Source organism: Chinchilla lanigera, unplaced genomic scaffold (assembly GCF_000276665.1).
Source record: "Chinchilla lanigera isolate Chin_1 unplaced genomic scaffold, ChiLan1.0 scaffold00012, whole genome shotgun sequence".
Classification (NCBI taxonomy): domain Eukaryota; kingdom Metazoa; phylum Chordata; class Mammalia; order Rodentia; family Chinchillidae; genus Chinchilla; species Chinchilla lanigera.
In genome coordinates, this window is record NW_004955413.1 from 23726916 (window position 1) to 23797372 (window position 70457).

The 70457-nt window shown below is 58.0% G+C and overlaps 1 protein-coding gene across 1 annotated transcript; it reads left to right on the plus strand.

Annotated features, from left to right (window-relative positions):
- The first annotated feature begins 18881 nt into the window (after positions 1–18881).
- Cyth4 (cytohesin 4) lies at positions 18882–47482 on the plus strand. The gene is made up of 13 exons (XM_005379197.2): positions 18882–19104; positions 26966–27048; positions 28857–28921; positions 29266–29332; positions 30274–30392; positions 31095–31175; positions 32174–32286; positions 32770–32918; positions 37179–37290; positions 39337–39413; positions 39689–39760; positions 40164–40318; positions 41400–47482. The coding sequence occupies exons 1-13, from the start codon at positions 19086–19088 to the stop codon at positions 41470–41472; spliced, it is 1185 nt and encodes a 394-aa protein (XP_005379254.1). The 5' UTR covers positions 18882–19085; the 3' UTR covers positions 41473–47482.
- The last annotated feature ends 22975 nt before the right edge of the window (positions 47483–70457 follow it).

Below are 70457 nucleotides of genomic sequence, written 5' to 3' on the forward strand. Positions count from 1 at the left end.
GGTTGGATCATAAGGGAGTTCTATTTTTAATTTTATGAGGCACCTCCACACTGTTTTCCATGATGACTGTACTACTTTAAATCCCCACCAACAAGGGACAAGGGTTCGCTATTCTCCATGTCCTCAACAATTGCCATCCTTCATCTTTTCGAAGCCAGGCAATATAATGAAGTGATATCTCAATGTGGTTTAATTTGCATTTCCCAGGTGATTTATTAGGTGGAGCGTTTTTGTCATTTGTACATCTTTGGAGAAATGTCTATGGAAACTTTTGCTCATTTTAAAATCAGAGTTTTTTTAAAATATAGGATGAAGTTCCTTATATATTCTGCAGACTAACCCTTTATCAGATGTATGGCTTGCAGTATTTTCTATTCCCCAGGTTATCTCTTCACTCAGCTGGTTATCGCCTTTGCTGTGGAGAAGCTTTTTATTTTCATGCAATCCTACTTGCTTTTGTTGACTGTGCTTTTAGGATCACATCCAGAAAATCATAATTCAGACCAATGCCAAAAAGCTTTTTCCCTTGCTTCTTGTAGTACTTTTACAATGTCAAGGCTGACGTTTAAGTCTTTCGTCCACTTTCAGCTATTGTTGGGTGAAATAGGGCTCCAATTTCATTCTTCTGTAAGTGGATATCCGCTTTTCCCAGCACCGTTTATTGAAGATTGTCCTTTCCCTGGTGTGTCCATGCACCCTTGTTGAAAACTGATTGACCATAGTGTTCAGGTTTGTTTCTGAGCTCCTTGTGTGTCTGATCTTAAACCAGTCCCATGTTGCTTTGACCACAATAGCTTTGCAGTATACGTTGAGGTCGGGTACTGTGATGTCTCCAGCTTTGTTCATGTTGCTCTAGATTATTCTGGCTGCTCAAGGTCTTTCGTAGTCCATACTACGAAATTTAGAATTATTGTTTCTATGCCTGTCAAAAATGACATTGGAATTTTGACAGGGGTTGCACTGAATCTGGAGATCAGTTTGGGAGTGTGGACGTTTTCATAGTATTAACTCTGCTACTCCATGAACATAGACTTTCTATTTATTTGTGTCTTCTTTGAATATTTTCATGACTCCAGAAACTCAGTGTTTAAAGCAGCAAGAGGTTACTGCTGTAGCTCAGACAAGTGTCCCCCCAAAGCCTTATATTAAAGAGTAGGTGCCCCCAGGGTGGTGCTACTGGGAAGTTAGTGGTAGAAACTTTAGAGAGAGGTGCCTTGTGGGAGGTCACAAGCAGGTACTTGGGCCCAAAGGGGACTGTGGGATCCTGACTTCCTGGCTTCTGATGTAAGTGGTTTGCTCCGCCACACTGCTGCCCCGACCATGGTGTGCACCAAGATGTCCCAAAGCAATAGTACCACCCGACCTTGGACTTGTACCTCCAGAATCAGAAGCCAACCCAAATGTATAAATTAATTGCCTCTGGGGCTGGGGATTTAGCTCAGCGGCAAAAGCGCCTGCTTGGCAAGCGCAAGGTCGTGAGTTCGGTTCCCGGTACCAGAGAAAAACCAAAAAAAATAATTAATTAATTAATTGCCTCTGATGTTTTGTTATAGTTATGTGAAGCTGGCTAACACACTTACCCAGAGAAGGAATGCATCTTAAGACAGGAGGTGGACTGAAAATATTGGAGATATTGGCCTGCCCCCTCCAATGGGCCTGCATCTTCCTCTGCCTGGAGCTGCGTGGCAGGGTCTCCCTTCCATGAGCAGCCTCCATGTAGCACTCTACATGGAGGCAGGAAGCAGGGTACTTCCTCCTGCACACTGTGACCCAGAGTCTGAAACATCTGGGCTCTCACCAAGAGGGGCTCTGGGCCGCCCCAGCCCTGCCCTCGGCCCTGACCACACATCTAGCTCCCCCCACCCCACACCCAGCCAGCAGCCCATTCTCAGACCACTTTTCTGCATCCCCACTGCCTTCTTCTCTGCCTGTCCAGCCACACACTGACGGCTCCACCCTGAGCCCAAGATCTCCAGGTGCACCCGGTGCATCGTTGGGCTGCAGACGGTAGTCTCCCGCTACAGAGCATAGGGCCAAGTTCACCTCCGGCCTCTGCAACCCATGCTCAGCCAGCCCCTCACTGACCCCCAGGGGACATTCTCTCACCCGCCACCCCAAACCCTGCACATTCTCAAACCATCGACCTCTCCAGAGAAGGCCTTGGCTTCCACTCCCCACCAAACCCTTCCAAAGAGGCCCCCGAGCTCCCCCAACCTCCTGCCTCTATGCAAGGCTCTGGAGTTGGGCCGTGTCCACTCCCTGCCATGTGGTTGCACCAAGGGGCTTCCTCTCCCAGCAAGCTGGTCTCCCACCGCTTGAGCACCAGGTGAGATGCCATGTGTGACACACCCAAAATGAGACAGGAAAGCTGCCCACACTTGGTAACTGTCAGTACCACTGCGACCGCGGGGGTATCTTTACCCTTTTTATCTTGTGTCCCTGTCCTCTTCTCTGCAGTGTTGTTCTGCCCCTTCCCCACTGTCTTCAACTTTTCCCACTGATTCTCACATCGAGTCTCTCCCACTACCTTAGTCCAGGCTATACCACCTCATAGCAGAAGGCATCATGGCGCAAGAAAACATGGCGGATGGCATCATAGCAGGAGAGCTCATATGGCCATACAGGAAGCCAGCGCAAAAGGAATGGCCAGATTGGCCCTTTTATAACTACTTTCTCAGGAGAATTAACTCAGGGTCCCCTGAGAACTACTTCACTTCATCCCAAGAAGCACCCCAATGACCTCCCCAGGCCTTACCTCCTAAAGGACCCACCCCTCTTACCATGACTACCCTGAAAGCCACGCCTCCAACACATAGCCTCATCTTACAAGGGAACAGCCTGTAGGCTTTGTCTCCCAGTCCTCTCCCACCTCCATCCACCCCCTCCCCTTCCCCAGCCCACTGACCTTAACTGGACGCAGGGCCTTGAAAGAGGTAAAATGGTAAAATGAGGTCATGAGGAAGGGCTCTGACCCAGTCTGACCCCGGTCGTTCTAGAGGAGATGAGGCCACAGGTGCTGAGGAGGAAGACACAGAGAGAACACAGCCATCTACAAGCCAAGGAGGGGACCTGCAAGAAACATCCCTGTGGACATCTTAACTTTGACTGTCAGCCTCCCGAGCTGTGATGAAACAAGCTTTAGTTGTTTAAACCCCTCCTTCATTTTGGCAGCCTAGAAAAGAGTAACACAGGGCTAAGAGGGCTCCAAAACTGTCCTTCACCACCACTCCACCCAAGATGCCCTGATTTCTAAACCCAAAAGGCGACAGGATCATCCTATCAGTTGTGTTTCAGTGTAGAAACCAGAAACCACCATGCTAGGTTTCTTTAGCAGGAAGAGATCTAACACAGGGAATTTGGTGCTTACAAAATCATAAGATGTGCTCAGGGGTGGCCTCTGGGCAGGGCTCCAGGAATAACCCCCAGAAAGCCGCAGAACTGACCAAGGGAGCCACTGCCAAGGCCTCGGTCACAAAGGTGAAGCTTCAGGGGCCACCCCCAAACCCACCACTGTGGTTGCCATCCAGAGGTCAGGGTGCTACCGCCACTGCTGCTCCTGTTAGTCAAGCCTCAGGAAGCACGTGCCTGGACACTGTGTCAGAGTCCGGCTGTCACTCCTCTGCCGTGACCACTTTGATACTCACAGGCTCACTCTACAGCTACAACCACAAGGGCAGTAAGAAAATGGTCACCCTCAACCTTGCACAACCATCCAGGAAGCAGCAGCGACAGACGGTTGGAATCATAGCTGCTAAGAGCCCAGGAGACGTGGTGTTTACACTCTCCAGGCCTTGCAAGGAGGAAAGCATCGGAAGAGAGGGCAGGAGACGAAAGAGTCCTAACAAGCCCTTTAGCATCATGGGAACCGCTGACTCCGCCCCATGGTAACAAAGACTGAACCCAGAGAGGTCTGAGATGCATCCCCAGTCCTTCTTAAATTTTATTTTGAGGCGGGGTCTCACTACATTACCCAGGCTAGCCTTGAACTTTCGATCCTGCAGCCTCAGCCTCCCAGGTGCCAGCATTATAAGTATGTGCCACGCCCTCCTTTTTAAACACTGCCCTTGTGTCACTGTGGCCGCTTCCTTCTCACTCTGTGCAGGTCCCTGAGGCAGCCAGGCCCTGCTCAGCCAAGAGCTCACTGGCGTCACTGAGCAAGGTGTGTGGGTCAGATATAGCCGAGGACTAGTACCTCAGCCTAGCATTGCCATCTAGACGGGGTCCTTCTGCGCTTTAGTCCCATTGTCCTCAGCCCTCATCTTTCATCTCATGCTTGTGACCACAACAAGCAAAGCAGCAGACCCTGCAGCCTCCCAGGGAAAACTTGCCCATGTTCAGAAAGGTGCACCCTTCGGGGGACTTCCTCTTCAGCCAGAAAGTTCACAGGGTCATGCTTGGCTGCAAAGGAGGCTAGGAAATAATGATCTAGCTTTTTAGACTCTGTGGCCAAGGAAGGAGGGTGGAAGAGGGATTGGGAACAGGCATTCAGCAACCCTGTTTTCAGTCCCTGGCATTGCCATAGGGAATTTTTTTTTTTTTTTCAGTACTGGGGATCAAACTCATGACCTTGTGCTTGCCAGGCAGGCGCTTATGCCACTGAGCTATATCCCCAGCCCATTTGACCAGAATGTATATATTTTTTTTGTTTTGTTTTTTTCCATTAACAGGAATCGAACTCACAACCTCATGCTTGCCAGGCAGGCGCTGTGCTGCTGAGCTATATCCCCAGCCTGCCATAGGGATATTAACTGACACACATGGCTACAGTGTCCCAGCTTCCACATGGACAGATCCAGCAGCTCACTTGCTGTCCTCTCCCCTCGACTGCTGGTCTCACCTTTACCCAACTCACTGTCCTCTGCATAGCACTCAGGCCCTTCAGGTAGCACTAGCAACTCCAGCTTGACACCATCCACACAGCTAAGAAAGAGTTGTGTTTTCTTCATTCTTCCAGTGAAAGTCCCAGGACTGACGCTCATTGGAGTTGCTTAGGTAACATGACCACTCCTGAGCCAATCAGGAGAGGTGCCAGTAGCTGGGCCTGGGTGGTGCCTTCTCCCCTCTCCCACTTCCTGGGACAGGTGAGGTCAACACCTCATCAATTACTTGTACAGAAAATCCCAAAAGAAATTAGAGACATCTTCTGAGTGAGGCAGGACAGACGCAGGATACTTACTCATAAGCAGGAGGCGCCCATAAATTGTTCCTCACCTGCCTCACAACCTTCATCTGGTTCTGTTCCCCCAGCCTCACCCTCATCCTGAGTTCTTCCTCCTCATGGACCCCATAATCCTGGGCTCCCAGGTATCTGAACTCAACTAAGGCCTCCGTGAACTAGATCCTGAAGCCTGTAATCTTGTGGACACCAGCATGTTAATGCCACCCAAACTTCATCTTACCATGGAGCCCCAATCCACCTGTCCCAAACTCAGCTCCCAGAGGTCCTCAGGCTCTTTCAGTGACATCACAGCACAAAGCTAACTTGTCCACAGCTGCAGCTCACATCACTTGCTGCACAGAAAACCACCCTCAAAATTCATCAGTTTAAAAACAACCATTTCCTGCTCTCCTGTGGTTCTCCGTGTTGACTGGGCTCAGCTGAGTGGTTTTCTGCTCCTTAGGAATCAGTTGAACTGGAGCCAACAGCAGATGCACCTACATATGTCCTCTCCATGTGGCTTGAGCCTGTCACACATAGGCACTGAGATCCCAAAGGGAGGATCCCAATAGCCCTGGTGAAAAGAGCCAGACTGCAAAGCATGGTGTTCCCAGCCATCTATGGTCAGGACCCAAGCCAGACCCAGCCCTGCTCCACGAGAAAGAATGAACATCACCATTCTATGGAAAGGGTAGCTGTGGGGAACCACTCACACTGCTTCAAATCTCAGGGACATCTAAGGACACCTGAGGATGTGACCTCACTTGTCTAGTGCAGGCACACAGTGGGATACAGTTATGTAACCACGACTTAGCACAGGTAAACACTCATGTGCGGTAACAGCACCATGTAAGAATGTAAATGCGACATAATAACCTGTGTAAGAATTATACAATAAAGGTGCAGGTGGCTCTTTCTCTGGCTCTCTGTTATGCTCTATGCTGCCTCCTATTGTTGCTGATGGCTTGCACATGTGTGTTCTTCCACCTTGGGACCTCACCTGTGAAAATCTCCCTTGGACTCCCCTGAGTGGGCCAACAGTAGCACAGACTGTATCCAGCATTAACGCACCACCCACCAAACTAACTCTAGAAACAACAACATCACCAACAGTCCCCAGGCTGAAAACCTTAGGTCAACCCTCACCCTGCTCACCTGCGTCCTGAGGTCATCCTTCACCCCCACCTGCAGCTTCAAATTCATCCTTCACTCCCCTCTGCACCTTCATCATCTTTCTCCCACACGTCTTCACCCTCAATTCACCCTCCTTCACCCTGTCCACCTGCATCCTCAATTGTTCATGAGGTCTGGCCAGTTTCACTACCTACCAAGCTCCATGGCACACCAGGCCCTTCTCTGCCACGCTACCCCAAGTTATAGCACCCCTACAGCACCACTAGAACCATTTCTAACCAGTCAGCCTGCTCTTTTCCTTTTTTTAAGGCAAGATCTTTCCAAGTCACTAAACTGCCCAGGCTGGGCTCAAACTGCCAATCCTCCAGCCTCAGCCTCCCAGAGTACTGGGGTTACAGGTGTGCCCCACCATCCCCATGTGCTTGGCCTGCTTTTAACCTAATCAAGTCCTCCTCAGAAGTCAGGGCTACCTTCCCAAACTCCAGGTCAGAGCTGGCCTTAGCTGGTGGGTTGCAGCTCCATCTGGATGTGGGACACGGGTAGAGTTACAGAGGCTCAGCCCCACTCCCAGGAGAGGCGGGATCCCAGCAGGACCTTGGAGAGCTGCACAGAGGAGCTCTTAAAACGGGGTGTGAATGCCCCATGGCAGTGGCATCTGACACAAGAGAGAAGCACCCCTGTGGGGAGAAGGGGCGCCTCCTTTTTGCCCACTGCCAGTCAGGAACACAAGGAGCACGGGCAGTGTCTGGCATCTGAAACCTCAGAGCAGCCCCCGTTTCTTTTGTGAGGCTCATTTCCCCCATTAAGCCATATGCACAAACTCATCCACTGCACAACATGCACTCCTGCCCAAGGGTATGCATGGAGGTCTCCCAGCGGCCTCCACCTCCTTAGAGTGGCTGCAGTCAGGCTGCTACCGCCACCTCCCAGGGCCCCTCCAACTACTGCTTTTCTTCCTCCAAACCAGGGCTCCTGAACAACTGAACGCAGCTCCTTCCCTGGAGCTCCGCCCCATGCAGGGTCCATCCCTTCCCCTTCCAGTCACACTGTTCCAAGACAACGCATCACCGCTCAGAAGAGCACCCGTGCAGTGATGCCCCCTGGGGCGTGGCTGGGCCTCACGCACCCTGGGGTGAGGCAAAGACTGCACAGACTGCCCCCCTGGCCGTGTGACTCAGACTTGCCAGCCTCACACCTGATCCACCATGACCCCCAGCCTGGGCAGGAAGCTTCACCCTCTGGCTGCCGTTCCCCATCTGTAAAATAAGCACAATCATCTCCTCGCCCACACACTTGTGAGGATTAGAGAGCAGGAGGACAGCAGACGTCTTATTGTTTAAGTACTGCATTCAAAGAGCATGTGAGTAATTTTTAAAGTGAAAATATATCTGACGGGAGTGTGGGTGCTGCATGGCAGTCAGAGGTCACAAGGGCACCTGAACGCGGAGGACAAGGTCCTCATACCTACGGGTGGACGGGAGGGTGGACGAGGGAGGATGGGGGTGAGGTGGGCCACACTGCAGGGAGAAGAGTGAGGCAGATCTAAGGGGAGCTGAAAATTCAGTCAAGATAAATAATGCTTTCAGTATTCTTAAAAGCCAGAAGTAATGCAAAAAATAATCAGTGTAAACAAAATTTTAAGATGGAATCTGATCCAGCCCTTGAAGGATCCTGCTTCACCCACCTCGCCTGGTTCCAGTCCTCCTTACCATCCCACAGCTCTCTACCCACCACCACCCTCACCCCAGCTCCCCCCCCCCAGCTCACCCCCAAAGTATCAAGGCATGGAGTCAGGGAAAAATGTTATGGAGGAAACAGAAGACAGAGAAATGGAGCTGCACGCTCTCCCGTGTGCCCAGCCCCGGCCGCAGCTAGACTCCAGCCGCACAAGTCCCTGGAGCATTGGGCTGAAGGGCCCTAAATGTCCCCTGATTCACAGGACAGTGCTGGCAGTAGGGTCTCTTGATGCCATTCCCAAAGGTGCCATAGGGGGGCGTGCTCGGGCTGGAGGATATTGATGGGGAGGAGTGGAGGCCGAGTGGGTCAGGCCCCGCCCATCCCTGGCCAGCTTCGGGGGGCGGGGCACCCAGGCTCAGAAGAGCAGAGACCCGCTCCGCCCTCCCATGGGCCCACTGTGGCTGAGCCCTCCGCTAACTGCTTTGCATGGAGTTTTTTATATGAATATCCTCATAACGTCCTTTTTTTTAATTTAAAAAAAAAAAATCCTTCCCTCGTGGGACACGCTGTGATCACTCCCGTTTTTACAGAAAAGAAAGCTGATGCCCAGAGACGGAAGCACCTGGCCTCGGGCACTGTGGGAAGAGACAGGAGGAGCCGCAGGCCGTGTCCACAGCCTAGACCTCGCAGACAGCACCTGGCCCATCAGGGAGGAACTGAGCGATCGGTCCCACTTTGCAGAGGAGGAGACTGAGGCTCAGTGTGGCTGAGCAGTGCGGGGTCTGCCTGACCCCCTGCCCATGGGGAAACCTGCGAAGCCCTAGGCATCAGGCCCGGGCAGGAGCCCTCCCTTCCCGCCCGCACCCTGTGGTGTTGCTTTGGGTGAGCGCATCCCGCTCTGGGCCAGGAGTGACCGGAGGAGCAGCTCTGTCCCCTCCCCAGCGGCTCACAAGCCCAGCTTGGGGACAAAGAGGAAACACATGGCATGACCAGATTTATGTTTCAACAAGCTGCTCTGGACACTGTGAGGGGAATGAATTGGGGTGGGCAGGGCCGGGCTAGAGGCCAAAGCGCCGCCAGGGGCTCACACTGGGAAGACGGCAGTGGCCCTGACAGGGAGGAGGCGGCGAGGTTGCCTGGAGCAGAGCCATTTGGAACGCTGGGCTCCACGGGACCCTGGGCACCTGGGCAGGGAAGAAGCAGAAAGGAGGAAGTTGACGTCCGGTGCCCAGCTGCTAGGGCTACTGTTTGCCAAACTGAGACACAGGAGGGCAATGAGGGGCCAGTTTGGGATCCCCTGTGACCTGAAGATGGAGCTGTCCAGGAGGAAATGACACAGATGTCTGAGCATGCTGGGGACTTGGGGGTATCAGTGTAGGGACATGACCTTAATGATAAGGGGAGAGACCCTGTGATAAGCCCTAAGGGAACGCCAACATCCTCCACACTGCTGTGCCCGTGTCACCAGGGCCTGGCATGTTGCATGGCGTCAGACAGAATGGCAGCTGGTATTTTCCAAAGATAGCAGCACCACCATCTCCTGTCCCCAGCTTCATCTCCCGGTGTGATGCTGATACCCATCACCAGGTGTCACCAGGCCTGTGTCCTGGTGGGCAGTGAGGACAGTGGAGGCCACACTGCAGACCCTGGGGGGGGGACCCAGACCCAGCTGGCTCCCCCGGGGCACGCACCACAGCTCCCAAGGCCACCGCTGCCCTGTAGCTGAGACAGTCATGGGCCACCATGCTGGGACAGTGGTGGGACAGAGGCTGGGATGCTGGGTGCAGTACATGGGTGCCCTCTGCAGCGTGGCCCGTGTCAACAAACCCATCGTGACGGCCTGACGAAACCACAGAGGCAGCATGTTTGCCCGAAATGAGAAGCTGTCACCACGGAGAAGCCTAAATCAGCCCTACAGCCACACCTGCTCTTAGCCAAGTTAGAAATGACTAATTTCACAGGCCGCACGGCTGGGCCAGACATCGTCAGCGCTAGGCACCTCTGACTGTTGGGTGAGGGTGATCACCGCCTGGTCGTCATCACCTCCCCGGGATCCTGAAGGTGGCTTTGCTGAGAGCACCACCGACCCTCCCAAGGAGCCTGCAGAGACCCGATGGTGACTGAGACGGGAGGAAGCAGCCTGTCCGTCCTGCTGCGTGTCTGTCCGCCCTGCTGTCTTCACCCTTGGTCAGAGTCTGCTTGGCTCTTCACGTAGACACGGGGCCTTCAAACACGTCTGGCCAAGACTGTCACTGTGGTTAGCCCAGCCCAAGGCCCTTGGGAGCAGGGCTGTTTTCTCTTCTTTCTCTCCCCGTCTCTTCTGCCCCCACCCTGCCCTGTGCTTCTTCAGAAGCCACTAAAGTCCAAGCACCAAATCCTTCCCTTCAGCCACATCTGGACCGGAGCTCCAGGCCAGGGTGTTTTACATGGGACGATGGGGCCAGACTCAGAACATTCAACAGTTTCGAGGACAAGCTGAGCACGACCCCCAGACAGTCCAGGTCCGTCGCGTGGAGAAGCACCTGGAACATCTGGGTGGGGTTGCAACTGGAGGCCAGCTCACCCGAGGGGTCAGTCTTTGTCCTATGAGTAAGTCTGGCCATTCTCTTCACCAGCTGCTGGCTCCCTTAGGCCAAAGCCCTGACTCGGCTGAAGCCCCTGTCCTGTCCCTGCGCCCCAAAAGCTCTCTCCGAAGGCACCCATGGGCCTGCCGTGTTTGCCCAGTCTTCTTTTACCAGTCCTGGGTCAAAAGGTGCGGGCATCACAGGCACTATGCCGGGGGGCCATGTAGGGAGACCTTGGAGAGCAAGAGGGATGTCAAACCACTCCAGACCTTCAATGCAGGACGCCGGGTACCAATGCCCCACGGACACCACGCAGAGTAGAGACAACTCTACCTAGGCTGCAGATCCGTGAGCAAAATGAACTTTTCAATCCACAGAGAAGTTTGAGTAGAACAGGTAGGCGCTTCGTAGCTATGTGCTGAGTGAGTGAAAGATCAACCCAGGGCAGGCGGACAGAGAGCAGGCTGCAGAGGAGACCCGGAAGGGCTCCAGAGGCTGGAGGAATCGGGGAGTGAGGCGAGGGGCCCCACCATACAGTGGGCTGGCCACAGAACTTTAAATCTGGGGTCCCCTGACCACAGCCCCATATTTTGCTGGAATTTCCTCTCTTCCTTCCTTCATTTCTCCTTGCTGGAAAATCCGCAGCCCCAGACAATCCTCCGTATGCACACAAAGGTAGGAACCCGAAAATGGAAAGCCCGCAGAGGAGAAAAGAAGCAGGGGCCGTGCTGTAGATTGCTGTGCTTCCTGGAAGCTGGGACAAAAAGGGAAATGGGCAAGTTCCTCAGTTCTCCTTACTGGAAAAGGGGAAGCATGCCAGCACGCCGGGAGGGGCTTTTCCTGACAGCTGCAGACAAGGCGCTGGGCAGTGACGGCACAGAGGCTGCCTCCGAGTTTCTGTTTCTTGTAACTGCTTTGCCCGAGGCCGCAGCCCGGAGCACTGGGCGCTCCCTCACAGGGTTAGAGAGAGGAGCAGAGTCCCTACAGCTGAGAACGCGGTGAAAGCGCCGCCCCAGGCTGAGTGCAGGAGCCTGGAGTTGCACCTTGGCGGGCTGCAGGGTCCAGGTATGGGGCGCCTGCCTGAGACCTCCTTTCCTGGATCCCAAGGATGCAAAGCAAGGCCCTGCCTCCCCCAGGGTCTGCAAGACTTTGGGGGTCAGGGAAGGGTTCTGTGGGGGGCTGGCGGGCCAGCATGTCCCCACGGGGGCACTCTCAGGCCACTACTGTGCTGCCACTGCTCCCCCAGAGACACCCATGGCACCCCAATTCCCACATGAGGATGCTGAGCCTGCTGGGGGCTCCAAGGCAGAGGCACTCAGGCCAGGGTGACCGGTCAGGATCCCCTGGGCTGCGGTGTCACCAGGAAGGAGTTTGTCCCAGCTGCGGCCCATGTCAGCCCAAGCCTCATCCCTGACCTAAGCATGAATTAAGCACCTGCTGTATACCAGCTTTGTCCTAAGTGCAGAGGACACAGCAGGAACCAAATCAGCCCTGGGCACAAATGGGATTTGACCCTATTAACTGCTCTTGCTTTCTGTATCCTTGGTGCTCTGGCATCTGGAGTCCCCTGACTGGAAGGGACGGTCCCTGCCAGAGTGAGCTAATTCCTAGAGATGGAGGCTGCTTGCTTATGCAAACCAACCCTCCCACTGTCTGCCCTAAGCTTCCTCTGCCCCGATCGCCTAGGGCTGGGCACCAGACAATGCAGGACCACAGGATTATCCAATTTTCCTGTCATAAGCCTGTTCGGCCCTACCGAGTCCTGCTTGCAAAACAAAACAAAATAAAATAAAACAAAGGCTCTATCGTCACCGCTCTGCCTCCTGCCCACCCCATGCCTCCCAGTGTGACCTGGCACATGCCCTGGTCTCAGGAACCGTGTGGCATACTCTTATCTTTCCAGTAGCAGGGTTCACCTCATCTACTGGCCTCACCACACCGGCACAAACCCAAATCCTGGTTTGTGCAGCGCTGCGCTGCCCTTGGGGCCCACAGAATAGCTTCGTCAGCGGCTCTTCAAAGCTGAGGTCCCAGGAGCCCAGCACGGCCCTAGGGTAGGGGTGATTGAGGACAGTGTGGCAACCCCAGTCTGGCACTCAGATCTAGGACCTTCCCCAGCCAGGGTTCATGAGCAAAGCGTGAGACCACACTCGCACGGCGGAGGCGAAGGGGCCCAGGGTGCACATGTGTATGAGCAGAGCGTGGTGTGAAGGCTCCACAACTGAGCTTTTGGGGGAACCCTGAGACTCGGGTAGACAAGCTGACCAGTGTGGGGTGCAGCCCTCAGCAGGACCCAGCGAGGCCTGATGTCCCAGACAAATAACTCCACCGGGGACTCGGTCACCAGAGCCAGACCCTGGATGCACCCTGGCCATGGGGCTGCGGTGGGCAGCCTGGGGCCGCTCTGCCCACAGCTTCCTGGTCTGCGCTGCTTCAGCCTCCACGTCTCCCAACCCCAACCCCCTGGAGGCTCACACACGGGAGCTCAGGGACCAGGCCCTGATTTGGAGCCTCTGACCACACCTTAGAGGCCCCAAGGCTGGCCCTTTCCTCCTACTAGCAGCCCCTGTTCACCTCCCACCTAGATGCTGCACATGCCAGGTGCCCCATTTCCCAGGTTCCTCCGCACACAGGTATGAACACTGACCCACACTGGCCAAATGGGAGAAGCACACCCAGGTGGGTATTGTCAAGTTAGTGTGAGACACCAGGAGCTGTGGCAGCTTTCCAGTGACCATGAGGGAGGAGAGACACAGAGAGATGCTGCCTCTGCTTGTCTGGGACCTCAGTACCTCCCAGTCCACAACCCAGCCCCCAGGCCCACAGGGGCCCTTCTTCCTCCTCCAGGCCTCTGTCCATGAGTGAGAGGGGTAGAGCCAGGCATGCACTTGTGCCGTGCATACTCCAGTCCCCAGCAGAAAAGGCCTTGTTCCTGAAACTCCTGCCCCCGACTTGGAAAGGGGAAGTGGGCACCGGGCAGAGGCAGCTGAGTGGAGGGGAGAAGTCCAGCTGAGGGGAAGAGGGCAGGAGAGGGAGGGATGTTCGGCAGAACCAACTACACCACCACTTCTCAGCAGCCTCCTGCTGCTCCTGCTACCAGGACCCCGCCTGGCCCTCTCCCTAGCTCTGACTCCTGCTTGGCCGCCAGGACTCGAGGAGGGCACCCCACTGCGGCACAGCCTCAGAGAATGGGCTGGAAGCCCCTTGTCCCGGGTTTATCACAGAGCCACGGTGGCAGCTGCTTAATTTTCTGTCCCCAGCACTCAGCTTGGTATAGTTTGTACCCAGAACTCCTGGCCACCTGCTGGGTATGGAATGACGGCTTCACTTAAAATCACCCTCTGCCTGAAAAATGCCGCCACCAGAGTCCCAACCTCGGGTTGAACCACCCAGGAGGGGAAGGCACCAAATCTGCAGAGACGGTCTCCAGTGCCCGCACGCCATGCTGTGCACAGCTGGCCTGGGATCTGCGCTCAGGCAGGGTCTGTGCGCTAGGCTTTGCCATCTCTTCAGAGACCCAGGAGAAGAGGAGACTCGTCACCTTCTCTCTGCAGCTACGTGTGACAGGTGCCCCACGCCACACTGGGCAGCTGGACAGGAACCTGAGGAAGTCACCTGCGAGGGCCACCAGTATGGGGACTGCGGCTTTGGCCGGGCCTGCTCAGCCCACTCAGGGTCAAGGCCAGTCTGTTACAGGGAGGCTGACTTCTGGGTCACCCACCCTCTCCGGATCTGCTGTTCCCCTCCCACCTCCTCGTCCCACGCTCCCTGCCAGCTCCCGAGGCCCCGCCCTCTCTTTTGTTGTTGATGTTGTTGAATAAAACATCTGAATACACAGAAAAGGGAAAGAAGGTTTGAGTCATCTTACACCCCACAGTGTGGGCACAATGTCTGCCCCACATGGAGGGCTGTGGTCCCCTCAGGGCAGCTCCAACCTGCATCCTCGGCCTTCACTGTGGACTCCAGCATGGAGTTTTGCAAATGTGTAAAATGAGCTAATTGTCAATATGATCCAAGAGTCTATAAATCTAGCTGTCCTTGGAAAACAGGGAAAGTGGGCCCTCCTGTGTTCTAGTCCCTTTGTGGTGACAATCACTGAGAACCAGCTGCCCACTGCCTGGAGGGGTGAGGGGTAAAGCCATGCCAGAGCTCCCACCAGTCCCTAGGTACGCCCACTTCTTCAGTGACCTACCCCTGTGACCCTGAGGGACTCAGGTTGGCCACGCCGCGCTGAGCTGGCGTTGACTGAGAGCTGACCCCATGTCGCACATGCTCACACAGTCCCCACACCAATTATTCCCCGTTAGTGTGCTCATTTTACAGAGGGAAGAACCGAGGCTCGGAGAGGTGACACCCACTGCCCTAGACCATGGTGAGAAAATGGTGAAGTGGCAGAGTCGGGACAGGAAGCCGGAAGTCCCAACCCTGGCACTGCACGAGAACAGACGTCCACTTGGTTCTACACTGAGGACTATTTTCCGTGTTAATTAACATCATCTAGGAGTATCCAGTTAATAAAAGCAAGAGAAAGAGAAGATAGAATTTACCCCAAAAATAAATAACAAGCGTGGAGGTCTCTTCTTTCTATTGGCCCAGATTCACTCTTTAAAGAGCTGCCCTTCTTGTGGTCCCAGCAGGGGCATCATCCCTCTCACCTTCCTCTGGCCACAGGGCTGAGCATGTGACCAGGGACCTGACCAATCACAGTGTTCCTCCTGGGCAGCTACAAGGATTGGCCTGGGGACAGGCACATGACCCAAACTTGGCCAATCAGAGTGTTTCCCTGAGTTTTTTCTCTGGGGGGACAAGTAGTTCCTGTCTCTGAACTCCAAGGTGACTTGATATAAGCCAAGAAAGGGGTGAGAAAGAGATAGATAGGAGGGAGAGAGAGAGGGAAAGCAAGGACATTTGAGTCTCTAGTATCTATTCTCAAATCCAAAGCCATCCCTGACTCTCCAAGACTGAGCCAGTAAATTCCAGTTTAAACCAGTCTGAGTCACATTTACTTACAACAGAAAGGAGACAATGTGTGAATTTTCCATGGTCATTATTCATTAATGACTCACACTGGCCCATTCTCCTGTCACAGCATTATTTATTAACCCTTCACTCTTGGAGGACAGTCAGAAGCTCCCCGAAGTCACCACTGCCAGGGACGCTGGGAGGAACCCGGTGCTGGGGGCAATTCCTAGGCATGAACTGGAGCCTCACAGTGTGACACTGTCCTGGACCTCCATCCCTGCCTGGGTTTAGAGTCCCAGCCACATGTGCAGGAGGAGAGGACTTTGTCCTACGCCCACGCTGAGACAGTACAGGGCGCAGCGAGCCACTGACAACATCAGCGAGTGAGTGAGTGAATGAACGAAGGAAGAGAGCTTAGAGGGTGCAGCCAAATGTGGGTTCAAGAGCAGATTCTGCTCCTGACTCCTCTGGGAAGTCCCTTCCCTCTCCAGGCCTCAGTTTCTCATCCGTGAATGCAGTCACTGAATGACAATCTCAGCTCCTGGCTCCCCTTGCCCCGGAGCCAGCTCCATCAGGGTGCGGAACCCTGAGCTTTTGGGCAAACAGCAGATGTCAGCCTTCTGGTGCTGCTACGATTTCATCCAAGGGCTGAGCCCTCCCATCTCTCCTTGGGGACAGGGATGGGCAGGGAAGAGGGCCAGAGGGCCAGAGGGCCAGAGAGCCTAGAGTTTCCCCCTAAATGTGCCAAATGCAGATCTGAAGTCAGACAGAGCTTTGCCTCTTCCTAGCAATGTGGCCTTAGGCAAGTGACTAAACCTCTCTGAACTCCGTTTCCAAGCCGGGACTATAAGAATACACTTCCCTGGTTTGCAAAAGGATGAAATATAAAGATGCACAAGCACCTAGCAGAGCCTGGAGGGAGCGCTCCATCGGTGGGAGCGGTGCTGCTGAAGGACTTTCCAACCTGTTCGAAAACTGCCGTGTGCTGTCCATGGCCCATGTTAGACTCCTCCCTACTATACAGATGGGAAGCAGAGCCACACTTCGGACAGAAACACTGACTACAGGCCAGAAAGAGCTTTAAAGGGGCCTCCTCCCACCTTCAGCCTTTCTCCCACCTGGAATTTAGTCACAATAACTGGAGATGAGGCAGCCACTTTGGACCATGAGGAGACTTGAGGATGGAAGCAGAAAGTGAGAAGGAACCTGGATGCATGGCCATGCTGCTACAAGGGAACCAGTGCTGCCCACTTCAGATTTCTTTCCTGTCTGACGAAAGCAAATCTATGACTGCTTTAAACTGTCATTGTTTGGATTTCCTCTTTCAGATAAACAACCCCAATAACTGTGTCCATTTTGCCAATGATAAAATAAGACTCAAGGGGGAGGAGGACGATCACACAACCAGCAAGTGGGACGTCAGGATTTGAACACAGGCCCCAAGGGCTCCCTGCAGTTGATTCTGCCTAACTCTTTGCTGTCTGCCATGAGAAAGTCCCTCTCTCCCAGGCCAGACACTCGCAAGTCGTTCAGCGTGACCAGGGTGGGGAGAGCAGAGGGAAGGAGGAGCAATCACGGGAGGCTCCTCGTGGAGGAGGTGGCATCTGAGCTGAGTCTCAGAAACAGGGCTATGATGATAACTGAACCCCCCAAGCCGCCCTCAGACAGGCAGCCCAGTGCCCAGAGCCCAGGGCTCTTGTCAGCTGCTGGGTTGGCTCCAGGAGTGTAGGGCCCGGGACCACCCAGCGCTCCGTGTCTCTCAGTGAGGACTCCTGGGGCTCAGCACATGTTGTACTCACAGCTGTGATCCACAGCAAGGCAAAGGCCCAGAGCCACAGCCACCAAAGGGCCCACAGAGGAATCCGCAGGACTCCAGCCCCAGCTGCCAAGGGCCTGACCCCGGCAGAGCCACCGGCTTGAGACGCTGGATCCCTCTGGCCGCAAATGGTGACGGCAGGAACGCAGGGGGCAACGCAGACTGCTGTTTGCCCAAGTAGCCAAGCCCGAGAGTCTCTGTCACCGGTTAAGGTCCCCAACTCCAGGTCCCCACGCCAGCCCGTGGCAGCCTGGCTTCTGGGAGACAGCAGCCCTGGGCCTGCAGCGCCCCCTGCTCTCTCCACGCTTCTCTGTCTGAGATGACCCAAAAATAGTGAGTGGTGCTTTGGGCCCTGACGTGTGAAGAAAAATCTAGTTTACCGTGGAGATCATTCCAACAAGTCTCCCAGAAAATAACTGAGTTATGGAAGAAGCAGGAGGGGGCACAGGTTCCAAGGCCCAAGTGCCAGGCCAGCCTGGCCACCAACTCCAGTTCCAACATGTTCATAGTCAAGACACCCCAGACACAAGCCTCCATTTCCTCTTCAGTGAACGGACAGTGAATGGACAGTGCAGAGTGCTGTCTGCATCAGTGAGCTTTTGCTGCGTAACAGAACAGCCCAAAAGTTAGCAATTTAAATAACAACAAAACAAATACAATGGCAAATGTTTGCCGATCACCCTGATCTAGTCACTCTACATTGCATGTGTGTATCAAAACATCACACTGTACTATATGAATATGCATAACTATGTGTCCATTAAAATTTTTATTAAATATAAATTTTTAGAGAGCAGCAAAAGATACCATTTTCACAATTCGCTGAGGCAGGCATTCGGGGTAGGCTCAGCTTAATGGGTCTCATATGCCTGGCCAGGCCAATGTCTGGTGTCCTCACGGCTCTCCACCCCCAGCAGCTGGCCCAGGCTGGCTCTGGAGGCGGCCAGGCAGGAACCCAGGTGCCAGAGTGGGAGCTTCAAGGACTTTTAAAGCTTGGCCTCAAAAAATCCCATAATGAGTGGTGCAGGTCTGGAATCCCAGAAGTATGAAAGGCTAACGCAGGAGGATCACAAGGTCAAGGCCTGTCTGGGCAGATTACTGAGCCCTTATCTCAGCAACAAAAGGTCCTATAATGTCGTCTCTCCTGTGTGACAGAGCTGAGAATCAAACAGCTGAATCTGACCCTACACTCCTTATGCTGTCATAGAATAGCTATAAATGCAGCTCAGCTCTGCTAGTGAGTTTCCCAGCAGGGTAGGGGAAAAGGGAAACTGGGTATATTACCCAATTTGTTCCTAGACAGCAAAAAGGCTGAATTCATTTGTTTTTCTCAAGTGGGAGCTCACACAAGAAAATTTGTGAGGTAGAATTTGGGGGTGTCAGGACTATACAGTTAGGGTTGTCCTTTGACCCATGTGGGGGGAAGGGTAAATGCCCACGCTGCCCTGGAAAAGGCTGTGTCCTCACTGACGCCTTCCCCTGTGGTTGCACAAGTCCTGAGCATGAGTGTCTCTGCCTCTTTGTGTCCCCTCCCACACCCCAGATGCAAAGTCCCTGCTACTCAAACCTCTCAGTGCTTTTAGGAAGTGCAGCGGCATCCGAGCGCTGCACAGCCCCCAGCAGCCCAGCTTCACTTCCGCCCCACACGCCTGGGCGGGCGGGGCAGGCGGGAAGGGCCTGTCACCAGCAAGGTGACACATTCCTGCCCAGCCAGCCCAAGCAGCAGCTGGGCCAGCGGACAAGGGGCCCAGCCACCTCTCCCCGGCGCTTCAGAATGGATCTGTGCCACTCAGGTAAGCGCGGGCTGAGGGTCGGGCCTCAGCGCCCTCCTCTGCAGAACGGGGACACACGGCTGCCTCGCAGGTCCTAGGAGGGACAGAGGGGGAGACACAGGGTCCAGCACGGACCCTGCAGATCCCAGGTGGGATCCAGCGGGGATCAGGGCTTGCACCATCCCTGCGCCCATGCAGCAGATGAGTAGTGACAGCCGCGTCAGCTGGTGGCAGGCCAGACGTGAGCTGCGAAGCAGGACGAGACCGCCGGGAGAGGGTCCTGGGGAGGGGACAGTGCTGGAGCCCAGCCTTGAAGGGAGTGAGAGAGATCTCGAGTTCTAGGAAAGGCCAGTCCAGGCAGGGGCAGCCGCACGGACGCCTGGAGTGGGCCGGGGGACAGTGATGTGCCGTGGCAAAGGTGACAGTGTTGGTGGCAGTGGTGACTGTCGGCATGGTACACAGCCCTGAAGCCCCTTTTTGGCCCTCGAGGGTTGATGGTGGCCTTTGAGGAACAGGGGACAATGCCTCAGGCCAGCTGAAGGCCAAGCAGGGCAGCCGAGGACCCGACTACAGCCCCCAGTGACCAGGGCGGCGACTCTGGGGGGAAAGAGGACCCCAAGGCTGCAGAGCTGCTCTCTGGGAGGCAGAGCTGGGCAGGGAAAGGGCTGCAGCCTTATTCTCAGAACACCCACCTGCAGCTCCCAAAGCCAAGGGCAGCAGGAGCCGGCTGGTCCCTGGGTCCAGCTGAAACACAAACTTTCTCTAAACAAAACCTAACACAGAGCAGCTGGGCCACCCTGGTGTCCTCCGGGGGAAGCCTGGACTCTGACCCATGAGGCCAGAGAGAACCTTCTCAAGGAGGCAGAGGCAGGACTCTCTCTCCCCCCAGCCCACCTCTCCTCCTCTCCTCCTGTGGGCTTTGGGGTCAGATGGCTCCCACCCGCGTGACTCAGTGACCACGGCTTAGGGGACCGAGACAGGCAGGAAGAGACAGAGCGCGATGCAGGGCCTGACTCACCAGTACCGGCAGGCGAGTGACACTGTGACAAGAGCCCCCCCGTGCCACCTGCCTGCCTGGTCACCACTGTGACTGCTCTTTTGGATCCTAGCACCCTGACATCACAGGGACTGTCGCCCCATGTGACAAGTAGGGAAATTGAGGCTCGCAGAGGTGAAGGCTGGCTTGCTCGAGATCAAGTGGCCGAGCAAGGACAAGGGCCAGAGACAAGAGGTGAGGAGAAGATGCAGACCTCTCGGCGCCACAGGAGGGGCCTCTGCTCTGCTGCACTGACCAGTAGGGAGGGGCTCAGCGCAGGGTCTATAGGGAGACCCAGGGTCTCCTTTTATTCATCCTTCCCCATTCCTTTATTCGTTCTATGAATAGCCTTCCATGCAGTGTGTAGGGTCTGGGAGCCTGGAGCTCGGGGAAAAGCGGGGTAGAGATGCTGAGCCTGACCTGGGGCAGGGAGGAAGCATCTCTCCCACCAGGGTGGGGAGATCTGGGAAGACTTTCTAGAGGAGGTGGGCCACCACCCCCAGTTGCCCAGGTCAAGTCTTAATTGGAGCTCCTCGGTGGCCAGGTGACGTCGTGCATCTTCACGCGGAAGTGTGCCTCAAGCAGGAACCAGGAGTCTGCACACGGGCCTGGGTCCAGCTCTGTGCCAGCCTCCTCTTGCTGTGGGCCTCAGCTTCCCCATCCTCACTAAGCACAGGGTGGTGGCAAAGGTCCCCACCAAGCGGAGTCACCTCCCACCCCTGTCATGGGTTGGTGACATCCATGAGGAGCGGGCTATGTCTTCCTCAGGGCCTGCCAGGAAGCAGGGCCGGTGTGAGGTCCCCCAACTCAGCAGAGGTACAGAGGACCCACAGCCAGCACAGCTAAAAATAGAGGACACTCGCTTGGCTGGGGAGAGGAAGCCACACAGGCCGCAACTGCAGGCTGCTGGGGACAGGGCCTGGGGCACACAGCCCTTCCTGCCCACCACCCTCTCACACTGAGACACTCAGGGGAGAGCCAGGATGGCGCCCCCTCGCCCCCCAGCAAAGGGGAAGTGGGTCCGGCTGTCCTGGATCCGGGCTGCAAGTGCAAAGATTTCTAAAAATACACTGGGAAAGAGGAAGGACAAAGGGGAAGTGGAGAGTAGCCAGCAAGCTGGCCGGGGCGGCAACAGTGGGCACCCAGTGGGCACCCAGTGGGCCTGAGTGCCGGGCAGCTGCAGGGCGGGAAGAGTGTGAAGGAAAAACACAAGCCGCCCCCAACTGTCCCCATGCAGTGTCACTCTGGGAAATCATTACTGCTGTGTGGATTTCCAGCACTCTGCCTCAGTTTCCCCAGCTCTGCAATGCTGGCTTCCGGGGGAGGGTAGGAAGGCCCAACATCACTCTGCAGCTCTGTTATTCTCAAATCTGTGACTATTCCCCATCTGGACATCCAGGGTCAGTGCTGCATCCAGGGGTTTGACCATTTGCATGGAGGTGAAGGCAAGGATCAAAATATAGGTGGATGTTTAATTTCTTAAAAATTCATCACAGTAAAACATATTAGCACGATTCTCCCTCAGAATACCCGCCTCACTTTGAACACACCCACCCTATCATTCTCGTCACTCTTTGAAGCAGTTTGTGAAGTCCTCTTTCATGAGAGCCTTTATGAGATGCGGTCAAAAATACCGTGAATACTGCCGCCGAGTGCCATCCAGCGGAGAGGCAGGCTCGTGAGAATGCTACCGTTTGTGTCCTTGTCAACTCTACACACCAGGCCTCGCACTGAGCACCTTCTGACTCTTCCTCAAAGTCAAAAGAATTGTGAAAAGCAAACAATTTGAATCAGTTCAGGACATCAAGGCAGCCACAACAGCTCAACTAAAGACTCTCCAGAAAGAGGACTTCCAGAATCGCTTCAGAAAGGGGCAAGGACGATGGGATAGGTGTGTTTGGAGAGGGAGGGAGGATTTTGAGGGAGATTCCTAGCAATGTGTCTTGTGCTATAATAATGTCTTCTTAAATTTAAATCCGCTGTATTTTCCCATCTCATACCTGGCTTCTCAAAGTGAACTTCAGTATGGCCCCAGGCCGGACCAGTGTGAAGCAGCTCTGCCACCTTCCGGCTGAATCACCCAGGCAGGTCACCTCAACTCTCTGAGCCCAAGTGCTCGCGTGTGGGATGGGACGAGCAGGACCTTTGCTGCACAGTTTCAGGGAGCCCCTGAGCTGATGGACAGGCAGGAGGAGCCAGAGCATCCAGGTGCCAAGACATGGCAGCTGCTCGGCCCTGTGCCTGTCCTGCCCAGGGCCCCGTTGGTCACACGGATCCCACAGATGCATGGCTAAGGCGCGGGCCGTGAAAGTAGAAGGGAAACGGACCAGGCTCACGGCAGAGGGGTGTGCAGAGCAAGAGCAAGGTGGGAGTCAAGCTGCTCCTGGGAGCTCAGAACGCAGGAAGAGGCCAGCTGGGCTGGAACTGCAAGGTCCAGTTCTGGGCACAACAATAAGAGCGGTGACGGTCAGCTACACAGGGTACATTCATGTGTCAAGCTCAGAGAAGGAACTGAGCCAGAGAGAAGGCAGGAGCCCCCTGGGAGGAGGGGAGGCAGCCCAGGACCCAGCCACTTGGAACACCCGTCAGAAGCGAAGCCCAGCTGGGCGTATTCATAGGCACCTGTAATCTCGGAGGCTGAGGTACGAGGATCATAAGTTTGACCCAAACAGGGCAACTTAGTGACTTAATAAGACCCTGTCTCAAATAATATTTTTTAAAAAAAAGAAATCCAAATACTGGGGCACCCTTGGCCCTTCCAGGAGGTATGCCCCGCCTATAGACAAGGACAGGGAGCTCCCCCTGCCCCCATAGCCAGCCAGGGAGGACTGCGTTCCCCATGGGTGGGACCAGCATTCCTGCCCCTAACAGGTGCTCTGGGTCCCAGCCTCTGGCACTGCCTCCCTGCTGTGTCCCTGTCCATGCGATGTCCCTTGCCTTCCACCCCTTCATATCCCCCCTGAGAAGTGTCAGCAAACCAGGGTTCAAATCCCAGGTGCACTTCCCAGCTGTGTGACCTGGGCCTCATCACTCTGTCCCCCTGAATCTGTGTGTCTTAACCTGAACAAAGCCTCCTGTGAAGGGCCTGGAGACAAATGACTCACTCTGCACGGAGCTGCTGGCGTGAGCTAGTATTCAGGAGCTTGGGTTGGGACTCTAACCAGGTGCGGTAGCACAAGCCTGTACTTGGGGAGGCTGAGGCAGGGCTGCAAGTTTGAATCCAGCCTAGGCAACTTGGCAGCTTAGCAATTTAGCAAGACCCTGTCTCAAAGGAAACACTAAAACGGGCTGAGGATGTAGCTCGAAGCAAAGGCCCTGGGTTCAGTCCCCAGGACCACCCACACAAAAAAAATGGTAACTTCTTTTGTGCCTCTTCCCAAGTCCCCTGGAATCTTCCCAGACCTGCAGGGACACAGAAGCACCCAGGGGTCCCCAGGGGGATGGCGTACAGACTGCCACCATTCCCAGGGTGGCCACAGAGACACAGCACTGTAATGGCGCTGACAAGGGTGCGAGGGGCATCCTGGGGGCACCCAAGATCCCCAGCGGTACCTTCATTAGGCCGTCCCATCGCTCCATCAGGAAAGTCTTCCAGTGGTGACACATTGCCCACTGCCCATGCCCTGACTGCACTGAGGGTCCCGGTCTGCATGATACCACAGAGGGAGTGCTGAGAGCTGCTGCCTGGGCTCCAAGAGCAGCGTGAATCTGAACCTGCACTGCTTACGGTCAGAATGAGCAGCTGACCGGGGCAGGTTCGAAGGGGCCCAGTGCCATGGACTGCCTTCCACGCTGATGCTTGGTCCTTACAGAAACCATAGGCTCAGTGTGGGCCTCTGCCCTCCATGTAGGCCAGGTGGCTATGACGTTCATGCACCCTGGGAGTCATTCTGCCGGCATTCCTGTGTGCACGCTCTGCGACTGCCCTGTACAGAAGCGCCCCCTCTGCCCTCTTCCGCAGGCCTTCCTTGCCTCTTCCTAACCTCCATGTCCCAGTCTTCTGATTTTTATTTTTCCTTCAGTACTGGGGTATGAACCTGGGCCTTCACACCAAGCTACATTCCCAGCCCTTTTCTCCCTAAGTTGCTAAATTCCCCAGGCTGGGCTCAAACTTGCAACCCTTCAGCCTCCCAGACTGCTGGAATTATAAGCCAATCTTCCTTCTTTCTAGCCTCTGACCAGAAAGCAAGCCGGTCATTAACACCCAGAATGCATAGACGCCCTTATTTCAAGCCACTTCTCTGATCCGGGAAGTGGGTGGCCAGATGTCCCGCACAAAGTTCTGGGAGAGGGCCTGGCTTCCTGGGACCCGAGGAGCAGGTCGCAGCCCTGCACCTGCCCACTCCTTACTTGAACCCAGACACTGTGCCAGCCCATGCTGCCGCCGGGCGGGCCCATCTCTCTCCTGCATCAGCAGGTCACAAGGGACCTGCCCGTGAGGATGGAGTGAGAGCCATGGGACCAGCTCTGGTGCCACAGCGGTGGTGACATGGGGCCTGGGCTGCCTGCCCATGGAACTGTCTTAGGCCTTTGGCTCTGTTCATGGACCGGTGCAATGCTAACAAAGGCCACCCTTGGCTCCCTTGGCCCTACCAGGGCTCGACAGCCCTCCTGGCTGCGTGGTGAGAGGGGTCCAGGGCCACACTGCCCCACTGGGGCCTCTGGGGACTGTTTTCCTCACTAACTGTAATTCTCTGCTGCAGGAGGTGTGGTCTTCCACTGAGTCCTAGAGGTGCTTCTTGATTCTCCCATGGGGGCCCCATAAATTGTTCTTGGAGTCATTCCCATGCCTGATGCAGTGCTAACGCCCCAAGGGGCCTGTCAGATGGCATGACCCAGTCGCACCCCAGCCTGGCCACTCCCAAAGTCCTTCCAGCCTCAGCCTCATGCCAAGCTGGCACTCCGCATATCTCTCAGAAGTGTCTGTCCCAGCACATCAAGGCGCCCGGTGGGTGTGGGCTTCCTCCTAAGGGGTGGACAGGAAGCATCTGTGCCTACCTGGAAGGTGTCCCAGGAGACAGGCCCTCCTCAAAGCTGTGCCGATGTGGCCTGCCTGGCCCTGCCAGGGTCCATGCCCACACAACAGGCACCTGCATCACCAAGGCCTCCAGTCCAGCTTTGCCCATCCGTCCATAAATATGCTGTCACCTATATGATGGGCATCACCATTGCAGGGATCAGGCCTCTTCTGACTACATCGTGATGGAGGGCAGGAGGGGGAATCTGATCCTGGGGCAAGGCAGCAAAGGACCCAGCTGTCCAGGCCCTGGGGTACACACCGTGTCTGCCCCTCCTTCCTGACAAGAGGAGACAGGAAATTACCTGCCAGAGTGATGCCTGAATTATGTACCTAGGCCCTGTTCATTGCACTAGAAAAGATGCCACATCTGGTGCAGCAGCTGCAACCAGCTCAGGGCTGGTTAGTCTGTGGGATCTGTGGCCACCCTCTGGACCGTTGACAGGGGTAACGAAAGCCATCACCCCACATCCTGCAGGTCCCCAGGTGGCCGTACCCCCACTCTTCTCCTCACCCCAAAGGGGGAGTTTTCCCCTTAGCCATGAGTGACAGCTCACAGACTTCCCAACACTCTCCCTGCCTCCCTGTCACCCTGACCCATGGCCCAGGTGTGGGTCAAGCACCCATATGTCCACTCTAGTGACAGCTGTGGACCAGGAAAGTGGCCACAAGCCAAGTGGACGCACAATGAGATGGACCTGGGCAGACTTTGTCTGCAACCCAGCCTCTATATGGCCACTCTAAGGGGGCCTCTGTGACACCCAAGTCCCTAGGGCCAGGGTTGGCCTGGATCCTGTAGCTGGCTGTGCTCAACGTATTTGGAGACCCCTGCTTTAGGGAAGGAGCACGCTGGCCTTGCAGGACACCATTCTCTGGGAACCAGGCTCCTTCCGGCCTGGTGACTGCCACCTCGACGTGGGACTTCCGACTTCAAGGGGTGTCCCTGAGTGGAGGCACTGTCCAAGGCTGGACTGGAAGGCTCAGGTGCAGACCATGGGAGGAAGACCAGCTGGAGAGGCCGGGATACTGTGAAGGCCTGGAGGCAGGAGAGGGCTTTTCCTCTAAGAGACAAGGTGTCTGTGGAGACTTCAACCACATAGTGCTACGGACAAAACAGGTCGCAAGGCCCCACTGTGGGAATCATCACCCCATCTTGCACAGAACACCACACTCACATGCTGCAGGAAACTCATTTCCGGAAGATCAGCAAACACTGGCTTTGCAGCCAGCCCACCCCAAGGTCCCCGCCTGGATCAGCAACTATGTCCCTATGGGACCTTGGCCAGGTCACCTCCCTACTCTGAGCCTCAGTCTCTGGGGGCAGGGACTGTCAAATATCCCCATAATCCAGCCTCCCTGTCTTCAAGGTGAGGACATCAAGACCACCCTACTAAAGGATCATTTCCCAGCCTCCCTTGCAGCTAGGTTGGTCATGTGACTATGTTCTGCCCAATCACATATGAGGCAAAATTTCGTATCACTTCCTGGTAAGTAGGTGAATAAATAATAACCACAGGAGCTGGTGAAAAAGTGTGAGTTCCAGGGAAGGACAATGGCCTTCAGCAAATATATATATTTTAGTCTTTATTGGTGCTGTGGTTACAGTAGTAGGCAAAAGGCAAGGTGGATGAATAACCAAAGAGCTGAGTCTAATTTGGAGAACAGGGAAGAGTCTCTGTTTTGGGCGTGGAAGAGACAGAGTGCTCAGGAGGGCAGGCTCCCAGGCAGGTGGCACCCCGGCAAGGGCCAAGGGCAGAGGTAAAGCCAGGCCGGCATCTAGGGGCAGAGGTGCTGCACAAGCAGCTAAGGCAGGAATCTTCTCTTTCCAGAGTCTGCTGAGCTGAGCAGCGGGGAGACAGAGGAGCTGCAGAGGATCAAATGGCACCGGAAGCAGCTGCTGGAGGACATCCAGGTATGTGCACACCCATGGATCCACGCATGCATGCGCAGAGCTCCCACGAACCACACAGGCATCAGTGGGAATTCAGGGGTGGCGGGGCCCCACAGAGGACCAGGAAGCTGGGAGGATGGACAGCCATTGCTGGGAGCACCTGCTGGATGCTGAGTTTCACCACCTCATTGCACACAGGTCTAATCCAGCTGTGTGGCCCGGTCAGCCCCGCCCCTCCCCCAAAGTAGACCGTTCCTTCAAGCTGGTGCTGGTGTGTGCCCAGCATCTGCCTGATGCTGGTTAGGATTGTGGAGCATTTTTGAGGGAGAGCGGGGTACAGTGCTGACCCCACACATTCCAGGCAAGAGCTCTACCACTGAGCACGTCCCCAGCCACCCAATCATTTCTTACACACCTGCTCATGTGGCTCTCAGCTCCCTTCTAAGACAGGGATGAGTTCTGTCCCTTGAAGGTGCCTGGCTCAATCCTGCCCCGGGCCCTTTGCACTCGCACTTCCCCTCTGCCTGAGCCTCTCCCATCTCCCCTCACGACTCCTCCTTCTCATTACTTCATTCTCAGCTCAAACCCTCGCCTTCTCCAGGCTGCCCTGACTGCCCTGGCTACCGCCGCTGTGTCCCTTCCAACCTGTACTCACACATGCATACCTACAATCCATACAAAATCATTTCTCCAACTAGTATTTTAGGGAGCACCTACTCTGTGCCAGTCTCTTTCTGTACAATTGCTCTGATCATTTTAGGCATTGATATTTCATTCGCCTTGTGGCTTGATGGTCTCAACCCCACCACTCCGTGGGCTCCATGAAGGCAGACCCAGGCCTGGCTGCCCAGTCCCACCCACAGAGCATGCAAGCGCTTGGTTCCTCCTTTCCAGAGAGACCCCACCTTGTGCACGGGCATCATTTAGTGGCTCAGCTAGATCACGTGGACAGGAGCTGCCTGGGCGCTGCAAAGGTCCCTCAGGCCGCATGGTGGTGCTGAGTCCCAGGAAAAGACCCTAGGAGCAGCCCATGCCCAGCACCCCAAAGATCGTGGGGTGACTCTCCCTGGGGGCACTTGCCAGGTGCTCATGTGCTGCCTCCTGGAGGCGTGGGCCAGTGGCCCGCCACCCCACCTGCCCAGTATGTGTTCGGAGGGGCAGGTTAGGGGTCTCCTGCCCTACTGGGGGCCTCCAGAGTCAAGATGGCAAAGGCTTGGGGTGGGGCCTGGGGGCACAGCTTGGAGTGAGACCTTGGGCACATCACTGCCTCTCTCTGTGCCTCAGTATCCCCAAGATGAGGACCTGTGCTCCGAGCCCTGTGCCCTGTGCCCTGTGCTCCGGCTGCCTGTAGTGCCTGGCAGGCAGTGGGCACTGGGAAGGCAAGGGACAGAGCACAGAGTGAGGGCAGGGAGGAGCGGGGCTGAGCAAGGGCAGAAATCCACCTGAGGAGGCCGCAGGGAGCCCGGGAGGGACTGAGCTGGGAAGGGCAGGGGCCAAGGTGGGCTCGCAAAAGCTGCCCACAGGTGGAGCAGGGCACTGCGGCAGGCCTGGTCCCGGGCAGGAGATGCCCCAGAAGCAGTGGGAAGAGATGGCAAGGCTGGAAATGGGGCCGAGCGACAGCCGGGCACAGGAGCCGAGAGCAGCAGGAGTGCAGAGGCAGCGTGTTCGCGGGACTTCAAGGCCTGAGACACTCCCCGAGGGGCCGTCCTCCTCCGAGGAGAAGGACCTCAGACTGGGGCTGAGGTGGAGGTCGGAGACAGGGGCAGGGCCGCATCACCCAGGCAGGAGCAGCTGCACAGGGGCCTGACCTGCAGCCTGACCACCCGCAGAAGCTGAAGGACGAGATCTCGGAGGTGTTTGCCCAGATCGACTGCTTCGAGGGCGTGGAGGACAGGTGAGAGGATTCGCAGAGGCCGCCTGCCGGCACGTCTGCCGCACCCACTCCTCCCGTCACACCTGCCCAGCGCCCAGCGCCCACGGTTCTCAGCACGTTAACCCCGGCAGTGCGGAGGCAAGGGGTGCTGTCACCCCCTTTACAGATGAGGAAACTGAGGCCTGGAGGGAGCGGTGACTCTCCAGATAGGGTTCCTCCAGGGGGAGGATTTACACCCAGGAGTCAGCTCCAGGGCCTGCGCACCCCACCCCACCTGCAGCCGCAGGGCGTATGGCTCCCCACAAGGGCCCTGGGGAGGAGGGGAGGGGTCCCCAAGCCGCCCAATGATGCCCTCCTGTCCACAGCCGGATGGCGCAGAAGGAGAAGGAGCTGTGCATCGGGCGCAAGAAGTTCAACATGGACCCAGTGAAGGTCAGCAGGGGACAAGGCGGGACTGCGCTCTGGGCCCTTCCCAGCGTCCTCTCCTTCCCCTCCTTGCACAGGGGCCTTTAGATCTGAGGCTTCATGCCCAAAAATGTTCTCCTGCCCTGGGCTGGGGGGGAGCCCTCTTGGGATCTCACCACTGCCCCCTGCTGGCACGGAGGTGCCCCCTCCTAAGGATCTCAGAGCAGCCCTCACGGCCAGGTGGCCTGGGTGGGGACGGAGACAGAACAAAGTCGCCTGCCCACACTCCCAGGTGGGGAAGGGCGGCAGTGCGAGCGCCACGCGGGGTCCCCGGCAGTGTCCTGCTACAGCTGCAGCCGCCACTCCCCCAGCCCAGTCCGGAGTGATACCGCACTCACTGTCACAGTCACAACCCCGGCCCTGCCCCGCCACCCACCCACAGGCCTGTCAGACACCCCAAGCTGCTGCCCCGTCCAGGGGAGCAGGGACTGGGCCCAGACTCTGGAAGTCAGGCTTTTGGACCCTGGGGGACTTGGGCTGTTTCCTGCCCTTTGCATTTAGCTTTTTTTTTTTTTTTTTCTCCAACTTTCATACTGTGAACATGGATTACTTGTGTGACAAAGCGAAACACTATTTTTAAGTTTTGTAAGTTGGGGGGGAACAAAAGAAAAGGCTGAATCTGAGAATTATGAATGCGTAGAACTGTTGGAGCATATAATCAAAGGCTGCCAGGCTGAAAGGGCACCCCAGGCAGCACCTGGCACGAGCCTGGTTGATTGCAGAAACTTGCACGCCTCCAGGGACAGGGAGCTCACCACTTCACAAAGGCGCTTCCTATTAAAGAGGGACAAATTGCCAGAACAGCCTGTGCCACTCAGAACAAGGGGCCCCAGGGTTCCGTCCCTGCCTGCCCTTCCCCCACACACACCCCGCTGCTGTCCGGGCTGCCACGGGCTCTGTCCCCCCAGGGCATCCAGTATCTCACTGAACACAAGCTGCTGAAGCCCAGCGCCCAGGACATAGCCCAGTTCCTGTACAAGGGCGAGGGCCTCAACAAGACGGCCATCGGCACCTACCTGGGGGAGAGGTGAGAGCTGCTCAGGGTGGCAGGAAGTAGGGGTGTGGAGTATGGGAGAGTGACAAGGGAGTCACCACTCTAGGGCCTGGGGGTCCGCTCATGCCCTCCACTCGGGCACCCTCATCCAAGACTCGACAGATGCTGGTCCTGAAGGCTTCGCCCTAGGTCCTGGTTCCCGAGACAGCACATCCCACCTGGGGCGGGGACACGGACGCCAGCGGGTGCCGCTCATCATTACAGCCCTGGGTCCCTGATGTTCAGAGAAGGCAGGGAGGGGGTCAGAGTACCAAGGACGCTGTGTCCCCTGCTGGGAGGGGGACGGGAAGTTTCTCAGGAGGTGACAGGCAGGCAGGGTGCACACCTGGGGAAGAGTACTCCGACACTAGAACAGCCAGTTCAAAGGCCATGGGGCAGGCACAGCCTGCAGAAACAGCAGGGTGGGGAGACAGAAGAGAGTGAGGGGCACAATGGACATGGAAGGGAAGAAGTGGGGTCTGCAGAGGGGTCTGGGTGGAGCAGTGATCTGGGACCACCCTCCCACCAGTCCATGGGGGCAGACCAGAGGGCAGGGGCCAGAGCTGGGGGAAAAGGGGCTAGACGTGCACATCACACTGCGGGCGGCCTGGGAGGATGGCCCTCTCCTCCCTTGCTGCCCCTCCAGGAGGGGGTTGCCAGCAGGTTCCCAAGCGTGTCCCCCTACCCTCTCCCCAGGGATCCTCTCAACCTGCAGGTCCTCCAGGCCTTCGTGGACTGCCATGAGTTCGCCAACCTCAACCTCGTCCAGGCTCTCAGGTGAGTGGAGACAAGGACATCTGCCGAGGGTCGGAGCAGAGGCAGGAAGAGACAGGAAGCCTCCTGACTGCACCTGCCTGGGCTTCGGGTGCACGGGGTCGCAGGTGGAGGCGCCCCTCCAGGGCCTGGCCGCTAATTATGAAGGTATTGCATTTGTACAGCTACAAACCTGGATATCCAATGACTGCGCGATGCCATTCTGTTTTTTGTGGCACGGGCTGGTTTAATTTAACTACTACAGCCCAGTATGTCCTGCACTTGGTACTTTCTGGTCAGGGTACTGATGTTGCTGTTTGTATTTTCACCATTATGGGAGGCATCGGGCACAGGGTTCGGAGCATGAGCCCTGGAGCCAGACTGACCAGGTCAAGTGTGAGCTTTGCCACTCTGCCTGTGTAATAGTGGGAAAATCACCAAAAAGAAGCCTCTCTGTGCCCCAGTTTCCTCATCTGTAAAGTGGGCGTAATAACTCTACCATCTTCATAGGGTTGTGAGGTGTAAATGAGAAAACCCTTGGAACTGGCTCACAGGACGTACTCAGTGAGTCTTGCTACTGGTGGTAATGCCTGGGAAGTCAGCTTCCAAGAAGGGGCACTCCAGCTGGGCTTTGAAGGATGAGTAGGAGTTTGCCAGGAGGAAGCCAGCACCCTCCATCTCCCTGGCTCTTTAAAGGAAAAGAGTAGCTGGCTTAGGAGCTTCCAGCTAGGCGCAGGCACAGCCTGTACCCTCAGGGAACTCACCCTGTAATCTCCACTTCTGGCTCAGGAGGGAAGTGTAGGTTCCAACACAGGAAGCCCAGCCAGGGGAAGGCACTGGCCCAAGGCTGCACAGCCAGGTCCCCAAGCTCAGGGACCAGGGCAGGCTGGGCCACAGTGGCGGAGATGTCCAGAGGGGCACTGGGAGCATTTCTCGCTGCCTGTGTGCATGAGCCCCCCTCAGTCCCCGGGCTCAGCTCAGAGCGGTCCGCCCCTCTGCTGCCCACTGCCCTCTCCTCTCAGGCAGTTCTTGTGGAGCTTCCGGCTGCCCGGCGAGGCCCAGAAGATCGACCGCATGATGGAGACCTTCGCCACCCGCTACTGTCTCTGCAACCCAGGCGTCTTCCAATCCACAGGTGCGACCCCTCCACATGGCCACCTCTCTAGGGTGCCCGAGAAGCCAACTGGGGTCCCTCACCCCCTGCCAGCCCAGGACATCACAGGGGCTGAGCCCCTCGAGGGTGGCAATGCTGAGTCCTCACCGGGCCGAGCAGCCCGTGATGGAGCCGGAGCAGCTGTGGCAGCCTGGGTTCCTGGCAGATGGAGAATAGAGTGGGCGGGGGCGGGGTGTAGGAGGAGGACTGGAGCCAGTGCGAGGGGCGAAGATACAAAGAGTGGCGGGTGGGAGGGCACCCAGGGTGGGAGCAAATGTGGGGGTGGCGGAGCAGAGAGCAGCCTATGGGCAGCTGAAGTCTAGGCAGCGGGGAGACCAGCCAGAAGCGGGTAAGGCTGGGCCTCGAATGCCAAGCCGGGGTCCTCCGGGGCCCTCGGGGCCTGGAGAGGGTGGGCCGGGGAGGGGAGCATGGTGCGCCAGGCCTGAGACCTGGTCCGTCCCGCAGACACCTGCTACGTGCTGTCCTTCTCCGTCATCATGCTCAACACCAGCCTCCACAACCCCAACGTGAGAGACCGGCCGCCCTTCGAGCGCTTCGTGTCCATGAACCGGGGCATCAACTGCGGCGCGGACCTGCCCGAGGAGCAGCTGCGGGTAAGGGGGCACAGCCACCACCGCTGCCAGGCAGATGGCTCAGGCAACTGTCCTGGGATGAACTGTCACAAACGCAGCTGGCCCCCAGGCAGGCGAGGAGCAGGGCCCACGCCCCTCACATAATCCTGCTTCTCCACACCGCTGCGGGGCCTGTGCCCGGTGCCGGGACCCAGGCATGACACAGCACGGGGTCTGAGGACCTCTGTACAAATTACAACCCTGGGGCACTGTTGCAGCACAGACTCGGGGACAGCTGCTGTCATGCTCCTGGGGCAGGGGAAGGAGCACCCTGGAGACTCCCTGGAGGAGGGGAGCCCGCGAGGGTTATTACCGTCCTGGCATCGCAAAGTGGGTGTGACTTCTGGAGGGAGGCTGGAAAACAGCATTCCCGAGAGAGGACCCCACTGGAACCCCGGCTGAGATGAGGGTCCTGGTGGTCAGGGACACGGGGCCCCCACTGAATGACAGGCTCCGCGCAGCGCAGAGCCAGGAGCAGCTTGGGGAGACACGCAGAGCCTGGCCGGGCCACGTGAATGGCCAGGTCCCCTCAAGCGCTGGGGATGCCCAGGGCTCAACAGCACCTCATCCCCAGGTCAGAGTCCACGGGGACATGAACAGCCCCACCGCCAGCTCAGCATGCCCAGGATCTCCTGCTGCAGTAGTCAGGGCACAGGGCCGGGTCTGCTCTGGGCCCTTGGTCTGAGCAGGGCCTCACTCTTCGCCCAAGGCTGCCTCATTCCCAGCACGGACGTTCAGCACCACAGGGCCCCCACCATGGAGCGAGGGATGGCCGGAGCGATGCTCAGCCCCACAGCCCCCACTGCCCACAGAGTGGCCTTGGGTAGTGACTCCCTGGGGTCCAAGCCACCGTTCCCTCCAACAGAGGGTGGAGACAGCTGGCCTGTGTCACAGAGCTGCTGTGAGTCGTAATTTTACAAACGTAAAGGGCACTGCCTGTGCCGAGTAAGTAATGCAGGCTCCGCACGGCGGCTCGCGTCCCTGTGCAGAACGATTAATACTGAGACAAATGGCGCTGGTGAAATGCTGCGGCGGAAGAGGCTTGGAGAGTCGGGTCATTGCCGGTCTTTGGCCAGCACCAGGCACACCCTGACCTTGGCACTGGTGAAGGTGTGAGTTGCAGCCACCCCCAGCCCCGCCCTGCCAGGTCTCCCAGGTGCCGCATCTCTGCCGCCAGCTGCCAGCAGCCTTCTTGGCATCTCGCTCCCCCTCACTTCCACCTTGAGCCTGTGTTAATAACAGCACTCCCGCGTGCATGGAGCCGGGAACTCTCTCCTCGCAGGGCTCGGGCTATTATCTCCGTGTAGCCTCCAACTCCCCCCGGGGGGTCTGCGAAGGGTTATTATCCTCCTGGCAGCCCAGAGAGGTGCCGCAGAGCAGGGAAGGAGAGAGAGCCGAGCCCCAGCCATCAGCGCCCGGGCCGCCCCTCTCCCTGGCTGAGACTTCAGGCTCCCCGAGGCCCCCGCCCGCAGGTCAGTGTGGAAATGCCGGGCGTTCAGCAAAGTGCCTGAGTAGATGGAGAGGCCAGCGAATCTCGAGGCACTGTCAACGAGCTCACAGGACGGGGCTGCTCTACTCAGGGGCTTCGCAGTTGGCTGCGTGCACTCGGGGTCCCTCTGCCCTTCTCTCTGGACCTCATTCTCCCCGAATCGGCAAAGCAGGGGCTTGCAGCCCGTTTGTGGGTGTCCTCCATGAAGAGACACCAGTCTGGGCCTTGCTGGAAAGGACACAAAATTCTTTTCCTGCACCTCATGTACAATATTAAATGTGACCTAGACAGAGGTCACCTCAAGGGCACGCAGACCCTGAGGGTGCACAGGAAAGGCTGAGGTGTGGGAACAGAGGACTGGAGCCAGTTCTGCCCTGGCCGATTGGGTGGGAGCAGGCAGAGAGCTCAGGGGGCTCCAGGCAAAGGAGATCAGTGCCAGCTCTGCCTGGTGTGACATTGGGCACTGGCCTCAGTTTCCTCATCTGTACATTGGACTGATGACTGACTCAGCATTTTCTGAGAAGCAGGGCATGGGCACTGGGCAGGCAGGGAGGATGGCAAGGGGACCAGGCACTGTGCCCTCTGGTGGTACAGGTGGAGAAACCGAGGCCTGGGTAGGGGCTGTGTCTGTCAGCCCTGGAGCCCCGGGTACATTGCAGACCTCTCTGTCAGAGGATCCTGAGTACCAGGCACAGTTCTAGGTGCTATGTGTTCTCATTTAGCCCCTGCCCCCAGTGTACAGCTAAGACACGGGGCTCCAAGAGATGCAGCAGGTCAGAGGGTGCATGCCTGAGAAGAGCCCACACACACGCCCACACAAAGCCCTTTTCTCTGCAGAGAGAAGAAAGCAAGATTTGGGGACAGAGGGTTTGGTTCCAGCAGCCAATTACTTCCTGGTTGGGGGATCCTGAACTGTCCCTGAAAAGATGAGGGGTCAGTTGGCCTTTAGACTGTTGGTGTCAGGCTAGGCTAGATCCAGGAGCTCCTGACATCATCGCTCCCTCCCATGGCCCCATGTCTCAGTGGCCCCATCCTAGTGCCCGTCTCCTGCAAGGTAACCTTCCTCTAGGAGCCTCTCCCCAGGTGGGGCAGAGGTGGCTGCGGGATCTGGGCTTCCAGCCAGCTTGGCATCCTCCTGCTCAGCTGCTTCACCTCAAGTTCCAGAACTGAGACTCCTATTGACTTATTGCTTGGGTCACATGTGCCACCCTGAGCCAGTCACTACACCAGATGACAGGCTCAGCTCAGCCAAATGTGAGTCATTCCCTCCCTCCTGGAGCCCGGGGGTTGCTAACCCCCCTCCAAACATCCTGCCCCAGGGCACTAGAGGAGAGGTACCTCTGCAGACCTGGGGGATGGGCAGGTGCGGGCCCAGCAGAGCTCCTGGAAGGGGCCAAGCATTTCTGCATGGCTACCCAGACAAGGGGACGGTGGGGCTGGTGTTTGGGTGACAGTGGATACTGGGGTGTTTACAAGGTACAGGAAGCGTGGGTGAGCTGAGCTGTTTGTGGGGACAGAATGTGCGAGCTGATATGGTGACCACAGAGGCTGCAGGGCCTCCTGTGGCTTTGGCGGAGGCCACCTCCCACCCCTGCCCGCCTCCCTGGGCCTCCCCAGTATTTGTCCCTGACGACAGCTCTGCCAAGGAGCCTCCTCTGCCACAGGCCCTTGTTCTACCGGTCGGCGCCACCTGGCAGTTCCCAAGGGAGGCTGAGCCAGAGGTGGCAGGTCTGCCAGGAGACACGGGCCCCTGCCTTCCCCCGCCCCCATCACAGCAGCCAGGAGGGGCCAGGGCCTCAAGTCTGTGCTGGAAGATGTGCCTGACCACCTCCACAGTGCCCAGGGAACACTGCTTTCCGCCTGCACCCCACTCCGAGCCCCCAAGCTCTCAGATCAGAAAGGATATAAACAACCAGCAAGCACCGCTTTGCAAACTTGGGGAGAATGGAGCGAGACTTGTGAAATTTTCCATTGAAAATCTCAAGGAAACCATTAGCAGCCCACACAGACACAACAGGAGGAAACGGTTTCGTTATCTCAGACAGAGTCCTGTCTGATTTAACAAGCAGAGCCAAGTAGTTTATGGTGTTCCTCCAAAGCCTGGAAATCCAGGCAGAGGAGGCTCTTGGAATCTAACCAATACTTCATGGCAGGACATTCAAAGCACACTGGGGCATCCAGGGCAGCGTCTGCTCGGCCCTCAGGGAGCCCCAGCTCTGGCTTGCATACCTCCAGGGATAGAGAGCTCACTCCCTACATGGTTGCACCTGCCATATTTCAGCAGTTCCTACTGCCAGAGTCCACCACGGGGACCTGAAATCTGTTCTCAGGGACCTCGGGCCTGATCCCCACAATCAGAGCCCATGCAGCCAGGGCTCCTTGGGAAAGGGGACTTGGAGGGCATAGTCAGCACCCTACCTGGGGCCTCCCCTTCTGCCAGGCCACTCACATGGACGAGTCAATACCCTCTGCCACAGGGGTCCCTGTGTCCCCAGCCCCGCCTGAACATGAAGAGCTCAGCTGCTCCCTGAAGCAGAAGAAAGGGCTCTCCCGGGGCAGCCCTCAAGCTGCTTCTGTGTCCGGAGGGCACACAGGGAGGCAGAGCAAGGGGCTGGGTGCCACCAGGCCCAGAGCAGAAGGGGAAGAGCAGTGGGGCCCTCCAGGGGCCAGGATGAGCAACCGGAAAGGAAGGGAAAGGAGAGACTGGCCCCAGGTCCTCCCGGGCTACACGCCCTCTCCACTCTCCCTCGCAGAACCTCTTCGACAGCATCAAGAGCGAGCCCTTCTCCATCCCCGAGGACGACGGCAGCGACCTCACCAACACCTTCTTCAACCCAGACCGAGAAGGCTGGCTGCTCAAGCTGGGTGAGAGGCCCCTGCACCCAGTGCACACCCTGATGCTTCTGCACACTCACACACACACTCTGATGCACAGGCACACTCCTAGCTCATGTGCACACTCAGGCATGCGCAGGCTCTTGGCTGACACCTGCAAGCATGCTCACATGCAGCCGGGTTGCCATAGCCCCAGAGCTCATGAACCTCAGCAGGGGGGTCTGCCTGTTCCTTCCTTCCATTTCCATTCACTCATCTACCATTTCGTCTACCCATCCTTCCATCTAGCCACACATCTGTCCATCCACGCATCCATCCACCATCCATCCATCCACCCATCTGTCCATCCATCCACTCATCCTTCCATCTACCCATCTGTTCATCTGTCCACCCATCCATCTACTCATCTGTCCATCTGCCCATCCATCCATGTATTTATCTGCCTATCAGTCCATCCACCCACACATACATCCATCTACCCATCCTTCCATCCACCCACCCATCCATACAGCCATCTGATCATCTATCCACACATCTGTTCATCCATCCCTCATCCATCCACCCATCTATCCATCCACCCATCCATCCATCCATCCCTCCATCCATCTGCCCATCCATCCATCCATCTACCCATCCATCCATCCATCCACCCATCCATCCATCCATCTACCCATCCATCCATCCATCTACCTATCCATCCATCCATCTACCCATCCATCCATCCATCCATCCATCCATCCATCCATCCATCCCTCTACTCGTTGGTCCCAGGCAGTGATGGCGAACATTTTAGAGTTTTTAATGATAAGTAAATGCCCACTGCAGCACCTGTGCTGTAGGTTCATGACCCCTGGCCCAGGAGTGAAGCAGTTTGGGAAGGCTGAGCTGTAAGGGCAGGAGGCAGAGGGGCCTACACACAGCTCTGACGGTGAGGGAGAGGGCTCTCAGTCGGAGGCACCAGTTGGTCAGGACCTACTAAACAAGGCCAAGGTGCTGGCTCCTATACAGCCAAGCTTTTGGGTGGCCTTCTGCGGAAGCCAAAGCTCAGTGACGGTGGGGCACCTGCCCAAGGCCACAGAGCCAGCAAGTGGCAGACCCGGGGGTCCAGTGGGTGGGGAGTCCCAGGAGGGGGCGGGAGTGTGACAGGATGTGGCTCCAGGGGTGCTGTGGTGGTGTGAGGTGACAGCGGTAGTGGGTGTGGTGATGGCAGCAGCTGCGGGGTGTAGCCAGGGAACACGGGGGCAGGCCAGCGCCCGTGCCTCCTGAGGCACACTCCCAGAGCCCCAGCAGGACTGGAAGCCAGCGACTCAGGCAGCAGAGTGGCCCCCGGTATTGGAGCAGGAGTCTCTGTCAGGCACCTCCAGCCACACCCAGTCGGTCCCTGGTCCTGCCAGCCCTAGGGAAGCAATACGTCACCAGTCCTGACCCTCAGAGTCTCCCAGCTGGGCTCACCCTCGGAGTCCTTCACTGTGTACGGACAGCCAGGGTCCCTGGCCCAAGTTTCTGCACGTGGAAAACAGGGACAAAGACCCCAGACCTTGGCGTGCAGCAAAACCACCAGGTGCTCAGGCTCTGGAGTCAGGGCATGGAGTCTGAGCCTCGCTCTGGCGCGGCGCACAGGGCGGAGTCTGAGCCTCTCTCCGCCTCAGCGTTCTCATCTGTAAAATAGAGTTAACCACGGCCCCTTCCCGGGGGTCATGGGACTGAGGTTTATATATATATATATATATATATATTATGGTTTTTTTCCGGTACCGGGAATCGAACTCACGCCCTTGCCCTTGCCAGGCAGGCGCTGTGCCGCTGAGCTAAATCCCCAGCCCCAAGGTTTATATTTTTAAAGTCCTCTAGAACCTCGCCTGGCAAAGGAAAGACACCCCACCCAGCACAGGGCCCGGGAAAAGTAGGGAGGCAGCCACTGCCCCAAGGCCAGTCCCGGGGCAGCCCTGCGTGCAGCTCAGGGTGGACCTGATTTACGGAGCCACTGAGGCTTCGGGGTGCAGAAGAGTGGTGTGGGAAGGGCCACTGGGCCCAGGAGGAGGAACGCTGACCCACTGTGCTGTCTGCCTCCCACAGGGGGCCGGGTGAAGACCTGGAAGCGACGCTGGTTCATCCTCACAGACAACTGCCTCTACTACTTCGAGTTCACCACTGTGAGCCATCCCTGCCCTCCCACCCTCTCCTGACCCTCATCAGCCAGTTGGCTGACAGAGCATGGAACCCTCTGAGATTGGTCAGAGCACCTCAGTGCCCATTTTACAGAGGAGGAAAACTGAGGCCACAGAGCAGGCAGGGCCTGGCCAAGGGCTGGGTCTCCTCACTGCTCCCCTCCACGGCTGGGCAGAGTCAAGGAAGATGGGCCCCTCCTGTTTGGGTCTGGGCAGCCTCAAGTTTCCATTGACTGACCCTACATTCTTTCTCCCCTCAGGACAAAGAGCCACGGGGAATCATCCCCCTGGAGAACCTCTCCGTGCAGAAGGTGGACGACCCCAAGAAACCAGTACGTGTCATGCTGGGTGCCCCCATCAGAGCGGCTGGGCAGCATCCCAGCTGGGAGAGGAGGGCCGGGGGACGGGGTTTCCTGGAGACAGGGCTTCTGTGTGCTCCTTCCTGGGGCCGTGGACCTGGGGCCTGCTTGGTCCCAGTTGTTTCACAGAGCCTGACTCTGACACTGGCCAGGTGACCTCCTGAAGGTCACTGCTGTCTCCTGAGCCTGTGTCCCCACCTTTCATAGGGGGACTTTAGGGGGAGCAGTGATGTAAGTAGAGATGCAGCCCCTGCCCCAGCCCCTGTCAGGGGGTCACTAGAGCGCCTGCCTGGCCCAAGCATCAGGCCCCTCAGAGCCACCCAGAGAGCAGGGCGGCTGGCTGCCCACCGCCCACCCTCACCGGCCCCTCCCACAGTTCTGCCTGGAGCTCTACAACCCCAGCTGCCGAGGCCAGAGAATCAAGGCCTGCAAGACGGACGGTGACGGCAGGGTGGTGGAGGGCAAGCACGAGTCCTACAGGATCTCGGCCGCCAGCGCCGAGGAGCGGGACCAGTGGATCCAGGCCATCCGGTAAGGGTGGTGGCACAGGGGCGGCTCCCTGTCACCTCCTGGGAGCCTCTGTTTCTCTGGGGCCTCAGCTTCTAGCATGGCAGTCCCTTCCACGAGGACCCCATCGTCACATCCTGAGAGCCGGGCACCAAGCCAGGCCCAGCGCACGGGCGGGAGGGATGGACTTTAGGGATTGGGGGCTGCTAGACAGCTCCTGCCCATCCCCTGGGTCTCACTAGTGCCCCCTGCTCCAGGCAGGGCAGAGAAGGGCTCTCCAGGTGAAGGGGCTTGTGAGCAGAGGCAAGAGGGCCAGTCCATGGAGGGGACCCCTGGACAGCACCCCAGGAGCCACATGAGGCGGGGCTGTGTAGGGGCCGAACAGCCGGAGATGACACCACGGAGAGTGGGGCCACAGTCACTTTGGCGATGCACTTCGATGTCTCCTGGGGGCACCGGGGAGCCCCAGACTGGTGAACAGGGAGGGGCACATCCAGGTGGGAAAAGCCACAGTGTGGGGGCCAGCTCTGAAACAGAGGGTCAGATCTGTCACCGCAGGCCAGGAGAGGGAGGCGCACGTGGCTGCAGGCTGGGAGAAAGGCAGAGGAGAGGAGCTGGCAGGGACGAGACAAAAACCAGGCGCTGGGCCTGCCCTCGGCACAGGTGAGACCTGTGACCTGGAGGCAGTCACAGCGCAGGGGACCTGCAGAGTCTTTGAGCCAGGCCTTGAAGCAGCCTGTGAGCCCACCTGCCTCTAACCCTTCTCATCTCCATTTTGCAGATGGGAAAACTGAGGCCTAGAAAGGATAGAAACTTGTCCAGGGTCACACAGCCAGTGAGGGGCACAGCTGGGCTCCTAAGCAGGTCTCTGGCACTAACCAGGTCACCTTTCTCCTCCCTACGAGCCTCCCGGGGGCCTAGAAGGGGCTCAGGGGCACTTTGGGGTGGCTTCCTGACTCTCAGCCCCTGCTTATGGGATGCTGGGCATGGCCCTTGCTGGGGTCACCACCCTGGGGGCCCCACATCCCCAGTCACAAGCCCCAGGAGCTCCAACTCTTCGGTCACCGCTCAGCCCCGATTCTCATGTGTCCTGCTGTCCCTGCAGGGCCAGCATCACCCGCGTCCCCTTCTACGACCTGGTCTCTGCCCGGAAGCAGAAGATCGCCAGCAAGCAGTGAGCCGCCAGGGAGGTGGCGCAGGGAGACCCCTCCTGCCTTTCCTTGCCTCAGACTCGCCCCATGACCTCGAGCTAACTGTGACAGGAGACAGAGCTCCGAGGCCGGGTGGGGACCCCAGAGGGCACACAGCCCACCTAGAGGTCCTGGCGCCCAGCAGCCCTGCCTCCAGGTCCACGACGGTAGAGATGAGAGAGGAGCCGAGGAGAACAAGAACTGCATCTCCTCTCAGGGCCCTTCGCCCTCAGAGGGGCCGTCAGCCCTCAAAGCGGGAGGCCCTGAGGTCCCTTGGGGCCACCTGCCCTCAGCCAGGCATCCCCACCATCCTCGGAGTGTCTCTGCGAGCCCCCCATCCTCAGTTTGGGGTTGGCCCTCCTTGCTGGAGCAGAGCTCAGCACACACATGGCCCAGACCCAGGGCCAGGACACAGGGGACAGCAGGAGCCCCCTACCCCACCCTCAGCCTCTGTGGGAGGCAGCACCAGGCTCAGGCCTGGTGGGAGAGCCTTGCCTAGGGCTTCCCTGCTGTACCGAAGCCAGTGGCTCTAGGATGGTGAGGGCAGCAGGGCGAGTCGCAGCACCCCGGCCTTCTGCAGCCGAATCTCAGAGGTGCTGCGTCCCAGTACCACAGGCAGCCCTGGCTCCAGGAGGCCCCACCTCTCAGAGAACCACCGCACACCCTCACCTGGGCCCAGGGAGCCGCCAGAGGGAGATTCCTTGGCTGGACAACAGGAAAGGCCTCTGCCCCACTGCTGGCTGAGTGGGCGAGTGTAGCAGGCAGATTCCCCTGGGGAAAACTGCAGGTCGCCAGGCAACGGCCCTTCTTCCCGCCCCCACACACAAGCACACTTCCCAGGGTCAGGATGGAGATGCCGCCGGTGAGGGGGTGAGACCCCCCGTCTCCAGGGTGTGCAAGAATCTGGCAGCCATGTTGCTCCAGGTGAGGCCTCGGTTGGGCCTCTGCGGGAGGAGGCCTACGTGAACTTTTGGGGATGTGAGCTGCGACTGCCCCATTAGGCCCATCAGTGGGCACAGGAGGTGGCGGAAGGAGCACTAGGCTGGAGACTGGGCCCTCTGAGGTCCTCTCTTTGTCCTTGGTCCACTGCCTCCTGCCTCCCTCTGGGCCTCAGCTTCCTTCCCATCCTTGAGGGCTTGGGACAAACATGAGCAGCTGCTCTGTGGATCACTCAGAAGACAGAATAAAGCATACGGTGCAACTCCTGAGCAAGGCTCCTTCCCCCGCCCTGGCCTTTCCCCTTAATCCCTTCCCTAGACAGGGAAGGCTGCCCCCTGGAGCACTGGAACCTCATCCTCAGGACACTGAGGCTGCTGCACTGGACAGAAGTCCCCGGGGGCTGGACTTCAGGCAGCGCTCCCTCGGGGCAGGGGCAGGGAGAGGGTTGAGCTGATTCTGCCCACGCTCAGGGAAAGGGAGAAGAACTTTCCAGCAGGCAGTGATGTCTACAGGCAAAAAAGGTCACCACTGCAAGAGCCAGGTGATGATCTGCGCATCTCTGGCGGGATGCAAGCACAGGCCGTCACTTGAGGGACTTGATTCTGTGGGCTTCACTTAGGTGTGTTCCCACAAACACCTATGAACACCAGTAGGTGCTAGAGATGCAGTTCTTGTTCTCCTCAGCTCCTCTCCTCATCTCTACCGTCATGGACCTGGAGCCAATAGGAGCCCCAATAGGTCCTAGAAGAGTGCTACGCGGGGCAGTCTTCTAGGCCTGGTAGAACAGGACAGAGTTGCTGGTGCCTGGGCTCACATTCTAATATCCTAGTGCACCTGAATCCTAGGTGCTAGGCAGCCCCTTTAGGGTGTTAAGGACACCCCCATATCCTACCCAGCCCCCTGCCTGATGCCCCATTGCTCCTTGAAGATCCTAAGATGCTGAACTAGCCCACTCTCCTACATGGTCCTGCCTCCAGCCCATGTTTACTGAGCACCTGCTGCCTACCAGGCTCCCTGCAGAGCCAGAGGCCCAGAGATGATCAGAACACGGCTCCCGCCATCAGAAGGAGCTTGTGTCCAGTGGGGGACACAGGTGTAGACGACCAGCTCTAGCCAGCCTGACATGTGCTGTTGTAGAGGGGCAGAGCAGGGCTAAGCTGGCAGAAGGGCACCCCGTAGGCTCCCTGGAGGAGGAGGCCAGCTGAGAAAGGACACACACGCTGCACTGTGCTGAGCCCGCCTCACGTCTGCCTCTGACTGCAAGCTCTTTGAGGGTCTCAGTGCTCCTCCTCTGTGCCTAGCGTTCAGTAGGTGCAGTAGCTGTTGGTTTGACTGATGTTAGCTGATCAAGGCGCTCAGAGCCACAGCATCAGCAGGTGCCAGGGTCTGCAGGCCCCCGGGGATTGTAGGAATGCTGCTGTTGCTGCTGTTGCTTCTCCTGCCGCTGCTGCTGCTGTTCTGCCGCCACTGTTGTCAGGAGCTAGGGACAGAGCTAGGGAGGCCAGCAGGATCATACCACTCGCCAGAACTGGGAGGGTCTCACTCTGACCCATTGGCCCAGGCCTCAGGTCTCTACCCCTCCCAAGGCAGCCTGTGCCCCCTTATACCATCCTGCCACTCCTCTCTCTGGGCAGTAGAGGGCGCCCACCACACGCAGATGAGAGCTACTCTCCCCCAATCCCCGCAGAGACTGGGCCTGTGTTGGGGGAGTCCCAGCCAGGGCATCTTAGGTAGGAGGCACTTGGCCAGCTAGGGCCTGTGAGCTTGGCAGAACCCACAGACCACACTAGCAGGGGCCTGCTCCTCACCCCCTGCCTGGTCTGGCACAGGAAGACAGGCTTGCCCGCTCTCTGCTGCGTGCCCTCTCTCCGTGATTTTTTTCTTTGGGGCCTGAGCCAGCTAAGTTCCGCCAGTGCAAACCTTTGACGGAGACTTCCTGGTGCACGGGGTCTGGGGCACCAGAACACAGCAGCTCCTCGCCTGGGAGAATGAGTGGAGACAGAAATGCCACTGACTGTGAGAGGCCACAGGGGGCAGCAGTGAGTGTCACCAGAGGCCCTGGGTTCAAGGCTCAGTCTACTCTGAGCCTTAAGCAAGGTTGTGGGACACTCTGGGCCTTGACTTCCCGTCTGTAACATGGGGATCACTGAATAGATGTGTAATTCCCAGGACAGCGTTGAGCAGCCACTGCGGGTTTATTATTATCATCGCAGTGTGCACTGTCACCAGAGACGAAGCAGATGGAGCCATTGGAAGAGGGAGAAACCTGAGTGGGGAGGAGGACATCCTTGAGGGCTTCCTGGAAGCAGTGCCCTATGGCGAGCCCAGCCGAGGCCCAGGACTTCCGGCCAGTGGGGCCTATAAGAGGCAGGTTGAGCATGCAGGACAAGGCTGGGGGTTTCCGGGCCCACACACCAGCACAGGGGGCCATGAGGATGTGAGGTCAAGGGGCGCTGGTCTCTGGCAGGGGTGGCCTGTGAGCATAGTAATGAGAGCTCTGAGTCCCTGAGCCCTGGCTCTACCACAGGAAGCTGTGGGGGCCCGGCAGCAGACGCTGAGTAGAAGCCAGTGCAGCCCTGGGTCCCTGCCAGCACAGGGGGCCAAGAGGAGTGGATGGGGCAGGGGCCCAAGTGCCAGGGCACAGGAGATGGGGGCAGGCAGTCCCGAGTCGGAGGCAGGTGTGAGAGACCCGGAGAAACTGATTTATTAGGGATCATGAAAGGAGCTAAATATGTTTGCCGGCTAGCGATGACTCAGTCATCCCCCAGGGGTTCGCAAGTATGAACATCAAAGAATGGAAGGCAGGCCACCTCCCCGGGTACCGCCAGCCTCGCCCCTGCTTCCTGTGACGGGAGGACTCGCCTCTCCGACCTACACAGCCCCAGTGCCCACCCCCAGAGCTCGCAGGGGGGCGGGGTGAAGAATGAAACCTCGGGTTAGACACAAGTGGGTTGCACTCTTGGCCCAACACAATTGCTGTGTGATCTTGGACACGTGGCTGACGCTCTCTGGACTCACTCACCAGGCAGGCCCCAGCCCGCCAAACCTAGCCTCGCTCCCCCTCTGTCTGGTGTGATTTTTCCTATCGCATTGGGCTCCTTCCAGAAGCCAAGGGCCCCTCTGCCTGGGGCTGCCAACTGGCCTCCAGGAGAAGAGCCAGACCCACAGGGCCTCTCCAGCACGCAGAGGATGCACTCTGCCAGGGCCGACTTCCGGCCAGCTCTGTGCTCCAGAGTGCAGGGATGAATCAGAGTGTGCAGGCCAGAGGCTGAGGGACAGAGGAGGGTGAGAGGACTGCTCCTGGTGGGGCAGGCTGTAGGGAGGGCAGCCCAGCTCCTGGAGCGGGGTGAGTGAGGAGCTGATGGGTGCGCCTGGGGCGGGGCTGTCCTGGAACAGCAGGACAGGAGGCAGATAGGGAGAGGGATGGAGCCTGGAGCTGGGAGGGCACCAGGCAGGAGAGACACTCGGGGCCACTCGGGGTGCTCCCCAGGCCATTGTGGGGTTGGATCAAGGACACCCACTGGGTGGGGGCCACAGGATGCCAGAGGGGGCTGGTCGGGTGCAACAGGAGCAACCTGAGAATGAGCCAGAGGAGAGGCGGGGGGACCTCCAGTCTCCCCAGCAGGTGGGAGTAAAGGTTTAGGGGGCAGCAGAACTGTTCGCCCTGGGCCAGAGGGACAGCAAGACCCCCAGGTGGAGAGCCTCAGGGAAGCCTCCCCTCTCCCTTCTGCACCCCTCAGCTCCTCCCTGCTCCCTCCCTTCTTTCCCACTTGCCCCCCCTCTCCTGCACTCTCCCCAACCCCTCTTGGCCATCCTGGCGTAAGGCCGTATCCACAGGTCCCTGGGATTCGAACTCCGCTTGCCCATCTCGGGCTGTGTGGTGGGGGCCTGTGCTCTGCTCTCCCTGGGTCTCCTTTCTCCTACTCAAGGCCCCAGGTGGTGACTCCCCACCTGCAATCCTCATGCTGAGTCTTCTGATGACCCAGTGGTGCAGGCTGAGAGAAGGGGAGGTCTGGGGCCTGCCCTGGGGATATAGAAGTCCCTGTCCCCTCCCAAGACAACACTGCTTTTCCTAACTGCAGGCTAGGGGCTGTGTGGGCGTGGTCATGAGGCCCCTGCCGCTTTTGTCCCCATTAGAGATCTTAATCTTGGGGGTCTCCCTGCACCCTGTCCTCCATCTATATGTCACATGGCATACTCACTTAGGCCAGCCTCTGCCAATACCAGCCACCTCCAGCCTCCCAGCACACTTAGGGCCAATCAGTTACCCCACCCTCGGGAAAGGACCCACTCTCACTGGGACCCAACAGAAGGCCAGGGCCTGCACCTGTGCAGGAACAACCCTAGCTGATTTGGAGCATAGGTAGGCACATGGGCCACAAGGTGATCACCCATGGTGGGACCCTTCTGACAGTGCCATGATGCTGGATTAGAGGGGTTCCAGGAGAACCAGAGCAAACCAAGACTGCCTGGTACCTCAAGACGTGAGCATCCTAGACACCAGCCACATTCACAAGACTCCAGCAAGAAAGTGGGGACATTGCCCCACAGGGCTGCGTGTACAGCTGAGGATCCTGGTGGGCCTCCCTGGCTACCCCACCCCTCAGGGCTTCCAAAAGGTTTCAGAAAAGCAGGTGTGCTGGCCCTGCATCCTTCAAAGGAGACTCCAAGCCCACCGTCTCTCCTTGCCTGCCTCTTTGTTTCCGGATTTGGCCGTCCAGCCCCACTGTTAGGGTTTAGATCTAAAGTGTCTCATGTGTTCAGGGGTGGCGCTTTCAGAAGATGGTTGGGTCATGGTGTGCTGTACTCATCAGCTCTATTGATGAGCTCGTAGCCGAGTGTGCTGTTAGGAGGTAGGGCCTGGTTGAAGGAGGTGGGTCACTGGAAGGATGTATTCCTGTTTCCAGTCTCGCCCCTCCCACTCCGCTTCCTGGTTGCCATGGGTTGAGCGCCATTGTTCCCCCACACCCTGCTGCCATGATGTTGCTGCCTTTAAGCCAGCTGACCATGGACTGAACTGTCTGAATCCGTAAGCCAAATTAAACCTCTCCTCCTTTAAGCTGTGGGTGTCAGGTATTTTGTCAAGCAGTGGTGCAAAAGCTGACTAATACACCAATGTAGGGATTCCTGGCCTGTATCACATCCTTCCCCTCCTTGAAGAGGAAACTGTGCCTCATGGGAGTTAGGAGACCTGCCCAGGCTTCACAAGGAAGACAGAACAGAATATACTGCATCATATCTGACCCTCCCAGCAACCCACAGGTAGACAGCTTTATTCCATTCAACAAATGAGGGGGTGCAGGCTCAGGAAGTTTGTGACTTGCCCAGAGCAGATCAGCTGGTGGCATCTGATCACCATGGGACCCAGTAACTGGCAGGAGCTCAGTAGATGCTAAGAATCAGCTTTGTGACCTTTCTGGCTCCTTTCATCCCCCCAGGCTAATCCTTTAACTCTCTTCCTCCCTGCCCCAAAGGATTTTCACTGAATAAAAAAGAGCCCAGAGCCTTTACTCCAAAGAAATTATTTTTTAATAAAATGTCTCCCATTCAAAAAGTCATAAGACATGTGCATTGCGGGAGATTAAACTATACAACCAAGGGGAAGAAAACCCAAAAATCCCTCGCCAAGCATGTTCAAGTTACTTCTCTGCAAGGGTACAGCAAAAGCAACTTTGTAACCTGTGTGTCCTGTAAATACCAAGGAACTCCAGTGTCCCCATGTGGGCCAGTCAGGGCAGGTGAGGTATGCTACAGTAACAAATGACCCCCAAATCCCAGTGGCTTCTCATACAACAACTGGTTCTGTCTTGCTCACACGGCATGCCTGGGCCAGGGTTGAAGGGGATCTCTGCTCCTCACAAGCACTCAGGGACCCAGGCTGAGCTGGTGCCACACTGGCAGGGGCCACCAGGAGCACTGTCTATTTTATTTTTTATTTTTTATTTTTTTGGTTTTTCTCCGGTACCGGGAACCGAACTCACGACCTTGCGCTTGCCAGGCAGGCGCTTTTGCCGCTGAGCTAAATCCCCAGCCCCAGGAGCACTGTCTAGATGTGAGTTGCTTCCGCTCACATTTCACTGGACAAAACAAGTCACGTGGTCCCCAAACCTCAAGGAAAGCGGAAGTACAGAGTTGCCACAGCACCATGAGCCACCTGCCCAGCAGGAAGGAAGAACAGAAATACTCACTGTGCAACACTAATGCTGATTATAGCTAGGCGAACCAAGAATCCGCCTCTGCTCAGACCAAGGAGCTGCCTGGAATCAGAACTTCTAGCGCTATCGCTGGGAAAGTCCCAGGCCAACCAGTCGTCACATTCATCCTACCATGTTACAGGTGCTTCACAGACTTGCTTTTCAAAGCCAGCACCAGTTTATAGATAAATTATCGGTTTTTCCCCCACCCCCCATTGCTGGAGGTTCAGACAGCTTCCTGTTTTAGGTGTTTATAAATCCCAGCCTTAAATATCTCCATGAAGGAACCCTTGCCCTTTGGGTTTCTGAGGTGCATCTTCTGGCCTTCTTGCAGGCTCAGAATGGTGGTCCCTATGTGACTCCACACGGTTGGATCGGCAGAGCTTGCCTATAGGCAGGTGCACGCTGCCTGTCACTCACCTGCCGCCCAGAGCAGCTGTTTCCATCCTGCAGCCTAAGAAGCACCCGAACAGATGGCTGAGCCCTATCCCAGCTTCCGGGTTCACTACTGGGGTGGTGTCTGACTGCAGGCATTTCTAGCAGGGTCCCGGGTCCAAGGCCACACTCTGAGGACTATCGCCTTGGCAGTTACATAAACCCCGCTTGTAACCTGGCAGATGACTCTGCTCAGCCGTGCACCAGCTGTGTGACTTGGAGCACACGGTGTGAGGACCCTCTCAGCCTCAGTTTCCCCATCTCTGCACTGGCCCCTCTGTGGAGATTGTCACGGCGAACACCGTAGAACCTTGAGAGGACTGCCAGGCATGTCGTCTGTGATGAGTTCAGTTAAAGATAGTGATCGTTATTCAGTGGTAGATTAAATAACTTCATGTTTTAAAATATTTGTTCATTTGAATGGAATTGCATTTATTAAAATTTCCGTTCCTTTTAGATCTGAGTAGGAATGAATTATTTCCATGCGCTGGCTAAGCATTCGTGTTTCCTTTTCAGCGTGAATCATCGGCTGCTGCCCTTTGCCCGGTTTACCTGCAGGTTCTCCGCCTTCCCTCACCTGCTCGTTACAGAGCAGAGATAACAAACCCCACCGCCTTTCTTGCTCACTGCAAAGATTTTGCTCAGGTTGCTGCCCGCCATTCTACTGGGGCCATTTGTCTGGCTTCCAGAGTAGCCGAATCCATCTGCCTTTCCCATTTTTATTTCCTCTATCGCTGTTAAGCTGAGATTGCTGCCCTTCCCCAGAATGTGACAAATCAAAAGGAATTGGGCTTTGAATGACGGCATTTCCTGGCCCCTGATGGCTGTAAGGGGAAGGGGGTGCCCTGCTGGCTCACCCCCAAACCAGTATAGTCATGATATAAGGCCGAGCCAGGAGCTGGGGGCCTCTAGAACTCCCAACAAGCACCCCCAGCCCTGCCTCCTGAGCAGCCATCTGCAGCCCCCACCCCCAGAGGCACAGGGCAGTGCGGAGCTGGATGGGAGGGAAGGTAGGGTGACCACAGGTATAGAACTGGGCGCCAGCCTCGGACCCATCCCTCGGGCCTCTCCCCCACTGCTTCGGCCCTGCTTGCTTTGTTTCTTTGGGCCTCTGTTCTCTGATGTACGAAATGGGCAAAGATCTGCCCAAGTCAAGGGCAGGATTTAAATAGATCAACAGCCACCGCACCAAGGACGCGCTCAATGAGCAGGGCCTTTTGTCAGGGCCAATTCTGTTCCTGGGCAGTAGCAGGACCCCCACAGCCTGTTCCTCTCTTTGGGCTGAAAATACTCAGCGTCTTGGGCCCCGTGACCCAAGGGCTCCTCGGAAAATAAGGGGCCAGGGGTGGGGCTGCAGAGGGCAACTCTGGGGCCTCCAGCTGCTGGCTTGCACGCCAGCCCTGCTCTCAGGAAAGGGCCACGCCGGTCCAGGGAGCACGGGGGCTGAGACACCCCCTTCATGCCCCCCACCCTCCCCACCTCCTGGCGGGTAGAGCAGGTCCGGTGTCCGCTCCTCCAGGCAAGCGGAACCAGGCACCCTCCGGCGCCCGCACCTCCCCTCCGGAGCCTCTGGGCCTGATTTCCATAATAATCAGCCACAGATCTCCTGCAAGGGCCGGGAGCAGCCGGGAGCAGCCGCCGCAGCCCACCAGGGAAGCTCCTGCGGGCAGGCGCCCCTCCCCACCTCCCCCGCTGCCCCAGAGGGAGCCTCATTTTTAAAAGCTTTCGGAAACGAACGGCAGTGCAGGAGGCAGCTGGGAGACACCCAGGACTTCGTTCTGGCATTAAGAAGGCAAAGGTGGGGGTGGTAGGCGGGGACCAGGCTCGGAGACAGTGCTGGGGGGAAACTAAGGCAGCCGGGGACAGGGGCATGCTCCCAGACACGTGCTCACTGTGGCTTCACAAACACCCACAGGTGGGGTTTCTGCTGTGTCCCACTTTACAAATGGGGAAACTGAGGCCCTGGAAGATTTCAGGGTTTCTCAGCTAGTGACTGGCGGGGGGGCACCCCTTTCCAGGTTGAAGGATTCAGAGCCAGTGAATCCACGAAGGAAGGAACTACATTAATGCAGGGGACCTTCTCCTTCCCTGGCTCCCCAGCCCATCTGTAAAGGGCAGTGCCCAGCTCCCTTCAAGGCCTCCAGGAGGTGGCACTGGGCACTTCCCAGACCTGGCTAGAACCACATCCCCAGGCCTGAACTCCCCAAACAGCCCTGCCCCTCAAGCACCTGCGCCTGTCTTTCCCCCTCCCTGTCTGCCCTCCTCGGTCGTCCCACGTATGCCTGGGGGAGGCCTGGACATCCTTGGGGACCCAGGGGCACCAGAAGCAGTGGCTAGCTACTCCCAGGTTCCCCAAACCCCACTGCAAAAGGCAGAGGGACCCAGATCGGTCCCTCCTGACTGTGTGCTGTGGAGACAGCTGTGGCTCACGTCACCCCTGGAGTAAGTGCAGGGCAGGCCCGGGGGCAGCGCTGGGGAGTCAGAGACGCTCTAGGCTAAGGCTTCTGGCCTCCACAGGTGCCTAGTATGGGGGGCTCTTTCCAGCCTGGCCAGGGCCCTCCTGCAGATGGGGCTCAGGGAGCAGTCCTGGACACCCCCACCCGCAGCTCCATCGGCTGTGTCTCTTTCTCCTCTACTCCCACAGCGTCTGCAGCCAGTGGAGAGGCTGCCAGGCTGCCGTGGACAGAATGACAATGAGGCCAGGACCCAGGGAGCTGGGAAGAGGCTCTGAGTGAGGGGAGCAGGCAGGGGTGGGGTAGGAATTGCGGGTGAAGAGGGGGAGAGGCCGGGGCAGGGCTGGGGCCCGGAGAGCCACGCTGGGTGGGGGCAAGGCTGGGGCCAGCCTGATTCAGGCCCCAGTGGAGATGAGCCTGGGGCAGGATCCAGACAGCCACCTCAGGGCCAGGAAAAGAGACCAAGGGAGTCAGGGTAACTGTAGCCCAGAGGAGAGGAGAAGGAGGCTTGAGGAGAAATGAGGAATCCAAGAGGCAAGAGTGATCAGGGAGAAGAGGAGAGAAGCCACTCAGGGTGCCCCAGGCCTGGGACAGCACCCACCCTCCAAGGCCCAGGCAGAGTCAGCCCTGGGAGCCCCTGCCCAGAGCCAGGCAGGCAGAGGCAGCAGGAGCACAGGACAGCAAGACACATGGGGCCCCGGGGCCTGTGGGGCTGACAGACCAACCAGAGCCCCCCGCCTGCTCCCTGTGGGGACCACAGCACAGAACAAGGGCTGAGTGCCCCACGCGCCCTGCCCGTCCCACCGCCCTGCCTTTGCCCCCACCTGAGGCCTACTTACCTCCCTCCCTGCACCCCCAAACACCCCATCATCCCAGGCCCCCACCTCCATAGACAGTGGGTAACTCCCTGGACCCTCGCACTCCACCCTATGGGGCTGCATTCTGCAGGTTCAGATGCACACACGGGGCCCCGATAAATGTGTTTGGTCCCCACAAATGTCATAGAGATGCTTCCTAACCTAGTGGTCAAATTCCCAGACTCAGGGCTCCTTGGACCCAATTCGAGTCCCCGAAGCTTCATTTTCATATAGTAGGTGCTGACTAAATGCTAGCCCCCTCTCTCCTGTCCAGCTAGTAACTGATATGCATACAGCAGGTGCCCGACAGGGGCTTCTAGACTGAACTAAGTGCCACCCCCATTCCTCAAGGGCCAATCAGCCCTGAGAGAAGGAAGACACAGGTGTCGCCGCCGCCTTGGCCTCGCAGCTCTGGCCCCAGCTGTCCAGCTTGGGAGGAAGGCCCATTGCTCATTCCCCTTGAGTCTGCAGTTCGGGCAATCAATCAGTCGCCATAGAAACAGGCATCCAATCAGAGGCAGGCACTTCCTGGCTGAGCCAGCGCCACCTACCCACCCACTCAGGCCTGGCTTTGCAAGTCCCCAGCTAGGAGTGCTTGGGGTAGCGGGAGGGAGGTTCTTTTAAGACCGGGAGCAACAGCCTGCATCCTCCAAACCCTGGATTCCCAAAGATGGGCATTTTGTGGGCGCTGGATGTGTTTGTGTGTGTGATATGGAGGTTGAACCCATGGCCTTCACACAGGGCCTTGAACCCAGGGCCTTCACACCAGACAAGTTCTCACTAACCACTTAAGTTGCCCAGGCTGGGCTCAAGCTTGCTATCCTCCTGCCTCAGCATCCAAGACATCTGGAATTACAGGTGTGTATCTCCATGCCTGGCTGCTCTTCGATTTTCCAAGGTTCATTCTCTTACCTTTTGGCCTCAGTACTCCGAACAAGACAGGAGAGGAGAGACCATACACCCACTGAGCAGAAGCCAAAGCCAAGGCCGGGTTGCAGTCAGGGGCAAAGCCTGACACACATGCCTCTCCCTGAGGCCACACCTCCCCTCCTGCCACCCCCTCCCCGGCCTGAGGAATGGGGCTGGGCTGCAGCCTGCATCTGCCTTCCTGAGAAATCTGTGCCCATCCAGTGTCACCAGGGGCCATAGCCAAGATCTATGGACCTGCTCCCCTGCTGTCCACCCACACCCAGCTGCAGCCTCCCCACTCCAGACCCCCGCCTTCCCACAGGCAGCGAGGACTGGACAAGACCCTGGCTTTGCATCCCAGAGGCCCGAGGTCGTAACCGCTCCTCCCCGGCAGCCTGAGCCAGCCAGGTAACCGCTCTGCGCCTCAGTTTCTGTTTGGAAAATGAATTTATTTATCCCTACCTTACAGAGAGTGGTGAGGAGTCAGAACCCAGCACCGGGCTTGGCACAGAGCTCGTCCTCGTATGACGTGAAGTCTGTGTCCCTACCCTGGGCCCTCTCGGTATGCAGAACTGTCCCTTGGACCTGAGCTGAGGCTTCCCCAAGCCACCCACCATCCAGGAGGAGGCAGGAGGCAAACACTAATATTAATAACCAATGGGGGGCAGGAGTTTCCTGTACGATCGGCCTCTGGGCGCAACTAGGAGTGGGTAGGTTCTGCATCCAGGTCTGAGCACCGCCTGTCCTCTGATGCAGCCAGATCTCCTGGACGGGCCCCCTCCAGCCAGAGCCTGTCACCCGCGCCACTGCTGCCCAGCTGTTCCCTGTGCTCAGCACTGACAGAGGACAGGCTGGCTCCCAGCTGCACACCAGCACCGACTGTCACATCTGCCCCAGCCACACTCCCGGGATCGATTAGGGGCCCTGAGGAGACAGCAAGTTCTGGGAATCCGGCTTGGTCGGGGGTGACGCAGAGACTTCTAGCTCCCTGGGCCCCGCATGATCTCCTGCTGCCTCCTGCCTGGAAGTCCCTGATCTGGTGACCTGTTTGCTGGCTGCAGAGAGGGCCTCCTCCCACCCCAGCAGACCCTGGCTTCCTCTCTCCCTTACTGAGCACCTTCTATGTGCCAGACTCTGCCTGAGGCACACGAAAAATAATGGCCCGGCCCGCTGCAGGCTGCCCCTCTTTAAGAAGAGTTCAGTGGGGTCCTTAGGGCCACCCAGCCGGTAAAGGATGGAGGGAGATCCGAACTCAGCTGTGGGAGACTTCCAAGGTAGCCCCTAAAGGAAGCCGCTGGGCCTCCCCTCTGAGGCTGCCTCCCAGCCTCAACTCCTGGAGAAGGAGACGGGTGGAAGGAGCAAGGCAATTCCAGCCGCCACCACAGTCCCGTATCCCCTCTCTCCCCCTCTCCCCAGAAAACAAGCTGATGCTTCCGATTGCCCTTCACTCTGTCTGGCACCCCCCGCAGGAAGCAGGGCCATCAGGCCATCAGCCCGCCTCACACAGCGCTCTCAGGCCGGGACGCATTCCTCCCGCTCCATCCGCCCATGATTAAACACTAATTGCCGCCACGCTCTGTAATTGAAGACTTTAATTTCCCGAAACGAGAAGGACATTTCAATCAGTTCCTCTCCCAGCGCATTCCTCCTCTGGCGTGGGGGCCGGTGCGCAAGCCCCTCTGGGCCGTGGAGGATGCCGTGAGCGACCTGTCCTGTCCTCCGTGCCAACCTCTCTGCTGCCAGGCTGGGGACGAGGACCGTGAGCTCGGGGTGTGGGAGCAGCACTGGAGAGGACCCAGGTAGTGGGTTCAGAGAGGTGAGGCAGGACCCCAGCCTGAGGCCAGTGCAGAGCACAGGCACGGGGCTCGGCAGAGGCAGAGGCAGAGCCAGCTGCCCGGGTGCTCCCTCCCCGCTGGTAGCCCCAGGTCTCAGATGATCAGGTGCTCTGCAGCAGCCTGAGGGGGCGAGTGGCAGGCTGGGCAGGGAGTGGGCAGCGAGGGCAGGGACTGGAGGGCTAGGTGCCCGGGGTTTCCCCACTCTCTGGGGCCCAGGGTCCTCACTGGTGCAGGGAGGAGCCTGCAGAGGGCTGCTGGTCAGTAGTTAGAGGGTCCTTCAGTCTGCACACCCCAGCTACAAGTCTGGACTAGGCAGACTGTCTGGGGGGCTCTGATTACACGGGGTCTGAGGAGGGGTCAGGACCAGGAAGGTTCTGAAAAATGCTCCAAATGATCCTACTATGTAGCTGGGCTTGGAAACCTCCAGGCTAGCTGACATATGTGAATGTAGGCCCAGAGAGGGTGGGTGTATAGCCCAGAGGCACACAGCAAGATGAGGGGTCAGGCTACTTGGTGGCTAACAGCCCTTCCCTTCCAGGTGTTTCAGAGCAAAGGAGAAAGAGAATAGCCCCAGCTAACTCCTGAGGCTGAGGCAAGAGGGTGGCATTGGAGCCGGGAGCTCCAGACCAGAGAGTGAAGGGTGGAGAGGGCCAGAGTCAAAAGTTCCCGCTTCAGACCCTTCCCCGAGTTAGGGGTGGACCCTGGGCCTCCGAAAATAAGCGGCACTGGGCACTTCCGCAAAGTCTCTCCAAGATGCGGTCTGGCTCCAGACGCCTCCCGGGCCCCCAGCTGAAACCATAATACATAATAATTAACAGTAATAACAGCAGTTACCGAGCACTTGTTGGGTCCGGGAGCTGGGCTACACAGTCACCATGGATTACCGCTTTCCGTGCCTTCTGCCCCACCGCCTGGGCATCACCAACGGGCAAAGCAATGACACAGCAAGGCCCAGGGAGGGGTCTTTCCCCTGGATCCACGGGAACAAGTGGCTGGGCTGGGATTCGAACCCCAGACTGGATGAGCGGGCCACTCTCTAGGGTCCAGCCACAGTGCCCAGCTCCCAGGCCTAGGGCCCCGGGGGCTTCAGTGGGGCCTAGCGCCTCGCCCACCTCAGTCACATTTACTGCACGCTTCACACTCTACACTCATGTTTCAGATGGTGGAACCTAGGCCGGCCAGTGAGGGCAAGATGCAGGCTAGGTGGAGAGCAGCAGCGGGGAAGACGGTAGCTCTAGGCAGAAAGAGGTGCATGGGCTCCCGTGGCTACCACTCCCACTGTATTTACAAAGTCCCACTCTCTTTCTGGAAACTGATCCTGCCCTGCTGTGTGACTCTAGACTAGTGTCTTAACCTCTCTGGACTTTAGTAACATCTTCCAAGCCCAGAAGCCCTGTAATGGGTTAAAGAGGGGGAACGTCCCTATATACGCTTGCCTTTGCATGCATGTGTCTGCCTGGCAGACAACACCTTGGAAGGAGCTGGCTGCCTCCTGGGAGGGAGTCTGGTCCCGGGGGAAGGGAGGGGGCCGAGTCTCCGTATGGCGCACACTTACCTTTTAAATATTGAAGCGTATAAATGCATTAGTAATTCCAACAAATAAATAAAATAAAACACAAACATTTACAAAACTGAACTTTAAAAATAATACTAGTACCTGGCCCGTGTGGGGACGTGTGTGGGAGTTGCTGGGACGCTCCTTGCGCTGTCACTCCGCCCAGCTGGCTTCTGCTCCCGCAGGCCCCTTCCTCCCCTTCCTCCCATCTGCGCAGCCCCTCCCCCCACAGCCCCACCCAGTGCAGCAGTTCCTGGGAGGAGCAGGCGGGCAGGGGTGGGCATAGCTAAGCCACCTCAGCCCCCAGGGTCACATACAGCAGGGGGTTCCCGGGCCAGCTTCAGGGACGTGCACTTCACAGCTCTGCTTGGAGAGGTGGTGCAAAGCCGCAGGGGCTGGGGCTAGGGATGTAGCTCAGCAGCACAAGCACCTGCCTGGCAAGCACAAGGTCCTGAGTTCAAGTCCCAGTACCAAAAATCAAAACAAACCAAAAAATAAAGCAGCAGGGGCAGCCCCAGGGGTCCCACCAGAGTCCCTCCCACATACCCCAGCAAGACACAGCTTCCAGGGTGCACACTGTCCCCAGGGACCCCATCAGTCACATGCTCCAGGCCTGGCCTGGTCTCAGGACACGCTGCTCCTCTCCCCTGTGGCTCTTCACCCCTTGGCCTCGTTGAGAATGCCCCCAGAGATGGCGACCAATAAACACAGGCTGGCAGAGGGAGCCTCTTCAGAATCCAGACGGGGTGGGGGCAGGAGGTCTCGGAGCCCCCAGAGCCTATGCAAGGGTGATCCTGGCGGGGAACCCAAGGGACTTACTCATCCCTCCTGGCCACTGTCCATGGTACAGGTCTAAGGGGCCTGACGTGGGCGCCCCAGTGCACATCCTCCAGCTGCCCCGCTTTCTGTAGAACCATCAGTGACTCTCAAAGCCTCGGGAAAGAAGGCAAAGTGCTCAGGTTGACATTCAGGCCTTTGGACCTGGCCTTGGGGGCGCCCTGGGGTGGTCTGGCGTCCTGTAGTTGACGTCCCCACACCAAGTAGCTTTCCCCGGTTACTGGACGCAGCATCTCTTTGACGGCTGTCTGCTTCCTGGGCTCAGGTCTTCTCCCAAGCCACCCGGGCTCCGCCTTCCTTCTGAGGGTCCCACCCCATGGCACCCCAGCTCCTCTCCACACTGGAGCTTCGCGTGTGCACCTTGTGGTCTGCAGTGACAGGCCAGGTTGCAACCCATTCGGAGCGCTCAGGGCCACAGTCACCAAGAGGGGCTTCAAGTGACCGCGAGTGTTACAGGTCAGAGCTCAAGCTAAAGAGGGCCAAGCAAAGGCCCGGCTGCACGCAAAGGGGCCTCGATGTGCCGTGAAGACCACAGAGCTGCAAGGCCAGCAAGATGGGCCTCTTTGACAGAGGGAGAAACTGAGGCTTAGAGAAAGTGATTTCTCCAGGCTCTGTATCAGCTGGCTTCCGCTGGATGTGGCCAGTGGAAGACCCTGGTGGGGGACAGGCAGTGGGGATGCCACGGGTTTCTCCCCCTCTGTCTGCCTTTGGCACTGTCTGGCCAACTCAGCTTCCCCCACGGCTTCCGGTGCTGGTGGCACAGGTCTGCCAGGTTCCATGGTCCTTAGGCTCCAGTAATGATGACACCTGGGCCCACTGGCCCCAGGCCTCGGGGAGACAGCAGTGTCCCATGGTTGCTGCTAATCTCTGCTCATTGTCCCCTTTTACTTCTTCCTGTCACCCTGCACATCCAGTGCCCTGCAGGAAGTCCCCTGAAGCATCTCCCGCGCTGTTCCCTCGGCTTGGGAGATCTCTGCCGCAATGCAGCCTTCGGGACGCCCTCTTTGACTCCAGTCTCAGGCGAGCCACTTCCCCTCAAAGCCCTGGGTGCTGCCTGAGCTTATGCTTCCTAGTTATTTGGGAGATGTTGGGTGCCGCTTTGGTGCTCAGCTCAGAAGCTCCAGGAGGGCAAGGCATGGCTGTGGTTGTAACGCCAGTGTCCGCCTCCGTGCCTGGGCCTAGCTGCCCTCAGCCAACACTTACTCGATAAATGAGTCCATGGAAAACGAGAGTGCCTGGCAGGTTTTGCATGCGGATAGATGCAGTTGTGGGCCAGGCTGTAAAAGGCCTTAGGTGTTAGACTAAGGAGGTGGGGTGGGGTCAGGGAAAATCTTCCTCCTTCCCTTCACTCAGCAGTTGCCTGACTTGTTGCGTCTCCAAGCTCACACTGACAGCACAATAAATGTGTTTTCCACTTTCTAAAAGCTGCCCAGCCGCCTGGCACTCTCCAAGCACACACCTCTGAGCCCAGGAGGCCGAGTGGACGTGGGAGCTGTGCCAGGCGGTATAGGTCACCTGGAGGCCAGCGCCAGGGATCAGGTTCCCCTTTGCTCAGGGCGGCCCCTGGAGCCATGTCGCTAGCTGTCAGCCTGTCCCCTCCCTGAACCGCAGAGCCCCGTGAGGGGTGATGTCAGCATAGCCTGAGGCAGCCTGCAGGGCTGGTCACGGGGTCAGCCTCAGAAGAGCAACACAGGGACCTGCAAAAAAGTCTGGCAGTCCCTGGCGTGCTGCACATCAAACCCAGGCCTGGCCCAGTTCCCGTTCTTCCCAGGAGAGCTGGGTTACACCCCCAGCACCCCCACACTGTGCACAAGCACCAAAAGTGGAGGCTCAAGAGGGGTTCCTAGTCTTCTGGCCCCTCTGGCTGCCCTGTCTTTCTCTTCCCCGGACAAGGAGGCGTGTAACAGGTGGCTAGGCCCATGGTTCCCCAGGTATCAACATAAACACCTTCAAGGAGGAAGGGTTTATTTTGGTTCACGGTTTCAGAGGTTCCAGTCCATGGTCACATGGCTCCAAGGCAGGGACGGAGTGACAGGTAGCGGTGAGCAAAGCTGCTTACCTCACAGGAGGCAGCTTAGAAGCAGGCAGAGCAGGGAGAGCCAGAGAGGGAGGAGCCTGGGGCAAAACACACCCTTCAAAGCCATGCCACCAAAAGCCACGCCCCCTGTGACCCGCCCCATCCCACCGGGCCTCAACGCCTAACAGCACAGTCCACTATGAACTTGTGGATGGTGTAATCCCCTAAGCGAGCAGATTAGTGCCCCATGACCGAGTCACCTTCCTAAAGCTCCCTGAGCCTTTTAGGGGACAGTTTCGATCCAAACCACAATAATAGGCATACTCAGCCCCTGGCAGACCTGTAGGGGAACAGAAGAGAGGAGGTGCAAAGGACCTGGGAGGAGGTGCACAGCTGGGCAAGGCCCAGAGCCTCTCTGTGCCTTGGTTTACCTGTATGCTAAAAGGAAGTCATGGGATTATGCTAAATGACATAAACCAGACACAAGGGGGCGGGGCTTCCTGTTCCTAAGGATTATGGGGTCCCAGTTTGACCAGTGGCAAAGCTCAGGACATGGATGATGCCGATGGTCACACGGCACCAGGAATGTATTCAGTGCCATTGACTTGTACACTAGAAAAGCAAAAATAGCAGATTTTATAAATGCATGTATTTTACCCCAGTTAAAACACACGCACGCATGCAAGCATGCACACATGCACGCACACACACAATGTTCATCTCCTGCCCGCAGCGGCCTGGGCCCACATGGCTGGTGTGGCTGTTTGGGGAAGGAGGGGCTGGGAGGAAGACAGCTGTCTGCACTTTCTCCTTCCTGCTCTGGCCCCGCTAGCTAAGCTCAGGCTTGGGAGAGCAGGAGGAGCCAGGGGACCCAGTGTGGAGCCAGAGAGGTTCTGGGCTCCCCTCACCTCTCCCACACCCCACCTGCTGCCCCCAAAGCTCCTTCCCTTCCTCAGGACCTGCCCATGGGGCACGGGTTGCCTTCCAGGAGGGGAGACTGAGGCCCAGCAGGTGCAGAGATGCCCTGGCACCCTGGAGGCCGAGCCTGTGTCCCACCCTGCCTCTCCCACCGCGGTGCAGCCCTGCCCAGCACCCGGCTCTCCGCCTGCCCCTCAGGGTCCCTCCGTTGGCAAAGTTCTCTCTTCTTCTGCATCACAGCCACCCAAGAATATCCACGCAGAGAAGTCGGAGACAGAGGACTCCTAAAAAAGCCAGATCCCCTGGTGAGTCGCTGCTATTAACTTCCTAGGAAGCTCAAGAGGGAAAATAGCAGGAGAGGGGCGGTGGCCGAGCCTCCCAGCCGCAAGAGAGCCGGGAGGCAGGCGGCGTCAGGTGGCAGGTGGGCGAGAGGCGGCTCCAAGTCCAGTCCGCCAGTCCGCCGTCTGGCGGCTGCTGCCCGCCCGTGGACACCTGCCCAGTGCTCGGGGCCTCTGCAGATCAGGCGGGCCTTGAAGGCCAGACCACCGGAGGGAGCCCCACACAGAGAACAGCAAGGCCGGAGGGACAGCGGCAGGCGATATGGCCAAGGTTGCAGAGGTGAGGGAGGCCTGGGCTGGAACTTGGGGATTGCACCTCTGTGAAGCTAAAGATGGAGAGAAGTGGACAGATGGGGAAGCAGAGGAGAGGAGAGAGGAGGGGAGAGAGGAGCGGGGAGAGGAGGGAGATGTGAGAGAGAAACAGGGACGGGTGGAGAAGAGACACCTTCAGCACCAGCAGCCCGAAGGTGGGGTGCAGAGGGGCTGGAGGGAGGCCTTGGGGGGCCAGGCCTGTGCTGAGGCTCCCTGCGGCTGGGGGGAGGATGAGGTGCCAAGAGTTTAAAGAGGCGCAGGCACACACACACTTGCAGTCCTGCTGCCCACCACCAAAGGGGGTTGTCACGGCTCTGGGTCTCCTTCCTGCCCACCCTGGGCCCCCAGCCAGAGGAAAAGTCCCCAGATCTCGCTCTTGGTCCCTGCTCTGTCACTGGTGGGCTGTGTGGCCTTGGGTGAGTCACTTGCCCTCTCTGGGCCATGTTCCAAATGGGTGATTCCCTTGTTGGGGGTTTCTTGCCGTCTGAGAACAACCCCAGCGCAGAGGAAGCTCTTGGGTGCACTTTGGAGAGCGTTGACCCTACAGGCCCGAGTCTCCGGCCTGACTGCAGTCCTCTCTTCGGGGCCCGCCGCCTGCCCGTGGCTGGTCCCAAAGCCAGAAAACCTGGTTTCTTTGGAGACCTCCTATTCCGGATAAGTCTGGGCCTTGGTCAGTGAGAATGGAAGCACAAGGAGACCCCCACCCCATGGTCGGCCCTGCCGGGATCACTCACCTCCCCAGCACCTGGGGGAGCACGAGATACCTGCACTTGTGTGGCACATGGTCCCTTAGCTGCCCTGTCCCCTGCACCTTGCCCCACAGCAGGAGGAGGCTGACCCCTGACCACCTTCCTGAGAGCCCCTTTCTAACTGGCAGAGAGGGGAGGTGCCACAGTCATCTTCACATCCGTCCCCTCCTCCAGAACCTGCTATGGCTCCCCATTGTCAAGCTGATGGCCCCCCTCAACCTTTCCCTCCCACTGCTCCCTTGTTCTATCTCATCCCCCCAGCCCTGTCTCCAAGAGTCTCAGAGCAGCGTCCCCTCCTGGGGACCCTATCTTCTCTTGGAGGATGGAGCGGGGCCCTGCGGGGCAGCAGGGAGTCCCCACACTCTGTGCAGTGTGGCTGTCCCTCCCAGTCACCCCAACCCCACAGCTGTCCCTGGGGATTTTCCACTGCGAACCTCCGGAAATCCACTCCAATTTCTCCCAGGCCGGGAGTCGTGGGGTCACTGTTGATTTGTCACAAGTGATTATTGGCAGCAGAATTTGTCACCTGCACAATGAGAGGAAAATGAACCTTTCATGAGAGCCAGCCTGAGCCTGCGAGGCTTCCAGAGCTGGGGAGCGAGGGAGGACGGAGGGGAGGAGGGGCCTGGTGGGCCAGCTGGCTGGTGTTTTCAAGCCCCTGTTGGAGGAGGGAAACTGAGGTACAGATCACTTGAGAGAGTTGTCCAAGGTCCCAGTGACTAAAGGACAGTTTAGCTGAGCCCCCTCGGCACCCTGTTAATGGTGGCAAGGTAAGTCCCCCGAGCTTCCGGTCACAAAAGCTGAAAGGGTTAAGGCAAACAGCCATGGCCTCCCCATTTCACAGGCAGGAAGACTGAGGCCCACAGTGGGCGGGGCTTGCAGGGGCACAGTGAGAGCCCGACCCCACCGACCGGCAGCTTCTGCCGGCGGGCCAGGCTTCTCCCTCTGCCTGAGGAGTCCCCAGTCCCTGAGGCAGCGAGCAGCCCCCAAATCCAAGGATCTAGATCCTCCCTGCTGTCCACCCTGCCTCCCACGCCCGAATGCTGGGCCCTGTAATCCTGGCTCTGACTCAGTCTCAACCGGCCCTCCCCGGGCCTCAGTTTCCCACCCATCTCTCAGTGTGGCGTGAGGAAAGCTGGCACCGCAGAGTGGGCGTGGGCCCGAACCACCTCCCGCTCGAGCGCCTCCAGTCTGCGGCTAAGGCTCTGTTTCCGCCTCCTCAGCCCCCACTTGGCAGGCTTCCCTCGCCAGGCTCCGCTCTGCGCTCAGCGCTGTGGAGATCCACAGACCCGCCACTGCCAGCCGGAGGGAGAGGCCGCTGCCACTTCTCACCTGGGCTCGGCCCGCCTTCTGCCACCTCCAGGGCCAGCCTCCTCAGCCTTGGCCTCCCAGCCTCCCTCCTGTCCAGCCCCACCCCGGCCGCTGGCACCCCTGGCCCCGCTGGGCCCTCGGCACCTGAGTCTGCTCGGGCTGCCCCAGGGTCCCTTCCCCAGGCCCGGACGGTGGGGCTGGGCAGAGCCGGGGTGCATGCGGCGCCCACCTGCCGCCCACCACTCACCCATGCAACTGAGGCTCCGGAGTCACAGCCAGCTCCTGCGACAGGGGTGACAGTGGGGCTCATGGCCCCCTCCCAAGGAATGATAGACACCCCTCGGCCCTGGGCTGGATGCCCCTGGTCCATGCCCAACACATGCATACACACACACCTCACATACACCACACCCTCCTACACACACACAGACACACACACCTCACACAACACGCATACCTCACACACATATCACACACCTCACACACACACCACACACCACACACAACCACACCCCACACACACACACCTCACACAACACACACACCTCACACACACCACACACATGTATCACACACACCACACACATCACACATACCACCCACACCTCGCATACATATCACACACCTCACACACACCACACACATGTATCACACACATCACACACACCACACACGTATCACACACATCACACACACCACACACACCTCGCATACATATCACACACCTCACACACACCACACACATCACACACACCACACATACCTCGCATACATATCACACACAATGCACACATCTCACACACACAACACACACACCTCACACACACCTCACACAACACACATACCTCACACACAACACACACATCTCACACACACAATACACACATCTCACACAAAACACACACACACCTCACACAACACACATACCTCACACACATCACACACAACACACAACCACACCCCACACACACCCATGCCTCGCACAACACACACACCTCACACACACCACACACATACATCACACACATCACACACACCACACACACCTTGCATACATACCACACACCTCACACACACACCACACACATCACACACACCACACCCCCACACACACCACACCCCCCCACACACACAGCTCACATACACCTCCCACACACCACACACCCTCACACACACCCCACACACACCTCACACACATATGACACACCTCACACACACCACACCCTCCTACACACACACACCTCACACACATATCACACACCTCACACACCACACACAGCACACAACCACACCCACACACACATCACACACACCTCGCATACATACCACACACCTCACACACACACCACACACATCACACACACCACACCCCATACACACATATCACACACACCTCACACACACCACACACATCACACACATCACACACACACCACACACACCACACCCCACAGACACACACCCCACACACGCCTCACACACATGCCACACACCACATACACCTCACATACCACACACACCACATACACCTCACATACCACACACACAACACACACCTCACACACACCACACACCTCACACACACCTCACACACCACATACATCACATACCCCACACACACACCTACACACAGCACACAATACACACACCCACACACACCTCACATATCACGCACACCTCACATACCACACACCCACACACATACCTCACACACACCACATACATCACACACACCTCACACATACCACACACCCACACACACGCCACACACACCACACACACATCACACATATACCTCATACACACTACACACACTGCACACACATACAACACACACCTCACACATACACCTCACATACCACACACAACACACATACCACACACCTCACACACATACCACACAGACAACACACACCTTACAAACCACACACCTCACACACCACACACAATACGCACACTTCACACAAACACACACCTCACACAACACACACAACACACACCTTACACACCACACACAACACATGCAACACACACCTTATAAGCCACACACCACACAACACACATAATACACACCCTTACACACCACATACAACACACACAACATGCACATAACACACACCTCACACAAACACCACACACACCTCAACACACACATACCACATACACACCACACAACACACACATCTCATACAGGTTCACACAAATCTATACACACTCACACACACACAGGCTTACAAATCTACATACCCACACAGTCAGTTCACCTCACACAAACCTATACACACAGAGTCACCCCACCACCATCACCACGGATACCTCACAAGAGCCCCCCCATGTACTGTCCTTACCCTCAGGGACAAGAGGGGAGGCAAGTCCCACACAGGGCACCCCGGAAGTCCCTCCCCAGCCCACCTCTGCGAGCCCTGTTCCTCCTGTTCCTAGCCCTGGGGCCTCTGCGCCTGTGTGACCCACTGAGACCTCTGTGACCCTCAGCAGCCACCTCCTCTTCCACAGGGCTCAGGACAAGGCCCGCTCCTCAACCCCCTCTAGCACTGCCCCCACAACTTTCTGCTACTGCTCCCACGGTCCTCAGTCAGACCCGGCACCCCAGCGCCTGGCTCCCGGGCCCCTGTGCCAGTGCGCAGGTGGAGAGGGCAAGGGGCTCAGCTGCTCTGAGCCTCAGTGTCTGCATCTGTGAAATGGGTAGTCAAGGTGCTCCCCTTGTAGGGTCCCGGCTTAGTTCCTGGGGGCCCTTGGAGTGGCGAGCAGCACCTCGCCGGTGCTTGTTCCGTCCTCACAGGACGGCCTGCATCCCAGCACCTGCACCCGCTCTGCCAGGCGGCCACCCTGTCCAGAGCCGCCCAGGCTGTCCCCAGGTCCGCTTTCCTAGGCCCTCTCCCTGGGTGTCCTCCTCCTCAGCTCTGCTCCCAGGGGTCCAACTCATCTGCTACCTGCCTTCGCCCGTCCCACCTGAGCCCAGCTACACTGCCTCATCGCGCCCCCCGCCCACGCTGTGCCTGTCCAGGGAGCCTCCCCACGCGCTATGGGTTTCGGATTACTGCTGGACGGTGGTCTGCGATCTGGGTTCCCTCCCAGGCTGTGTGACCTAAGCTCGTTGTTCTCCCTCTCTGAGCTTTAGTTCCTCATGCACAAAGTGAGATAATAAATGTTAAACCTGGGTACCCTGGAGGTGTTCAACAGACCCTAGGCGCACACCTCCCCTGGGAAAGGCCTTCCTGCCCTTTTGTGTCCTCTGTCCCTCTCCTGTCTTTTCCACAGCCTGAGGTCGCCTGGCCTCCACTGCAGCGCGGAGCACCTCCCACCCATCTCCTCCCCGCCCCACATCCTTTCGGTCAAGGCGGCAATGTGGTCCATGACCCCCAGCCCCGGGCCCATCCGGGTGAGAGCGAGTGCACCGGCAGAGGGAGCGCGTGGCCCAGGCCCTGCTGAAAATGTGGCAGCCCCATGACTCCAGGGGGTCTGCACACACCCCATTCCTACTGCACCCCCAGGAGCTCGAGGCTGTGCGTGAGGAGGGGTCCCCAAGTCCCCAGACCAGCCCACCATGTGGGGGCAGAGGCAGGGCGCTCAGCCGAGGCTGATGAGAAGCGGCCCAGGTGGCCGCCTGCCCAGCGCCGCCCGCCCCGCCCTCGGTGCCCCCTCCCCGGCCCCTTATTTCTCTTCGGAATCACTTCTCCAAAAGTTCATTTTGAAAGAAATCGATTTCCAAGCTGCTCACAGATGTAATTTGGTTTTTCATTTTGAAGAAATGACGGTTAGAGAAAAGTTTGGAGACTTAATCACTGTGGAAGGCCACGGAAATAAAGAATCCCTCTGCCCTCGGCCCAAACTGCTAGCCGGTGTGTGTGCTCCTGCTGATACAGCAGAAAACAGGCATGCATAGGGAGGCACAGTCGTATGACACGTGTGTGCACACCATATGCACACACTTAACCACATGCGTGCACCCACAAGGCACCCAGGCATGTGTACCCAACACACAACCACACACGGTACATATACACATACATACATGTGCGTACAATACGGTATTCACTCAGGGAAGCACCCTGCACCAGCCCCTCTTCCCCCCAGTAGTCTGGGGAGGTGGGCAGCAAGGCTGCCGTCACCCCAGCTCTCTGCCTCTGTCCCCCACTCCCCAGAGCGTCTTGCTCTTGGGCCAACTGCATCCCCATTGACTGTGACACCTGCTTGAAGGTTCTTTCCAGGTCTGACACTAAGTATTCTAGGTGTCAACTATCTCCCTCCAGAGCATTCACAGGCTTCCTATTGCCCAGCTAGACATCCTGGCCCGGGGATTCGCCCACCTCAAGGTTGTGGGTCCTGGCCTGGGCTCCGTGTCCCTCCTCTCAGGCTGCTGTTAGCCTCAGAGGTCCTGTCAGGGCGCCCTCCCCATTCTAGGCCTATTGGTCACAGGCAAGGGACCTCGAGGGCCATGTCAGGCCTGGACATTCGCAGACACGGTCACACGTCCACGAGCCTGCAGTCCTCAGGCTGCGGAGGACGAGGCAGGGATCTGCCCTGAGCTCCCAGCTGCTCCCCTGGGCCTGTGGGGGAGGAGGGAGGGAGGGAGATGGAGCCCTGTCTGATGGGGAGTGGGGGGAGAAGATTCCACTCACTTGGCGGGGGGCGGGTGGAGAGGCTCCACAGAGGAGATGGCGCAGGAAGGGAGCCCTGATGGGCTTGGGGATGTGGCCAACCCGCGGCACCCAGCTCCTGGGCACCGTCGTGTCCATAGTCCTCCCACCTGCTGGCTGGCTTCCCACGTACTGAGCATGTCCTCCATGCTGGGGGGTTGCTTTACACTCTTCAGCTGGTCAACAGCCATCCTCGGGCTGGGCTGGCGACTCTGCTATGGCAGCCCGGGGTCTCTGGCTCCCCTTCAGCAGCATGGCTCCCCTAGGACAAGGCCAGGCCCCAGCACCAGGGAGGCCTGGCTCCTGATCCCAGCCCTGTGGGGAGCTGCCTCAAGGCAAAGGGCTGTGTGCTCCCGGCAGGCGGCTGTCCCTCCTCCTGCAGGGGTGACGGAGGCCCAGCCCCTGGGGCCAGCCCAGCCCTCGGCCCAGATTCCCTGAGTTGGCCCAGTTTGGGGCAGCTGCACTGGCGGCCTGGCCGCCCGGCCTACTTCTCAAGGATGTGTGGAGAACCCAGAGAGGCCCCGGGGCCTGCCACGCCTGCTCCAGCCTGCACGCCTGCCCACACAGGTGAGCCCTGGCAGGGGGCCCAGCACGGCCCCTGTCCCCTCCGGACCCAACGCCCATGGCCTGCAGGGCACCCCTGACTACCCTTTCTACCCCGTCCCGCTCGCCCTAGTCTCAGGCCTTCAGGGCGTGGTGGGCCCACTAAAATTCAGCCTCCGTTGTGGGGGTTGAAATACAAATTTGAACGCTGTGCCAGAGCGAAAGAGGTCCAGGCCCAACCCATGGGCACAGGATGCCAGCAAAGCCCGCTTTTCCTGAGGACAGTGGAGTCACATGGCCATGGGCTCCTGGCATCCAAGGGCAGTGGGCGACTGGACCCATCACATGACCCCCAGCCGGCATAGAAACGGGCCCAGAGGAGAGCAGGTCAGAAGGGCATTGTATTTCTGCCGCTTGCGTTCTCAGGCACCCCCTGTCACACACTGGGCTGGGCGGCCACGGGGGACAGGCGGCCTCAGGGAGCTCCAGGGATGCCTCAACATTTCCGGGGAGGATTTGGGGGCAGACCACGCCCCTCTTCCTCGCCACCTCAGGTAGCCCCTGGGCCTCCTGACAGCCCCTTCCCACCCTCCCGGCACTGCGCCCAGCAGGACTGAGAGTGTGTGCGATAAAAGAGCCCCCAGCCCTGTCATTAGCGCTAATGACTCCAATCAGCGCCACGGGGGCAGAGGGCTGGCGGTGCTCACCAAGAAAACACCAAGTGCCCATCTCCGAGCCTTGCTCAGCAGGGTGCGGAGACAGTAGCAGAGGCGGATAGGCAAGGTGGTACCCAAGGCCTTCCCCCGACCCAGGAGGTCTCAGACGGTCCCCTCTCGCTCCTCTAGTGGCCCTGGAAACCCCCTTTTCCTCCCCATCTCACTTGGTCCTGGCCTGCAGTGCAGGAGACCCAGTTGTGCCATCTCTCCTGCCTCGGCCTACGGGGGCTGTCTGACCCTAGGTGAGTCCCTGCTCCCCTTGGCCCTGTGTCCTCTTTTAAAAGAGTGGCATTTCTTTTTTTTTTTCCCTCTGGCACCGGGAACCGAACTCACGACCTTGCGCTTGCCAGGCAGGCGCTTTTGCCGCTGAGCTAAATCCCAAGAGTGGCATTTCTTGATTTCCATCCAGCTGCGGCACCCTGCCAAGTCTCCTCCCTTCAGCCACAGGTGTCTGGTGTCCAGCACCTACCTCCTGTCCCCTCCCATCCTGCCATTCACTCCCCGCTGTCCCCTGCCCACCTCCCGCCCCTCCTCCCCCAGCCCCACCCCCGCAGCAGCCGCCTCCATCCCGTCAATTAGACGGGCTCTGGCAGGAGGCTCAGGGAGCAGGCTGGGCACCCAGCTGGAAAATTGGGTGTCGGGAGCTGCCCGGAATGCTAATGCCCCGGCCCTTACCTCTCCCCTCCTCTGCTCCATCCAGGGATGGGTCCTGCCAGGCCCAAAGCTCCTCAGCTGCCCGCTGAAGGAGCCCCCATCCAACCCCAGAATCCTTAGCTTCCCACTAAGCTGTGGCTCGCAGAGACGCAGGCATGGCGGAGAGCGCTGGGCGGTGTGCAGCGGCCTGCGTGCTGGCCAGCACCCCCCACACCTCCGTCTCTGCTCAGGCTTTGAGGGCTGCAGCCCCTCAGTCTTCCCAGTGACATGGCAGGCTGCTGGGGGGCCGCTCACACCTGCTCTGGGGTGGCCCCACCTGTTTTGTTTCTGTGTTGACTCTCTGGGCCAGGTCCGGCTCTTGTTCCTCACAGGCCATCTCCCCACCCCACTCCGCTCTGCTCCTGCTAGGACCCTGAGGAGACAGTGTTCCTGCTCCTCCTAGGACCTCCAGGGCTGGTGGGATGTAGGTGAGCCCTGACTGGGCTGCCAGCCCCTCCTGGCCTTATCCCAGGCAGCCCTAGGGGAGCTCCTGCTGTCCCCACCCCACCCCAATTTGCTCCCACCAAGTCCAATCTCAAGGGTCCACAGAAACAGAGAAAGGCCCTAGGTTGGCAAGGGTTGAGGGTGCTGATGGCCCACCCTGCTCAATAGTTTCCCTTTATACCAATTACTTTTCATGATTACTTTTTACTGATTCCCCGGGTAATAGGGAACCCCAACAGGTGGGTTTTCAGCATCCCCTG

Excerpts from the sequence above, each read along its gene's own strand:
- Cyth4 (XM_005379197.2), top strand. Across the intron at positions 39,761-40,163 it reads TGGACGACCCCAAGAAACCA|TTCTGCCTGGAGCTCTACAA; the intron begins GTACGTGTCATG and ends CCCCTCCCACAG. Across the intron at positions 40,319-41,399 it reads CAGTGGATCCAGGCCATCCG|GGCCAGCATCACCCGCGTCC; the intron begins GTAAGGGTGGTG and ends CTGTCCCTGCAG.